The following is a 72,089-nucleotide window of genomic DNA, read 5'->3' on the forward strand; positions in this document are numbered from 1 at the left end:
ATCAGCTCACCGCTACTTTGTGTTTGATATGATGAAATATGATGTCGCTACTTTGTGTTTGATATGGGTAGTGCATGAGCTTCCCCAACATTGACGATTAGTGCTTTCAATTCGCTGAAACTGTTTCCAGTGTTTCGTAGAGTTCATGGATGTCGAGTTTGATTTTTGAGAATCTTGGGTTTTGTATAAACTCTGCTAACGCAGTCTGGAACGCAAGAGAAGGCTTTTCAATTTGCATATTGCATACGCTCCTTACTTTATTATGTGCTACTGTTGTTTTCCCCTTTTAGGGATGCCCCTTTCTGTTGTTGTTAACGTCGTTTGGACTTGGATTATCGTTCATTTTCTTAGTCATTTGATTTTAGGAACACCCCTCTTAGCGATGTTTGATTTTCTCAAGTTCCATTCTTTACTCGACATATTCTAGTTTTTGTGCTTCCCTTTGTGGGCTCACCACGACCTTTGCTTACTCCATTTTATTTCGTTACTCGGTGGTAGTTCCTTAGGACTTGGTGGTAGTTACTCTGCAAGCAAGCTTTTCTACAAACCATATATACGAGGCATGTACACCCGTGGTTGCTAGAGTTACCTAGAGCCATGCAAGGGAGGGGAACTTGGACTGTTGGGGGTAGTAAAAGAGGCAGCGCATTAACGTGCTGCCTATTTTGGTCCCTCGAGCAGTCCAATAGTCCCCTCCTTGCATAGCATTCAAAAGACCATGTGACCTATCCCTCCAAGACTCCAATAGCATTCCAAAGACCATTAGACCGGTACACCAAAGCATACTTGTAGACAAAAGATGAAATGGTTGAAGCAACCTTTTGTGAGTATGAAAGAAAGTATTGATACATGGAGGATTGAGTAGAAAAGCTTTCATGAAAATCCTTCATGAAAAGACAGCTTGAGATGCCAAAAATGATAGCGCGTTAACGCGCTGTCCTTTTTTGCATCTCAAGGTGTCTTTTCATGAGGGTAAGGGGTAGGCATAGAAGTGCATATTTACCACTGCAATTCCATATATCCAAGTGTATAGATACCACTGCAAGTTGATATACTATGTGCATTGGAGATGAAACTTTTTCTTTTAGGATACAACTGGGTGAATGTTTGCTAAACTGGAAATCAATTGCATTGGTAGATACATGTATTAGTTTTTAGTTTTGGTTTTTATTGAAAAGGTTTTGAGAACTATGATTGGAAAAATGCCTTGTTTTTTGTCTTTTCAGGATGATAGGAAAAAAAGGCAGAAAAGTTCAAGTGGCACATTCTACAAAGGTGACAAGAGGAATAAAAGTAGATCACAATGTTGAATCATTAGTAGGTGGAATGGAAGAGCAAGAAAGTGTGGTGGGTCTAGAGGTTGAAGTATCATCAACTCAAAGAGATGAAGGTCCAAGAGTGGAGGAGGATGAGTTGGATGACAGTGAAGTTCACGTGGAAGGAGGAGGTGATGTGATTGGCAAATGTAGGATGCTTCATTCAGATTAGTATCCTCGCATTCCCTTGTGTAAGTTGATACCTTATGCAAGAGTGAGAGGACTTCGTGATGATGTATCTTCACTCAAAAGTACATTTCAAGTGGAGGGCTATCTCCCAGAGAAAGGGTCTTTCATTGTATCTGTCTGCAAGAGTGATGGAGAGGAGATAGTTGTGACAGATGATATGAGGAAGAGTTGGTCTCCCACCTGGAGAGAGGTGGATGGGGAGTTTGAGAAAGATGTGATGTCTAACACTAACTTTCATTTTATGTCGCAAAAGATGTTATTTGTTTGGGAGGGCAATCATAGTACCACTGCATGGATGAGTGTCATCAAGGAAATCTTTCCTACAAACAAGAAAAGACATGTACGAGTGGTATGCACAATAATTGACCCAAGGAAAATTAGTGAGATTGCTCTCTTGGCAGGGCTACAACGAATGAATTTGTAAGTACATGGACTCTTTGAATCTTCTCCACATTTGTGTTTTATGCTACTTTGCATTTATTGATTGGGTTGTGTACTTTGCTGTTTGTTTTCTAGCATGAATGAACATGCCATTATCAAACCCAGTCTAAGGGACATACTTATAAATGCACACAACATTTGTGAGTGTGACTCTACGGTGTTTATAAGAACATTGTCTTCGAGTGAGATCAAATCAATAGAGAATTGGAGGGCTCAAGAGAGTAAAGGGAAGAAGCCATGGTCCCATTGACAAGAGGTTACCTGGCAAGGCTTGTCTTCCAGGTAGAATGTTGCATTTGTATTGATGCTTACATTTTTGTCACTCCTTTGCTTTCTCTAATTGAAACTTATGTATGTAGGTTGAGTACAATACAAAGCTTAAAAAATCAATGGACAAAATATCTACAAAGCTACCTTTAGATCAAAGGGGAGAGGCAAAAGGAAAGCAGCGTACCATAATTCAAAAGAGAATTGCTGATAGGATGGGAAATGTGTGAATTGAATTTCTATACTTTGTTGCATTTATTTTGAAGTTAAGTGACTGACATGTCATCTTTGGATAGGTGTTGAACTGTATAGATCCTGGTCTTGGAGAGGCTTGGTTGGAAAAATTGTTTGCCTTGTGCTTTGATGGTATGGACTCTTGCGTGACATTGGAGAAGCTCCAACTCATTGCAAAGTCTGATTTGAGATTAGAAAAAAAAAATATTTTCCTTTCTTTGTTAGAAGCCACTAAACCTATGCAAGACATGTACTTCATGCCTGTGGGTGACCTTGAGTACAAAGGGTGTGTTTCTTCTACCAATACATATCATCTTTCATGGTGTTTGTTTGTTTCTTGCCAATGGCATGACTCTTATTTTTTATTATAAAATTGAGTCAACTTTTACTGTTTAGGTGGATTAGTAGAGAGATATTTTTGGAGAAGGTGGAGAGACAGTCATTGAAAGTGCTTGAAGATTTGAGGGTGATCACAACAATGGGCATGCCTTTGGATACCCCTAAGGATTACACATTGCAGCAATACATGGAGGATATAAAACTGGAGGGGAGAAAACATATGTTTGTGGTGCTAAGATCAAAGGAAACAAAGATGGAGAGCAAGGGTGGAAAAAAAGGAGATGGACTATCTGAGTTGGACATGGCTGCCCATAGGGTGGTTTATAGGTATGTTGTCAATTCATTTGAAGGTTCATTTTTCATTTGTCTATGTTTGTGCTATTGATTAATGTAATTAAACAATCATTGATGGTTGTTCCACTTGATTTCTTGACCTTTTGATGGTTTGGGACATCCAATTTTTTTTTGTTTCTTGGTTGACAGATATCTCTCCCACTTGGCAATAGAGAAAAGGATCTCTGACATTCCAAATTTGTGCAAGAGTTGGGTGGAGATTGGTCATGCTGCATGCATGTATCCACCTGGCATGCACCAGCTCTCTCAATGGGAATTAGCACATTGTCCCTGGATAGATTTTTCTAAAGGACAAGTACTGGTGCGAGAAAGAGACTTGTACAATACTTATGCTTCACAAAAGGCCAATGAAGCAAGTAAGGACAAAGTGGAGGGAAGCTCAATGAGAGATAAGAAAGAGAAAGAGAAACAAGAACATCCTATAGAAAAAGGTAAGGAAGATACAATATGATTGTTTGTTGATGTTGTCTTCAATTCGTTTTGACATTGCATTAATAAGTTTATGATTGTTCTCTTTCTAGATGAGGGACCATCTAGTCCTATGCGGCATGAAATGGATCACATAGAGAGTGCAGGTAAGGGTGTTGTTGTGTTCTGCATATGTAGTTGTTCCTTTACTTGTAATTGATTTGCTTTTGCATATAGGTGGAGAGTCAATCTTGGGACTTGTGAAGCAATACGTGTTCCATCGATCACAGTCACTTGACATTTCCTTGGCCCATGGCATCACACCTTTGGCAGGCCTTGTTTTTCATTTGATTCAGACAACGGTATTGTGGCTAGCATTGTTGAGCCACTTGTGGCAGATCATTCTAGAAAATGGATCAGGTCAGAGCATGATGGAGAGGGGGAAGAAGAGAGAGTGGAACCTATCACAAACCCCTTTGATGAGTAGTATGCTACTGGCCCTGAGTTTTTTTGTTATATATTTTGAACGCTAAAATTGAGGATGTTGAAAGTGTTATTTAGCATCTTTATAATATGGTATATAGTGAACATTTACGGGTGCCTTTGAATCAAGAAAGTACAAATTTTGATGCTTTGGATAGTGTTTGTAAGGCCTTGATCTAGTAATTGATTTTTTCTGCTTTTTGTTGGTAGCGAATCGTCTTTTGTATAACACATAAGGATGGCAAGTTCTTCTTATTGGAAATTACTTTCATTGTTCCAGTTTGACTTACTTTCCTTTGAAATGTATGTTTTGTTGTAGTTTGTTACCATGCTATGCAGAAAAAATGGCAAGATTCATGATAGCCGACAAGAGATATGATGAGTGCCAATTAGATAAACCACATGCACGCAACTACTTTCTTGATGATGAATGTCACGGGGATTAGAATATGGTTTAAAACACCATTTTGTTCATAGACTGATAATTGTTGTGGTGAACCATGGACACATTTGGAAAGTTTTGGTCTAGTGTGCATTTTGCAGGTGAAGTGGTATTTCGACAGTCATCTATGTTATGAGTTTAATAATTAATTTATGTTCTTCAAGTTTCTTCAAGTGAAAGATAGGGTGGATTGTAAGTCTGATTATTGGTATGCTTATTATGACAACATCTTGCTATAGTAAGTTTGGTTTCAGATTTGTTCTCATCGGAGGAATTATAAAAAATCCTCGCTCGCTTCATTGGGCCCGCTCGCTTTTCCTCGCTCGCTCTATTGACTACCTCATAGTTGGGGGGAGGGTCATTTGGGGGCGATCTAGGCAGTGGGGGTGGAGGAGAAGGGAGGCATGCATCCATGTCATCTTCATTTCTCCCTTGATTGTTGCACTCTTGGTCTTTGGTATCGATTTTTTCGGACTCGTATTCCTTGTCTTTATCATTCTTTTATGACCCATGGCATGTCATACGTGATACTTTTTGTAAACAAACTCAAATCAGTGGGCATATGAAGTAGATTCAACATGCTTTTGTAGCTATCTCTTTGTCACGAAGAATATGTTAGGAATTGTTTGCTAATGCTATTCTTTGTTTTTTGGCTTGACCATGTGAAGTTCACAAGATCAAAACAACTAGAAAGCGGAGTGTGAGAAAATTTTCCATGAGAACTTGCAACCTAGGTATGTCGAATAATTGTGATTTTAAGATCTTTCTTTGAATTATTGTTCACATTGATATTTCAACACATGGTGCAAAAATTTACTTTCAATTATGTAATCACATTTGCATTTCAACACACATGGCATGGTGCAGTAAATTTGCAAAGAACTTCTATGACGGCACCAGTAGGAAGAAGAGCTCTGCAAATGGCATTTGCGGAGCCATCAAGTAGTCCTCAAAGGGAAGAGAAGAAGTCTGTCAATGAGATGTTGTTTGACTTTCTCCCACAAGTCCAATGCACATCAGCAGTGTCATATTTTTTACGAGATGTTCAATAAGAGTCTAAATTACTCAAATATAATGTCACAACACTATGACATTTTGGCAGAGTATTATGAAGGGTTTGATACTCTCACAATGGATGGAAAAGCTGTTATAGAAAGTAAGCCCTATATCCACCTGAAAGATGTTACTACTACAAATAACATTAGAAGTTATATGGCCAAGAGATATGACTTATTTCTAGAGCACTTGAAAGCAAAATGCACTATGCATAATAGAAAGTGCAAGCTTTTAGAGGAGAGTATGGCTTTTGTTATGTACCTTAATTTCTATAACATAGAGACAACTCAATCTGAAGAAGAGGAATTGACAGAGAGCATAGATACAATAGAGCTTTCTCAAATTGATTTTGAGCATGAGCAAGATGCAAAGGAGGAAATTGATCTAAAAAATGAGATGGCTAAAGCTGCAACACTAAACGTTGTGTCACTTAGGGCAGATACAATTAAAGGACCAGTAAAAATTGAAGGACTTGATGTGGAGAGCTGTAGCCATGCAATACCCTTGCTGCCTTCTTTCCTTATTGACAATGTTGAGTACGTTCATCTTAGTGACATTCAGGCAATATTTTATTTGAGAGAGGACTATGCATTGGCAATAATTGCACAAGCTTGCTCGTTGGAAAGAGATTTTATTGCCAATGAGGATCAATTTCTATCATTAGAGGACAGCTTCAATTCAGAAGAATTGTTTTCGACGTGCTTTACAGAAGCGAAGAAATGCGAGGACTCATATGGCATTGATAAAGTGACTTTTGAGTAGCTTCAGAGAGAACTTATGATTGACAAAATGGGAAAGCAAGAGGAGCAAAAAAGAAGCACCAACATCTCCACAAAAAGCAGCATCACTTGGACCGATAAAGTTTTAGTTGGAGATGAAAATCCACAAGTAAGTTATCTCTTTTGTCATCTCATTTTTCCTTAATCTTAGGTGAAAAAGGTAATTGTATTATTTTGGTTTTTGCAGTTGAATGTCCAAGATGATCCTTACCTTCGAGGGCATGAAAGGGGAACTAAGAGATTAGGGCGGCTTACTAGCCTCTCCCACTATATCAGCCAGCTCTCTACTGCAAAGATTTTGGTTTTTCATCAACAATTGAGCAATGATGGGGAGGCCACAGTTTGGTTTTTCAAAGCTTTGTCTAGGTTTTTGGGTGGGCATGAAATGTTCCAACAAATAGAGAAGGTCATTTTGATTGAAATTTTTTTTGCTTATCACATTTTTGGCTACTATCCAGGCAGGGATTGCAGTAGGGTTGGATACTATCTTACATACACAGCATATGCTCATGCACATGGAATCGAGAGTACTTTGGGCCTAGATGTTCATGGAAAGCACCATCTTCTTAGATATAGAGAACCATCATTAGCAAGTGAAGGAATTCAAATTGGAGGAGCTGAACCAATCAAGCATGATAATCCATTAGTAAGTGAAGTGTTTCAAATGGAAGGAGCCGAATCAATTAAGCAAGACAATGCAAAAAAAGCAGAAGACAAGTGTGACATTGATACAGTAGAAGAATAGTTCACAAGTTTGGAAAGATATTGTACATTGCACAAGCAATATATACATTGTAATGGTTTTGTGTTACAAGTTTGTTTAAAATTCAGAGTCTATCTATCCACTTATGGTTTACAAAGATCTTTGAATGTCTCCACTCAGCGTTCTTCTCTGCAGCATTTGAGTTGTCCAAAATTTGATGCTTTCTTTGCTTTTGGGCCAAGGCAAAGGCTAACTTAATTTGTGAGGTGTTCACTTTTGTCTTGCAGCTCAGTCTTTATAGTACACCTCGATAAAACCATTGAAATACTTCTTTTAGGCTGTTTGCCTTCTCTCTTCCTCCAAAATGTTGTGTGTGTCGAAAGAAGGCATTACAGGCAGTGTAATGTGATTTCTCCATCCCTTGTGTGGACCAAATTTCTGGGCAACCATATTTTTAAATAAAATATGGAAGATGATTGTAGATAACATGCTACCATAAGAGCAAGTATTGTTATGGATAAAATTGTCTAAGGAAAAAGGCATTAATATGTGTGTGTGTTTGTATATGTGGCAATAGTATAATAAAATATGGTGTGCATAGGGCCCAGGGTTGAGGTGGCAGGGCATGACCATGTGCCACCCTTCCATGTAAGAGGACCCATAAGGTGTGTTGTACATAATCCATGGTAGTAATATTATAAAAGTTAAGGTGGCATGGCTCCTCCATGTGCCACCCCTCCACCTAGGCTGCATTTAGTGAGTTATGGCTCAAAGTCCATGGGAGAAGTAATATAAAATAGGTGGAGATGGATATTATATTGGGTTATTCCCTCCATATAGGATAGGCCCATGTGGGGGAGGTATAGAAGGTCCAAGAGAGCAAGTTAAATAATGGGGAAAGTAGGATGAGGTGGCAAGATTCCTTGTGCCAACCCTCCACTTGTCCTCCTAGAGGTTTGAACATATTATAAAATTGGGAAGAGACCAAGGGAGTATCATAGACTTGAGATATAGGGCTTGATTTATGTGGAAAATTGAGGCAAAGGGTTGTCACACACAATTGAGAGTGCGTAACCGCCTAGCCCACATGGGAGACTTTTCCACACACACCATGCATGTGGGAGGATGCATTAATTGGGAGAGACCCCCTCTTTTGGCTATAAAAGGAGGGGGCTATTCCTTGATTAGACATGCTGATTCTTGTAAAGCCACCTAGCTAGTACTTTGATATTTCCCTCTCATCCTTTCTTTCAAATAAAGCATGGTCCTCTTCCCTTGATGTCTCCATCTTTACATTCCTCCTCCTATCATGTACATGCTTCTCTTCCTCCCTCTCCCTTTCCCCTTGTGTCATAGTCTCCCTCTTCATTCCCTCCCCTTCTAATTCCTTTTCCCCTCCCATGATAACGTTTCTCCCTCATGATCTCCTTTCCTCTATGGCCCTCGAGCATCGCCATGCTTAGCCTCTAGCCTCTAGTCTTGATTTCTTTTCTAGCTAATAGAAATGGTGTGGCTACTGGGATCGAAATCTCCACGGCTAGTGGTGAATCTTCTACTCATACCGGTCGCATCTACAAAACTGTACCATCTGTGCTCCTTCTAAGCTACTGTGCGCGCATTCGATTTGCAAGTCTACTGTGTTCACCCACGTGACAGTTTTCTGGGCTGCTGCGTCTTCTAGTCGTGGATAGTTTTCTCGCTTCGTGCATCTACTGTGTTCACTCGCACGACAGTCTTCTGGGCTGCTACATCTTCTCAGTTGTTCTGAGTTTCTGCAAAACTGTAATAGCAGATCACGCACCCCTCTTCTCTTCTTCTTCTCCCTCTCTTTCTCTTTCTCTTCTCCTTCTCCTCTCCTCTCCTCTGTTTTTATTAAAGAGTAGGATTTGTACCCAATACCTCCCTCTTCACAAAAGGGAGATTTATCATTGGGCCAACAAGTTGGAAGTGATGAAAATGTAATGATTTCTTTTTATATATTGAAATCTCGAGAACTGTAACTCTCTAACCGTGGGGAGTTTGCTCTTGCTGTAAAAAGCAAAAGTACTTCATTTGATGTGCTCTATTCACATTTCTTGCTAGATCACCGATTTAGAACTTCTCCAAGTTCACTTCACGAACGCACGCCACACAAGGAGGGTGGATATTTATGTCACTTCTCGACACGTTTAAGGATTTGGTGCCTGGTCCTCCGTGCCTTATGGCTACCAATGCACGAGATCTCTTCCTTGATCTTCATGTCGACCTTCAACAGCTGATTGTCCAGTGCATTGTTCAAGGAGATGACAGGCGGAATGATACACCGTGGATGATTCATGGTGAAGAACTACTGATACGCTGGGAGAACTTTGATTTTACTTCCACTCATTGTGCGGTGATCAAACTACTTGCTGCTTCAGAGGTAATTAAAACGGTGTCCTTCATCAAAGGGTGGGATGCTCCCCAAGCTTGGGGGGAGATTTGGAACATCTGCTTGTTAATTCCTGTGGATAAGCTCGTCTTGAATGGTTTATTCTCAATCTCACTACAAAGTTTTCTAGGCCTCGGCTATGGTTGGTAATGTTTCGACCAAGGAATCCATTTGTACCTAATCAACCTTTTGTGCCTCATTTCGAGCTTCAAGTTGTAATTCTTTTTGGTTGAAAGATAAACTATCAACAAAGGATTGCAAGTTTATTTGGTGCTGAACGTTTGGCTCAAGTGTTGAATTCTCCCCACCCTCTCCTACCTATCTTGGACTATCGAGAAACTTGGGATGTCCGAATTTTAGTCTTGGTGTGATGACATCTTGGATCCTTCAATTTGATGGAGCTTACAAACCTTCGACCAAGGCTGCTGGCATGGGTGTGAAGCTCACTTCACCGGGTGGTGAGGAGTATTGTTACAGCAAGTCTGCACCTGCAAGTACTTGCAATCAAGCTGAGTACTCGACGCTCATTTTTGGGTTACAAAAGGCACAAAAACATCATGCCAAGCAACTTGAAGTGCAAGGAGATTCTCAACTAGTGTGTGAACAAGTTAGTGGAAGGTAGAAGGTCCATAGCAAAGGCTTGGTTCCATGACATCAACAAGCATTGGAACTTTGCAACCAATTTGAAGAGGTAAAAATTTAGCATATCCCTCGAGCTCGAAATCTAGTTGCTGATTTCTTGGCACGTGAAGCTTGTACTTCAATCACGCATGACGCGAGTGGAAGCACCACCCCAACAAAGCCGCAAGCCACGAAGGAGGGTGATCATTTGTAGGGAATGCAAAGGTTGTGGTCATCATGAAACTAAGTGTTGGGCATACTTGATATGAGTTCATCGACTTCGGAAGATCATCAGGAAGGTCCTCAAGGACATTGCTCAAAAGAAGGATGCCAGACCGCACACCCCTTGAAGAAATAGCATGGCGACTACAAGAACTAGAAGAAGCTGAAGGTGATGTGCAAGCTCTCCAACTGTTGACATTTGTCATGGCATTCTTGTTTGCCTTGATGAACAACCTCATGCAGCGCCGCGTCTCTAACCCTTGCTTTTAAAGATGGATGTGATATCATGAGGGTTGGTCCTTTTAAGATTGTCTATGTGCTATTCTATGCTGAAATTCTTCTCGTGTAGTATTTCACAATACACCAGTCACACCCTACCTTGCCTGTGTGCTTTGTGGATGTATCTTCACCCGATTTTTAGTTCAAGCTTCCTCTTTCTATTGTTTGTCCATAGATAAGCCTCGTCTTTCCACTCTCTTTTCCATCTTCCAAGCATGGCTGACATTCCCGTGTTTTGTGGACGAGTGGAAGAAAATCCAAATGAGTATCTTGTGGCCTTCAAGCACCGTTGTGTTTCTCTCAACTTTCTTACTGAAGACAGATGGCTGTTGGTTCGTCCCACATTTCTAGAGGGTTTGGCTCAAGTGTAGTATGAGAAGCAGGCCAAAGATGTTCACCAAAGCTGGCCAAGGTTGACAGCAGCAATGATTGAGTATTTCAACAAAGAAGAGGAGCCGGAGAATGTGTACCTGTAGGTGGCAAACTTGAAGCAGTCAGAAGGTGAGACAGCGCGTCAATATGTGGATCGAGTGGCCGTGCTCTTGGACCGTTTAATTGCCACACAGGAGGACAATGCCAAATTTCGAGCTGGAATGACTCAACATGTGCTGGGCTACCTTGTAGTAGGAGCAAGTGATGAATTCCACCTCAAGCTTAAATGGGAGAATCCAGAAACTATGGTGCTAGCACATGAGATTGCTCAAAAGTTTGATAAAGTTCAGTATGACCCTGCTTCAAAGAAGACGAATGTCCCTCCGCAACCCCCTCAATTCCTGCAACAACAACCTGGGGGGTCTAACTCAAGGGCATACCCCCACCCCTCATCAAGGATGTATCCACTGCCTCCACCTCATATGTGTGGTCCTCCCTTAGATGCTTACCCTCAACAAGGTGTATACTCTCACCCTCCGCCTCGAAGATTTCCCCAGCCTCACCCACGAGCCCCCCTCCTTTCTACTCCCTCGGCCCCTCCACCTAAAGAGGCCCCCCCTGCAATAGAACCTGGAGTCAATGACCTAGCCAAGGCCCTGAATGATCTTCAGCTTGAGATGGTGGGCATCAGAAATCAAGCCAACCACCCTCCAAGAGACCGTGCTAATGTTGTATGCTATGAGTGCCACCAGAAGGGTCATTATCACACGGAATGCCCCAATATTCCAAGGTGAATCTTCTAAGTGAGTCTGGCACTGAGGATTCTGATGTAGAGATCCTTAACCTCAAGGAAAGAAGTCGTACCACCTCGGACCCCTCTCCAAACCATGGACCGGGCCACCCTAGGAAGAAGGTGTCCTTCTCAGAGCCCTCAGATGCTGAAATGGCAGACCCACCAATAGAGAAGACTAAAAGATCCCGCAGGAGTAAGTGGTCGCCCTCGGATTTTCCCATCGGCTCAAGGCAAGAAGACTATTCGGTCGTTCAAGACCTTGCTCATCATTCTTTGAGCATCACGCTCCCTCAACTAATAGCATTAAGCCCTAAGGTGAGACGTGAGCTACAGCAAGGGCTCTCAACAAGGAGGAACAAGAAAAAGGGAAAGGTAAGAGAGGTATCTTCTATCTTTGAAGAAATTGATCAGCACCCACACACAGTCGATGTCATCATAGATAATTATCGTGTCAAAAATGTGTGTGTTGATGGGGGAGCTGCATGTAATATCATGGTGCCCCGAATCATGAAGAAATTGAATTTGAAATGTACAAGGCGTTCCTCCACTCGAATCAAGGTAGCAGATGGTCGATGACTTGCCACCCTGGGAGTCATTGAGGATTTGCCCATCACTGTCAATGGGTTGACCACCACTGTTAATTTCTATGTAGTGGACATTGAAGATATAGGCAGGAGTTACCCAGCCATACTCGGGAGACCATGGTTGAGAAAGAGTGATGCAATCAGCTATTGGAAGACAGGACACATGTCTTTCGGTGCTTCTAAGGAGAAGATCCTGGTGCAACCCGGTGCCATGGAACCAGAAGAAGAAGAGGAGCAAGACAGTGATACTCTCTCATCCTCGGTGTTTGAATCAATGGAAGAATCAGACAGGGGGGAGGAATTCTCAGAGGAGAAAGTTTACATGATGGGGGTGTCTCCGACCCCGCCATCTGCAGAAAAGGTAACAGCTAGTCCTCAACAACTTGAGTCTATGCTTTCCCCAGACCTCACTCCAAGTGAGAAAGATGAGTTCCTAGAAATGTTCAAAGATTTCCCTGACCTCTTTGCAACTAGCTACCACCACCTTTGCCATGTGACTGCCATAGAGCACAAGATAGAGCTGAAGCCTAATGCGAAGCCTGTGGCTCAGAAGTATCGGAGATTAGGGCCCTTGCAGACGGATGCTTTGCGCTCAGAGTTACAGAAGCTTGTAGAGGCTGGGTTTATTGTTCCGGTTCACAATACTGAATGGGTTTCACCAGTGGTAGTCACCCCAAAGAAAAACAACAAGTGGCGGGTTTGCATCAACTATAAGAAACTCAATGCAGCCACCAAGAGGGATCATCATCCTCTACCCTTTCAAGACCTCATTCTTGAGAAGGTAAGTGGTCATGAGATATATACTTTCTATGATGGTTACTCTGGGTTTTATCAAATCAGAATTGCCGAAGAAGATGTGCTTAAAACCACATTTGCCACACCCTGGGGGACATTTGCATTCAAAGTAATGCCATTTGGCCTCACCAATGCTCCTGCTACCTTTCAAAGATTTATGCAGATGGTGTTTGCTCCTTATTTGGGGGATTTCTTGGAGGTGTTTTTAGATGATTTTTGTATATTCTCGTCACGTAAGGAGCATGTCATGAAGGTTAGGTTGGCCTTCCAAAGGGTCAATGATGCAAACAACAGTCTCAACCTTGAGAAATGCATCATTGGAGCCACTCAAGGGAGGTTATTGGGACATATTGTCTCATTCAAAGGCGTCAAGCTTGACCCCGAGAAGGTAGAAGCTATCCTCAAGCTCTCCCCACCAACAACAAAACGTTAGGTACGCTCATTTGTCAATCTAGCAGGATACTATCGCCGCTTCATTGATCAATATGCTGCTTTGACACGACCCATGACTATGCTATTAAAAGATGGGGTTGATTTCTCTTGGGATGAGGATTATGATCATGGGTTTGCACAAATCAAGAATGATCTGGCTTTAGAACCCATTCTACACAATCCAAATTGGTCAAAGACTTTTTATATCAATCCTGGGTTTGGTAAGCACACTCTCGCAGGTATTCTTCTCTAGCAAGGGGAGGATCGGTTCATGTATCCCGTTCGATTTGCTTCTCGACAATTGCTCGACACTGAGTCATGCTATTCAGAGGCTGACAAGCATGCGTTGTCTTTGGTGTTTTGCATTGAGAAATTTAAGCATTATGTGGCTGGAAAGTCCTTCATTATACTCACTAGTACTGGTCTTGCAAAGCAGGTTCTTCAATCACCAAATCCCATGGGCCGGTTGGCCAAATGGCTGGCAGTTCTACAAAAATATGATTTTTCTTTCAAAATTGTAAAAGGGGGTTGTTCTAACTTGAAGAATGCTTTGATTGATTTAGAGGAGTGCCTTGATGTAACCCTTGTAGCGGCCATAGAAGTTGGGGATCCATGGTATGGTGGTATCTATAGGTTTTTGAGTACTTTCTCCTTTCCTCCAGAAAGTACTAGCTATGAGAGAAAGAAGATCCGCAGAGATAGTAGGCGCTACACCCTCCTTGATGGGGTGTTGTACCATCAAGGCATGGATGGGGTACTAAGACGGGCCATTGATGCAGATGAAGTGCCTAAGGTATTGAAGCATTATCATGATGGATTTTGTGGAGGCCACTATGCCAGTGACTATACAACTAAGAAGATTTTACATGCTGGATACTATTGGCCGACCTTGTTCAAGGATGTCACTTTATATTGCAAAACCTGTGAACCATGCCAATTCTTTGGTAGGAAGGATTTGCGTCCTAAGCAACATCACTCAGTGATGTCCATCTATCTGTTTTAGAAGTGGGGAATAGATTTTGTTGGGCCCTTGCCCATGACTACTCGCAAAAAGAAGTATCTTTTGGTAGCCACTTAGTATGTCACTAAGTGGGCTGAAGCTATCGCCCTCCCCACTGCAAATGGTAAGGCAGTTTGAAATTTCATATTTGAATGTATTTGCACAAGGTTTGGGACACCCATGGAGATTGTCTCTAACCATGGGAGTCCATTCTTAAATGAAGCAGTGGAGTTACTCATGGATCGCATGGGTATTGATCATCACACTTCTAGGATTTATTATCCAGCATCCATGGGTCAAACAGAGTGAACCAATGGCTTCCTTTGTAAAACCATGGGAAAAATGGCCATAGGGAATAGGAGCCAGTGGGATCAAAAGGTCACTGAAGCCATGTGGGCTTACAACATCACTCATAAAACATCTACAGGTCACACTCCTTTTGAGTTAGTGTATGGTACTGAGGCCGTTTTACCACTAGAGATAGAGATTCTAGTTTTGAGATTGGAACAAGAACAGAGGATGACAGAAGATGAACATGTAGAGGCCAGATTGGTACAACTTGAGAAGTTAGATGAAACCCGATGCCTTGCACTACACCAAACAGAGATCCAAAAGAATCGACAAAAGGCCCACTTGGATGCTAAGATTTGCAAGGAATGGGAAAGACACTTTGCTGAGGGGGATGTTGTGCTATGCTTTGATAATAGATTGGACCACCAAATGGATAAGAAGTTTCTGCCACTGTGGACTGGCCCATACAAAGTCATCAAGGAACATAGCAATGGGTCTGTACAAGTTCAGGAGCTGCATGAACCATATGGCAAGAAGGTGATCAACAAGCGTTACCTCAAGCCTTTCTTTGTGTGTGATGGACCCAGGAATGGAAATGTTGTGCATTCCCTGCCTGGGGGGGGGAACTATTATGGATAAAATTGTCTAAGGAAAAAGGCATTAATATGTGTGTGTGTTTGTATATGTGGCAATAGTATAATAAAATATGGTGTGCATAGGGACCAGGGTTGAGGTGGCAGGGCATGACCATGTGCCACCCTTCCATGTAAGAGGACCCATAAGGTGTGTTGTACATAATCCATGGTAGCAATATTATAAAAGGTAAGGTGGCATGGCTCCTCCATGTGGCACCCCTCCACCTAGGCTACATTTAGTGAGTTATGGCTCAAAGTCCATGGGAGAAGTAATATAAAATAGGTGGAGATGGATATTATATTGGGTTATTCCCTCCATATAGGATAGGCCCATGTGCGGGAGGTATAGAAGGTCCAAGAGAGCAAGTTAAATAATGGGGAAAGTAGGATGAGGTGGCAAGATTCCTTGTGCCAACCCTCCACTTGTCCTCCTAGAGGTTTGAACATATTATAAAATTGGGAAGAGACCAACGGAGTATCATAGACTTGAGATATGGGGCTTGATTTATGTGGAAAATTGAGGCAAAGGGTTGTCGCACACAATTGAGAGTGCGTAACCGCCTAGCCCACATGGGAGACTTTTCCACACACACCATGCATGTGGGAGGATGCATTAATTGGGAGAGACCCCCTCTTTTAGCTATAAAAGGAGGGGGCTATTCCTTGATGAGACACACTGATTCTTGTAAAGCCACCTAGCTAGTACTTTGATATTTCCCTCTCATCCTTTCTTTCAAATAAATCATGGTCCTCTTCCCTTGATGTCTCCATCTTTACATTCCTCCTCCTATCATGTACATGCTTCTCTTCCCCCCTCTCCCTTTCCCCTTGTGTCATAGTCTCCCTTTTCATTCTCTCCCCTTTTAATTCCTTTTCCCCTCCCATGATAACGTTTCGCCCTCACGATCTCCTTTCCTCTATGGCCCTCGAGCGTCGCCATGCTTAGCCTCTAGCCTCTAGTCCTAATTTCTTTTCCAGCTAATAGTATCAATGAAAGAAACAAATGCAAAAAGCACAATGAAAGAAAGAAAACTTTGATAGTTACCATATAATGAGTAATGTTGCATGATGTCCAAGCCTCTTTCATAGACTTTCCAAATGTTTTCACCTCTTCCTCAAAAACTTGGTAATCATTCTTTGTCCATGTCTTTTTGTCACAAAAAATGAAGAGTTTGTCCAATGACTTCCAAACCTCTGCTTTGATAGTCTATGCTTTTCCTTCAGCCTCATGATCTTTAACAACATTATGGACTTGCTTCCATAATCCATAGTTTATCCTTGAAAGTGTTGTGCATTTCTTCACTTGCTTTTTTTTGTTTGTTGTCTGGGATAAAAATCTCCTTGCCTTGACACCACCAATAGATGGCTTGATTGGTAACTCTTTGCCATTTGTAGATTTTTTCAAATCCTTTGTTATATGAACATCGCCTCCATGGAGACCCATATCAGACAACACTTTCTCCAATGCTTGTGAAGATAGTGGGAGAGAAGGAAGGAGTCTCACTTGTGGCTTTCTCACATACACAATGGGGGAATACACACAAAAGTGGAGGCTGAAAACAGTTTTCCTCTTCTTAGTTGTGAAAGCCAAAAGAACTCTCGTATAAAGAAATAGAAGAACCCTATATGTGGGTCTCAAACCAAACTCAGCTAACTAAGGTGGCATACTAACTGAGCCACGAACTAGAGTACATAAGGATAGCTATCATCCAGCTATTATTCAACGGCGGTGTACCAACCGCATCTACAGCTAACAAGTCGGTGACATAAATGCACAACAGTCACCTTGGCATATCATGAGTGGATCTCGATATCTCAACACTCCCCCTTGAGCTCAATCCCAATTCCTACACACCAAGCAGGTCTCTGAACTTGCGTGGCTTCTCTGCATCCAATGCCTTCGTGAATACGTCAGCTACCTGATCCTCTGTGCTGACATAAACTAGATCAATAAGACCTAGTAAAACCTTCTCCCACACATAGTGATAATGCACCTCAATGTGCTTTGTTCTAGCATGATAGACTGGGTTATTTGCCAAGTGTATACTGCTCATGTTGTCACAATAAATGACAACTGGCCCATCTGTAGACTGAGGCATATCATAAAGTAGCTTATGCAGCTAAGCTACCTCACATGCAGCCATTGCTGCACCCCTGTACTCAGCCTCTGTGCTCGACAAGGCAACTGTAGGCTGTTTCTTGCTACTCCAAACTCCAAGTGATTGCAGTACTCCTAAAAGAGAACACATATCCACTGGTAGATCGTCTATCAGAAATACTACCAGCCCAATCAGCATTAGTGTATCCATGCAACTATATTTGAACCCCAGCCTCATAAAATAGTCCATACTGCAATGTGGACTTCACATACCTAAGTATGCGTCTAGCCGCATCCAAATGCGGTTTCCTTGGAGCCTGCATAAACTGACTTACCAATCCAACAGCATAGCTCAAATCTGGCATGGTAATAGTCATATAAATCAAACTTCCTACTATGCATCTGTACATAGTAGGGTCTTCTAAAAGCTCACCTGCATCTACGCTCAGCTTCACATTCTGCTCCAAAGGAACTGAAATAGGCTTATAGCCTGTCATCCCATATTTGGACAACATGTCCAATCCATACTGCCTCTGCAAGAGCCGTATCCCACTTGGTGATCTAATCACCTCAATGCCCAAGAAATAATGTAGCTCTCCCAAATCATTCACCTCAAACTTTTGCTTCAATAGCATTTTCACATGAAGGATATCTTCATCACTATCACCTGTGATGATCAAATCATCAACATAAATGACAAGCAGCATAATACCTTTCTCTATTTTTCTCACATAAAGTGAGAAATCTGCCTTGGAAATATGAAAGCCAATAGTGATAAGATACTATCCTATCTTGTCAGACCATGCTCTAGGTGCTTGCTTCAAGCCATACCGAATAGAGAGAACTTTTAAGGCTTTGAAAGAAAGAAAGGGGAAGAGACACTTAAGAGAGAGAGAACCTGAAGTGACCTTCATTACAAATAGAGTGAGAATCCACTCCAACACTACAAACACAAGGGAGAAGAAGAGGTTTCATACATACAAGAGGGAGCGGAAGCTCCAAAACTACTCATAGAGAGAGAATAAACTAGAGAGAGATGGACTCAAGAGTCTACATAAGAGAATATCTACAAGAGGGAGAGAAGGCTCATGGAAGAGGCTTGGGGAGACTAGAGCCACAGCAACATGAGGCCTAATGGTGGAAGAGATTGATGAACAAGGGAGAGGAGGGCTCCTTTTATAGAGAGTTTGTTACCCTCCTTTACCCATTTACAATTGCTGCCTGTAGATTCCTTTCCCCATCAATCACATAAGCACGTATGTCACCATCCATGTCCTTTTTGGCTACTCTTGCCATGTGTCCCATCACAAGATGCTCAAGACTCTTAAAATATTGAGAAAGTCAAGAGTCTCCTCACATGGAGCCCATAGGGACCCTCTCTTTTCCACATGTCCACATCCTCCTTATTCCACATAGGAGTTCTAGAAGGATTGCTCTTGACTTCACACTCCTCCACATGCCTTCCACATGCCTGGCATGTGGCCTCTCTTATATTATTGGAACACAAGGACATGAGCCCACATCTTTATATGACTCACTCTTCCTATTTTCTAAAAAACTCCATAATATCCCATACACAAATAACTCTCACCCCATACCAAGGTATTTATAATTCATACCTATGGTATTTACAACGAGCCGTTCCACTCATCCTCTCCATCCCATACAATATCATAGAAAATAAAAATAAGTGAGACCGCTAGGCTATCACTTGATACTCAAACTCTTATCAAACATAGAGAAAAACAATACCAATGCCAAATTAAAAATATCAATTTTTGGCGTCACATCTTTCCCCCCCTAGCAGATCCTCTCTAGTATAGAGAGGGTCTATTGGCCCTCAAGGTGGTCGAGCATAGAAGAATTTAAGGCGATACTCATTGGTGCATCCAGGTATCACCATGCCATCAACCTCCTCAAGCTGATAGGTTCCATTCGTGAACTTTTTGACTCGATATGGTCCCTCCCATCGACCGATAAACTTTTTGTCTAGCCGCTTGTCCAGACAGCTATCAAATCTCATTACCAAATCTCCTTCTGCAATATCTTTCTTCTTGTATAATTTGGTGTCAAAATGGGCCTTGCGCCTTTTTTTGAGAAGATTCCAAGTTTTGTAAGGCCTATAATCTGCATTCATCCAAGGCTTCTAGCTGTACCAAGCCTTGAGCATAGGCATCCTCCTATCCTTCTATTCTTGCAACAGTTGTGCGAAGACTATGTATCTCCAATTCAATGGGTAAAATGGCTTCAATTCCATACACTAGTTGGAATGGTGTAAACCCAATAGCTAGCTTGTGTGTGGTCCTGTAAGCCCATAAAACTTCTGCCAAGTGCCTATCCCAATGCCTTTTCTTGGTGTCAACAAGCTTTCCATTGAATTGCAACAATCCATTTGTTTTCTCAACCAAGCCATTACATTAGGGATAGTATGGTGTGGACATGCTATGATTTATCTTTAGCTTATGCACCACATCTTCAATTAGTTCATTTCTAAAAGAGGTTCCTCCATCAGTGAGAATTTCCAAAGGACAACCAAAGCGTGAACAAATTTGATCAAAGAGAAATTTTGCAACTGTACTTGCCTTGCTATTGACTATGGCCTTGGCCTCTGCCCATCGAGTTGCATAATCTGTGGCCACCAATAAATAATGCTTGCCTTGAGATGAGTGAGGGAGTGGTCCCACAAAGTCCAACCCCCACCTCTCAAATGATGCATATGCTGGAATAGGCTTTAAGGGCCCAGGAATCAACTATCGCCTTCCAAACTTTTGGCATACTTTACAACTTCGTCGACACCATTCATATACATCCTTATGGAGGCGTGGCCAAAAGTAACCTGCATTAAGAATTCTCCTAACTGTGCTTGATGAAGCAAAATGACCAGAGCATTCATGACACATTTCTAGGATTCTCCTAGTCTCCATGGGATGAACCACCCGCCGGAACACCTTGTCTTTTCCCAATTTATAAAGAATGTCATCAACAATAGTATAGGGACAAGCCTTCCTTACCAATCTTTGCTTCTGTTGTGGAGTTAACCCTCGAGGAAACATGCCTTCTTCCACATATTGCTGAACATCTTACAGTTTTGGCCATCCAATGTCTACCAAAGAAACCACCCCCCGGTCTTGTACTACAATGGCTTGAGTAGCTAATTCATCTGCCCTTTGATTTTCTTTTTTGTTTATATGAACAAACTTGCAAAAATCAAACTGACTACATAGTGCCATAGCCTTTTGATTAAGCTCCTTCAAATGAGGACTTCTTGTCTTGTAATGCCCTTGCATTTGCTTTATAATAAGCTGAGAATCTCCTCTTACTTCCAATTCTTTAACTTGACTTTGAAGACAACCCTCCAAACCAAGAATCAAAGCATTATACTCAGTTGCATTGTTAGTTGTGATACCTAGAAGCTCTTGTCCTCTTGCCCATACCTCTCGACCTTCAGGATTCATCAAGACTCCTTGTTGGCATGAAGGACTAAAAGCCCCATCAAAATACAAAATAAAAGCTGTTGGTGGTGTATCCCTTTCATCTTTAATGTTCTCCTTCCATTTCTTTTCTTCTCCTAGATCCTCCCGTCCTGTGAGCAAATCTACCATAGTGGACCTAGTGGTATTTTCAGTGACAAAAGAGAAAGAGAACTCTTGAAGCTCTGACAACCATTTTGCAAATCTCCCCCCAGGATTAGGCTTGCGAACTAGATATGCTAATATAGATTGAGAGGTAAGGAAGAAAAATGGTCGAGGTAATAAATAGGAGCGAAACTTTCTGACGGAAAACACCAAAGAGAGAGCTTGCTGCTCCATTTCTTCATACCTTGTTTCCACATCTGTAAGCTATCGGCTGGCATAATAGATGGGTTGCATTCTACCTGCCTCTCCTTTTTGTAGCAATACAACACCAACTGAATGCAAAGATACACTTGGATTTACATAAAAGTCAGGGGGCTTCAATATTGGGCCCTTACTCATGGCCTCCTTAAGTTGCTGGAAAGACTCTTGTTGCTCCACACCCCATTGGAAAGAAACTCCTTTTCTTGTCAACAAGTTCATGGGATGCACTATCTCTATGAAATCATCACAAAAGCATTGATAATACTTGCTCTTTCCTATAATTCTGTGAACACCAGTGACACTCTTAGGACTTGGCAATGCCATGATTGCTTGAACCTTGTCAGGATCCATTTGCAGGCATTCTTGAGACACAATATGCCCCAACAAGACTACTTTTATTTGAGCCAAATGACACTTGCTAGGATTTAGACACCCTTTTGCTTCATCAATCCTAGCTAAGGCCATCTTTAACTTCTCCATGTAATCTATGCACCGAGAATAAATGCAAAAATCATCCAAAAACACCGTATGAACTTTCCCAAGTAAGGCTCTAGGACTTGACTCATGAACCTTTGAAATGTAGCTGGTGCATTGGTCAACCCAAAAGGCATCACTCTGTAAGCAAAAACTCCCCAAGGTGTGACAAATGATGTTTTCTTTTGATCTTCCTCCTGAATACGAATTTGAAAGTACCCAGAATACCCATCACATATAGAATACATCTCATGCCCTACTACTTGGTCTAGTATTTCATCTTGGAATGGCAAAGGAAAATGATCCCTCTTAGTGCATGCATTCAAAGGACAAAAGTCCACACAAACTCGCCACTTATTTCCTTTCTTTGGTGTGACAACTACATGAGATATCCATTCTGAATCATCAACAGGAAAGATGAATCCCGCCTCAAGTAGTTGTGTTACCTCTTTCTTTAGTGCCTCAGCTTGGATCACCCCCAATCGCCTTAAGCGTTGCACAACTGGCTTGCTTTTTGGCTTCAACTCAATCTTGTGCTTCATGAGAGAGACTGGTTGAACCTGTGAATAGCTTGTTGCAAAGAGACATGGAAAATCATCTAGCATATCCAAGTACTAGAGCTTCTCACTACCTGATAGAGAATCACCAAGAAGCTCTTCATTGCGTTGGTGTCATTTAGTGTGCTCCACATCCTCCACATGAAGTGTCTCTATAGGATCTTCTTGCACCACCACCTTGTTCCTTCGTGACTCATCCTGATCAGCACCAAGACAAAGACCAAAGGCCACTCCTTCCACCTCACCCTCTGAGTTGGACTCCTTGGAGCTACACCCTGTCTCTTCTTCTTCATCGGTACTCTCTGATGTTGAAGACTCCTCCTTGACAACTTCCTTTTTGTAGCTTCTGATGTTGTAGTGCTCCTTCTTATCATTTCCCTACAAAATCAATTCTCTAATATCCCACTTTTGAACAGCCTTCACCTTGCGTAGCCAAGGCCTTTTCAAAATCAATGGATAGGCACATGCATCTGGCTTGGTAGGGATCACCTGAAAAGTAGTCGGCACAGAAATTCCACATACATCCACCTCTAGATTCTTCACAACTCCCAAGGTCTTAACCCTAGTGTTGTCAGCCAATTTGATGCGATAAGGAGAGGTAGTACTAGAGTATTTTAAATCAACATCTATCATGGTCTTCTCACTCATGACATTAATCAATGCACCTCCATCAATGTACACATTAGAAATCACTTGACCATCAATGATCACATCAACCATAGGTACATCATCACCAACATCTATATCTACCTTTTGAACAATAGGAATGGCACTTTTCTTCTTTTTCTTCTTTGACACTCTTGTGCTTGCTAGTTTTCCCCATTCCTTCCGTAGTTTTGGAGACAAAGCAAGTAATTGACCAAAGGTGATATGAGCTTCCTTTTCTTTAAGGTCGGACAAGAAGTCATAGCTTCCAATTCCTTGTCCTAAAGGAAAGTCTGACTGGCTAATTCTCCTTCTAGATGCCTTCTTTTTCTTACTATGGTGTTCCTCTTCCTGATGTTCCTCATCTACTTCTTCCTTGCTTTCTTCTTCTTCTTTTGCTTTACCACGCCCCCGTTTAGCCATCATTACCTCTCTTTCCTCATCCCCTGAAGAAGCTTCTAACAAGGATACTTGATTTTCTTCTTTCTTTCTCAATCTAGGACACTCGGGGCGATAGTGACCTTTTTCATTACATTCATAGCAAGTGACCCCACTCCTATCTCGAGGCCTATCTTCACTCTTTGGTGCACTAGGTTGTCGTGCATTAACCAAATGAAATTTCAAATCAGCAAACTCTGCCATCAATTGGGAGATATTATGATCTAACGAGGAGTGCCCATTACCTCCACCTTAGAAGTTGAAGCTGTTGAAGACACAAAAGAGGATTCGATCTTTAGAGAAGCTTCTTTCTTGGTCGCAATGCGAAGTGCCTCCACGTATGTTGTTGGATCTTTACTCATTACTTTTGAGCAAAGATGAGGCTCCAAAGCCATAACAAATTTGCTCATCTTTAAGTGCTCCATCCCTGAGAGACTTTGAGGGGCCGATGATGTAGATGCCACAGCTCGCAAAGCTGCCCTTTCATACTTTGTCCATAAAGTTTCATATCGGATTGCCAATGCCAACTCACCCTCTCCTTGATAGAACCGGTCCAACTGCAACATCAAAGCATTTGGCGACTCCACTACCCCAAATCTCTGCTTCATTGCTGCCAACACTTGGTCCCAGTCCTCCTTGGTAGAGTCTGGCAAGGTCTCATGCCAACTCAAGGCTATACCTTCAAGAAAATTAGGCAAGATCTCTGCCCGATCCTTCATGGACCATTTAGAAAGCTGGCATCCTCGAATAAAATCTCAAAGATAAGACTCCGGGTCTTCCCCTTGGGTCCCTCGAAACACTGGAATCTTCACCATGATGAAACACAAAAAGGAAACACCAAGATCCAAATAATATCCCAAACAAGATCCCACATAGCCTTAGTATACCAAGACTAACTTATTATGCATAAACACTTATTGAAAACCCTCCACAATGTGATCCTCAACAAAATCTTCAAAAATAAGTGACCAACCAGCACCATGAAAACATTGTGTATACATGCATTCTAGAATCACCCTTCTCACAATAGGAAGTGCACATAAAAGCTTCAAGATATTGTACTCTTCATCATTTGCATAGCAAAAGAAGTTGAAAGCATTAAGAATCACCACTCCACTATTATAGTCGAAAACTACCCAAAGACTCAACTCTTCTTCACACCAAGCTGCTAGTGCATGGAACAATTCCCAATCTATCATTGTGCCTGCTGCCGGTGTTGTTGATTCACCAACATATTCAACAGTGCAAACATAAAGGATATGATCATGGTGACTGTGCGAATAGCTTGAGCATCACCTTCACAATCTTCAAGTTCTCTTAAACGGGTTGCAATCTCTTCTAACGGAGTTCTTCCAGGCATCTTCTTTATCTCATCAAAACACATGCCTGTTCTAGGCATAACATGCAATCAAGTACACCCGAGACCTTTTATAAGGTGGGATGAATCCAATACCAAATGTACCCGGCATCTCCACCAAAAGATGTGACATGAAGTTGGGGGTAATAAACTTCACGCACCTCTTCACTTCCTGCTGCTTTCGAACTGACTGAGAAAGATATTTATCATTGAGAATGGGACATTAGAAAGAAGCTTTTATGCCAAAATACCACACCATACTTTCCTCCCTCAGATGAGAATGAAGATGGTAACACCCCAAGTGATGTTGTAATCAAGCATAGGGAGAAGGAAAGGATCAGCAGAGGCCATAATCTCAGCGAGCCGGTCTATGCCAAAGAGAAGAGCGATACATTGTTGAAAGAAGATCTTGAGGCTCAACATGACATGAACTGATATATATCAAGGAGTTTGAAGGGGCTGATTAGGTCGGCGGATGGGTAGATTCCGAGGAAACATTGCACCTCCTTCATAGACACCTTTACACTTAGCTCAAAACACTCTACAAACTGTCATTAGACACAGAGGCCTATAACTTTCAGTAGAGACATGATATCAAAGATTCAAGAACATAAAGAGATACAACTTAATATGAGCTTTGCGCTGATATAAGTTTCATTGAAAACAGACAGACGGTTGAAGAGATATGGACAGTTTACTAGAAGGGGGTAAATACTATCATGAAAACAGACTATCAAACACAGAAAATCATAACTTTTTACAGCAATATTTGATTCAAGATCTGATTACATACAAACATGCGCCTTAAAAAGAGCTTCGTGATGATATATGTTTCATAAGAAACAGAGAAGCGGCCAAAAAGTTATGGATAGTTTACTAGACGGGGGTAAAAACTATCATGAAAACAGGCTGTCAGACACAGAGAATCATAACTTTTTACACCGGTATTTGATTCAAGATCTGTTCACATACAAACATGCGTCTTAAAGAAAGCTTCGTGCTAATATAAATTTTATTAAAATCAGACTATCGAGCAGAAAGTTATGAGCAAAATACTAATAGGGGTCAAACTATCATGAAAACTGCCCTTCACCCATGCTAATTTCGCCTGAGCAAGATGCTCCCTCAAGACTCCACCTTCATCAACGATCCACCCCTCATAGATTTTGCCTAGAAGAGGGAAAGAAGTTTGCAAGGTGACTCAGGAAACAAATGGACGATGTGTGCACGGTGAGCAGCCGAATAGAAAGGACTTTTAAGGCTTTGAAAGAAAGAAAGGGGAAGAGACACTTAAGAGAGAGAGAACCTGAAGTGACCTTCATTACAAATAGAGTGAGAATCCACTCCAACACTACAAACACAAGGGAGAAGAAGAGGTTTCATACATACAAGAGGGAGCGGAAGCTCCAAGACTACTCATAGAGAGAGGATAAACTAGAGAGAGATGGACTCAAGAGTCTACACAAGAGAATATCTACAAGAGGGAGAGAAGGCTCATGGAAGAGGCTTAGGGAGACTAGAGCCACAGCAACATGAGGCCTAATGGTGGAAGAGATTGATGAACAAGGGAGAGGAGGTCTCCTTTTATAGAGATTTTTCCTTCACCCATTTACAATTGCTACCTGTAGATTCCTTTCCCCATCAATCACATAAGCACGTATGTCACCATCCATGTCCTTTTTGGCTACTCTTGCCATGTGTCCCATCACAAGATGCTCAAGACTCTTAAATATTGAGAAAGTCAAGAGTCTCCTCACATGGAGCCCATAGGGACCCTCTCTTTTCCACATGTCCACATCCTCCTTATTCCACATAGGAGTTCTAGAAGGATTCCTCTTGACTTCACACTCCTCCACATGCCTTCCACACTCTTGGCATGTGGCCTCTCTTATATTATTGGAACACATGGACATGAGCCCACCTCTTTATATGACTCACTCTTCCTATTTTCTAAAAAACTCCATAATATCCCATACACAAATAACTCTCACCCCATACCAAGGTATTTATAATTCATACCTATGGTATTTACAATGAGCCATTCCACTCATCCTCTCCATCCCATACAATATCATAGAAAATAGAAATAAGTGAGAGCCGCTAGGATATCACTTGATACTCAAACTCTTATCAAACATAGAGAAAAACAATACCAATGCCAAATTAAAAATATCAATTTTTGGTGTCACAATACCCCTTGACAACTAATCTTGCCTTGTATCTGTTCACAGAACCATCTACATTGTGCTTCATCTTATAAACCCACTTACAGCCAATTGCATTCTTGTCTTTAGGCAAAGGCACCAATTCCCATGTAGCATTTGCTTCCAAGGCATCCATTTCTTCATCCATGGCTTTCTCCCATTTTTCTTTTCCCGTGGCTTGCTCAAAAGAAGTGGGTTCTAGTTCCTGTATCACTTTGACCATATAGGCATAGTGAATGGCTATAAATCCATCATATTTCAGCCTATCCACAGGATACCTAGCTCTGGTAGGCCTGCGCAAAATAGGCTCACTTCCAGGTGCTCTCAAAACATCCCTGGTCTTCCTTACTCTAGGTGTAACAATAGAAGAAAAACCCAACTCATCATCAATGCTCTGTTCTGAGCCATTGGATTCACCATCCACATAAGAGTGACCTGCATTCACATCAAACATGGGCTGATCTACGTGAGAGTGCTCTCAACGGAAGCAAGAACGGAAGAAGGAGAGAGAGAGAGAGAGGGAGACAGAGAGCCACACAAGTTTGGTGGGTGCAGAACCACCCTAATCTTCTTTTTCATTCATTTATATATGTGTTTGAGTATTGTACATAACCGGGGTTAAGGCACAGTGACCTTTAACCCCCACAACCTCCCACTTAAAGGACAATGTGCCTTTAAGAGAGAACAACTAGTGAGCATACTATCCAATGCCCATCAATACACGACAATACTCAAACCGCTGACTAGGTAGACTCTTCGTCAGCATATCTGCAGGGTTATCATCTGTATGAACCTTGACAAGCTCTATGCGCTTGTCCTCAAGTACCTCCCTGATGAAATGGTACCTGACCTCAATGTGTTTGGTCTTTGCATGAAAGACCAGATTCTGTGCTAGCTGAATAGCACTCATGGAATCACTATGCAATGTCGGTACACCTGTATGAATCCCCAAATCTCCCACTAGCCGATCAAGCCATATAGCCTCCTTGCAACCCTCTGTGGCTACAACATACTCAGCCTCTGTGGTAGACAAAGCAACGCACTTCTGTGCGCGAGACATCCACGACACTGCACCACCTGCAAAGGTGAACACATAACCAGAAGTGGATCTCCTACTATCCACATGCCCTGCATAGTCTGAATCTGTGTACCCAAGTACACGCATGTCTCCTTTACCAAAGCAAATGCACATCTCCTTGGTACCCTTCATGTACCTCATGATGCACTTAACTGCCTCCCAATGCCTCTTTCCTGGATTAGCCATATACCTGCTAACAATTCCCACTGCAAATGCAATGTCTGGTCTAGTAGCTATCATAGCATACATAAGACTCCCAACTGCTGATGCATAAGGAACCTTAGCCATCATGGCCCTCTCCTCTTCTGATTTGGGACTATTTGTATGACTTAGTTTCACATATGGAGGCAATGGAGTACTCACTGCCTTCCCCCCCTCCATATTGAAACGCTGCAATACTTTTGTAACATACTCTTTTTGTGAAAGCCAAAGGAGTTTCCTACTCCGATCACGCGTGATGCGCATACCAAGAATATGACCTGCAAATCCCAAATCCTTCATATCAAAGGCCTCATGCAACTTGGCCTTTAATGCATCTAGCTCATAAGTATTCTTGCTAGCCAATAGCATATCATCCACATATAGTGCCAGGATTATCAGGCTACTATCCTTAGCCCTTTTAGTGTAGAGGCAGTGATCGATTTCACTCCTTCTAAAACCCTGGGACCGAATGAAAGCATCAAACTTCTGATACCATTCTCTAGGTGCTTGCTTAAGACCATAGAGACTCTTCTTCAGCTTGCAAACTAAATGCTCTTTGCCCTTTTCTTCAAAGCCTTCCGGTTGCACCATGTAAATTTCCTCATGCAAATCCCCATGCAAGAAAGCTGTCTTGACATCCATTTGCATAAGCTCCATATCCTCTACTGCCACTAGTCCAAGCATGCATCTAAGTGTGGTCATCTTCACAACCGGAGAGAATATCTCATCAAAGTCCACACCCTTCTCTTGCTTGAACCCTTTAGCAACCAAACGGGCCTTGTACCTAGGCACATCATCACCTGTGACCTTCATTTTGTAGACCCATTTACATGGCAATGCTTTCTTTCCATGTGGCAAAGAAACCAAGTCCCAAGTCTTATTCTTCGTAAGTGAACTCATCTCTGATTGCATAGCATACTCCCACTTGCGTTGATCCTCACGCATCATAGCCTCTCTATAGCAAGAAGGCTCCCCGCAATCAGTAAGCATCACATAGTCTACCCCTGGAACAAACCTATCAGGCAGTCTAGACACTCTAGATGATCTTCTCAAGGGCATTTCAGCTTGCTGTCCCACTTGCATATCAGCCACATTTGGCTCATCATTTCCACCAATAGATGATCCATCATCTACCCTTGATTGTATACCTATGGGAGTACTTGGTGGTACCATTTCCCCGGGGGATTCATAGGGGGAAACTTATGATATCACGTGAGTGTACAATAGGGGGGTTTTTTGAAATGAGGCATAAGCTTATACATTAGGGGTGGGGGCCCTTTTTATTTTTTCTTAATATTGAATTTAAGTTAGGGGGGCCATGCCACATTTAAGAGGGGGGACATAGTATAGGCTACCTTGGGTAACTAGTCCAAACAAGTTTGGTTTTAAATAGTCATAGGGAAAGTAATCTAAATTTTTTATTGTGTGATCTAAATTCTTGAGAAAGAACGTAGATTTAAGGAAAGGGGGAGACAATAGAATTTTGGTGGTATCTTATTTAAGCTTAAATAGGGGTGTTTTATCATCCTACATGGATCTTAAATAGGGGGTTTTCTTGAAGTTCATGCACGCACGTGATGTCCCCCTTTAATCAAGAGTGAATCCCCTGGGACCATTTCTTGCACATTTGGTGCATGGACAGCTTGATGTCTATCAACATAGGCAGGTGGATTCACATCCTGAAAAGTGATTCTCCTCATTTCCACATCCCTCATGGGTGCCTTATGCATCTTCTTCTCATTGAAGACCACATCATGGCTGCGTATGATCTTCTTTGCTTCTGGATCCCAGAGACGATAGCCCATCTCTCCACTTTCACCATAACCCAGAAAGATGCATTTCCTAGACTTAGGATCTAGCTTCTTTCGAAGCTCTTTTGGCACATGTGCATATGCCTCACACCCAAATATACGCAAATGAGAGTAAGAGGGCTTCTTGCCACTCCATGCCTCTTCAGGAATACCACCATCCAAACTCTTACTAGGTGATATATTGATCACATGCACTACAGTCTTCATTGCCTCAGCCCAAAAACCACCAAAAAGACTTGCATTGGAAAGAACCTTTCTTGAATGGTACGGTTCATCTTTTCTGCAACTCGATTTTGCTCTGGAGTACGAGGGGATGTAAGCTCCCTCTTAATCCCACGAGTATCACAGAAATGTTGAAAGTCATGAGAGAGATACTCTCCACCATTGTTAGTCCGTAGGCATTTAAGTGTTCTACCTGACTGATTCTCAACCAAGGCCAGCCATTTCTGAAATACCTGGAACACATCACTCTTCCGAGCTATAGCATAAGCCCACACTTTGCTAGTTGCATCATCAATGAATGTCACATAGTATTCAGCCCCGCCTAATGACCGTGTAGGCATGGGACCACATACGTCTGAATGCACCAAATCAAGCATTTCAAACTCTTTCTTTCCCCTTCTTTTATGGGCTGATTTAGTCTGCTTCCCATAGAGATTCCCATAGAGACAGTGCTCACAAAATTCAAAATTAGAGAAACTCAAATGCCATACATAACCCAAACGGCATAAGAGTTTCATTCCATTCTGGCTCATGTGCCCCAACCTACAATGCCACAAAGAAGTGCTTGGCTGCTCGGTTATTGCAACAACATGATCAAATACCCTTGATACATGTAAGGAATACAAAGTCCCACACTTGGCACCCCTAGCCAAAAGCATAGAGCCCTTCTGAATTTTCCAACTTTGAAAGCCAAAAGTGGTGTGAAAACCAGCATCATCTAGCTGACCCACTGAAATAAGACTCTTGGTCAGCTTAGGCACATGTCTCACATGTTTCAAAACAAATGCAAACCCATTTGCAAAAGAAAACTTTATGTCACCTGCTCCCACTATGTCACATGCATAGTCATTTCCAAGATGCACACAACCTGTCTTTCCACTATCATAAGTGGAGAACCATTCCCTATGGGGAGTAACATGGAATGAAGCACCAGAATCCAAAATCCTATCCTAGGAATATGCATCATCTGAAGTGGTAAGCAACTCTGCAGATAAACTAGACATGAAGAGAACGTCATTGTCACTATCATGTGTGACTGCATTGATCTCCTCGATCTTCACTTTTCCTTTGTCCTCCCTTGGACTCTCTTCTTTTTGATTTGCACCCCAATTTGCATTCTTTTTCTTATCCTTTTGCTCTCTTTTCAGCTTGTAGCAATCCTTTTTCATATGGCCCTTCTTGCCACAATGGTAACACTCAATGTTCAGTGCCCTGGATTTGCTACGTGACTTCACTCTTTCTTGGGACTTCCCCCTGAACTGTGATCTGCCCCTTTGTACATTTAAGGCTGCATCCTACTTGTTGCCATCCATAGACTTCCGTCTAATCTCCTCGGCCAATAAGCTACCACAACATCATCAAATTTCAGTACTCCACCAGGTGCAGAGTTACTGACAGCTGTACGGAAGGTATCCCATGAGGTTGGCAATGAACATAAGAGAAATATTGCCTTAGTCTCTGCATCAATATTCATTTTCTGAGCCTGAAGCTGGCTGAAAATAATACTGAATTCATTCAAGTGAGAAGCAATGGAGACCCGCCCGTTCCTTCATCTACAGCTCAAACAACCTCTTCATGAGGTAAACTTTATTAGAGGCAGTTTCCTTCTCATAAGTGGCACACAGTTTCTTCCACAAATCTTCCGTAGTCTGCTCATTTACTACTGTGAAATAAACTGACTTTGCAAGATGAAGTGTAATAGTAGACTTTGCTAATGCATCCAACTCATTCCAATCATCCTCAGACATATTTACAGGCTCAATCCCTGCCAAGGGTTTAATCTGCTTCTTTTGAATAAGCACATCCCTTATTTGTTCTTTCCACAAAGAAAAGTTTGTCCCATCAAACTTTTTAATGCTGAAAAACTCCTTTTCAGACATGGAAGAGGATGCCATGATGCGAATAAAGCAAAATCCCAAATGCTAGTGCCTGCAAGAGAGAATCACACCAAATACCAGGTGCACCCAAATGTGTATGCCACAATAGAGTGAAATGTCACCAAAACTCAAATCTCAAAGCATCAAAAGATGCATGTGACTCATGTGCATATACTATGCATCCATATGAGCAAATCTGGCCCAAAAGAAAATGCCAATAAGTGCCAAATGACTCAAGCATAAACACCGTCCACTGGCATATGCATCAATAATGTCTCATCCAAGAGAGCATAGCACTATCAGTGCATCACCTGCAATGTTTCAAAGCTGTCCCTCAGCATAAAATAGCATCCATGTGCAAAGCGTCCATAAAAAATAGCATCCCACAAGGCAATTTGGGCCTATCAGCACATCCAACAAGGACCGCAATGCATCCAAATGGCCTATAAATCATCCACTACAACCCAATGCATACCACGAATGAGCGCACACTGCTCAAACTGCAACCAGAGTGATCTGCATAAGGTATGCTCAAGAAATCATAGTCTCACGGTAATGAGCGCTACTGAAAATAGAACCTGAGATGTCTCAAAACATGGGCGCCATTGCATAATCGGAATCAGCAAGAAAATCTGCAAATATCTCTCTTCTGCCAGAACTCCAAAATCCCAACCGATGAGTGAGAAATGGGAGTCAACACTTATCCACTGCCATGTGGCATAAATCTAAGGTTTCAAAACCTTAGAATGAAAAATGCATAACAGAGAGACGAAATCGAATACACAGAGATCTATAACTCTGAAAATCCTGCACCGAATTGTGCAAGAACTGACAGGTAGGGGTTTTTGGGCGTCCGGAACGCAATGGGACAGATGGTTTTGGAAACCGTGGTCTCAATCACTGGGTCCAACACACGGACTGAAAAACGTTTTTGGAAACAGAGCTGTTTGTAAACTCCACCGGAGTGCGAATGATGAGCAACATAGAAGTTTTAGGACCTCCTGAGTCCACCGGAACTGACAGATTTGCAAATGGTTGCTCCAAACTTGAGTTCCAACACCCGGGTAAAAAACGCAGGAACTGACACAGTGACTCAGAAATCCAATGAAATGATCCCAGATTCAGGAATGAAGGTGTTTCTAGGCTCCTGAAGTAATGTGGACACCAAAAGCAAGCAATAGTTGCCTCTACAAGTCAATACGGAGTCTCTGTCATCGAACAGAACAGGAAAAAGCTCAAAAAACGACTTTTTCTTTGAAACCACTTAACAGGCTCTCAAAACCACTTTGCAAAGCCAAAGTGACTTTTCCAAAGGTTCCTCCAAGGTCTCTGCATACTTGGATGCAAGTAAAGTCACCCATAAAGCTTCCCATAGAGCTTCTCCTTCCTCCCACAGAGCTGCTGAGCTTCCAGCATTCACGCACGCTCAGCTAGATCACTCGGGCTCTGATACCAGTTGAGAGTGCTCTCAACGGAAGCAAGAACGGAAGAAGGAGAGAGAGAGAGAGAGGGAGATAGAGAGCCACACAAGTTTGGTGGGTGCAAAACCACCCTAATCTTCTTTTTCATTCATTTATATATGTGTTTGAGTATTGTACATAACCGGGGTTAAGGCACAGTGACCTTTAACCCCCACACTACCTTCTCTTTTCCTTTTTGTGATACCTGCATACCACTATCTGCATTGCTTTGAGGAGATTCTCTTGATCTCAATCTGCCTGTCCATGGCGAAGTATGTGAACCACTGGTAAAGGACACTGTAGGTCCACTAATATTTTGTGATTGCTGCTATGAATTCTGTGCAGCATTACCATTTTGTGCATCTACATCATCAATCACATTTACTGGTTTATATTAGCTGTTCATCTCATCAAAAAGAACATCTCTGCTCACTGTAAACTTACGAGTAGAAGGGTTATAGCATCTATATCCTTTCTGCTGTAGAGAATAACCAATAAAGATGCACTTCTGAGCTTTTGGATCCAACGTGGACCTCAACTCATCTGGCACATGAACATAGGCAATGCAACAAAAAATTTTCAAATGAGAAATATATGGTTTCCTACCAGTATACATCTCCTTTGGCATCATGCCACGTATTGCTGTAGTGGGAGTCCTGTTCATTATGTAAACTGCTGTAGCAACTGCTTCAGCCCAATGATAATTTGGTAGGTCTTTTTCATTTAGCATGGCCCGAGATACCTCTCCAACATGCCTGTTTTTCCTTTCTGCAAGTCCATTTTGCTGTGGGGTATGACTGCATGAATATTGCTACTTTATGCCATGCTCTTGCAAGAACCTTGCAAACTCATTTGAGAGGTACTCTCCCCCTCCATCTGACCTTAGTCATTTTATTTGTAGGCCTGTTTCTTTTTCAACCATAGCTTTAAAAGCTTTGAAATGCCCAAACACTTCACTTTTCTTTTTCATAAAATACACCCAAACTTTTCTACTGTAGTCATTAATAAAAGTGACAAAGTAATGACAGCCTCCAATAGATGCAGCTTTAGTAGTCCACACATCAGAGTGGATTAATTCCAATGGCTTCTTACTCTCTTGAACATGTCTAGGAAATGGTTTCCTTGCCTGTTTTCCAAATTGACAGGTTTCACATACCTTATGCATTTCTGCAACCTTGAATTTAGGCAATCCTACAACAATGTTTTTGGCCTGCATTGATTTAAGTCATTGTACATTAACATGACCAATGCGTTTATGCCAGATATGAATATCTGCAACTACATCGGTCCCATGTGCAAACATTGCTGCACTCAATTTAGGCATGTCCACATCCAACGTAAACATCCTGCCCTTCTTCTTTCCTTTTGCAATCAAGCAACTGTTATTTTTCATATCCTCAACAAAGCATCCATGAGGATTAAATCTAACCTGCAAGCCCTGCTCAACCATTTGACCAACAGAAACTAGGTTCTTGGTGATATTGGGGACATGAAATACATCAGATAGGTATTTCTTTTTCCCATCCTACATAGGCAAAGGAATTTTACCAATCTGCACAATAGGATGTGCACTATCATCACCAGTCTCCACAAATCCTGGTCTTTCCATTTTCCTTGCATCCTGCATCCATTCTGCATGACTTGTCATGTGGTTTGATGCACCTGAGTCAACATACCACACATCATTGCTTTCTTCTGCACTTGTCACAAAATTGGTCTGAGAGGGCTCACACGGAAGCAAGAACGGAAGAGGGAGAGAGAGAGACAGAGAGCCACACAAGTTTTGGTGGGTGCAGAACACCCTAATCTTCTTTTTCATTCATTTATATATGTGTTTGAGTATTGTACATAACCGGGGTAAAGGCACAGTGACCTTTAACCCCCACAACCTCCCACTTAAAGGACAATGTGTCTTTAAGGGAGAACAACCAGTGAGCATACTATCCAATGCCCATCAATACATGACAATACTCAAACCGCTGACTAGGTAGACTCTTCGTCAGCATATCTGCAGGGTTATCATCTGTATGAACCTTGACAAGCTCTATGCACTTGTCCTCAAGTACCTCCCCAGCATATCTGCAGGGTTATCATCTGTATGAACCTTGACAAGCTCTATGCACTGATGAAATGGTGCCTGACCTCAATGTGTTTGGTCTTTGCATGAAAGACCGGATTCCGTGCTAGCTGAATAACACTCATGGAATCACTATGCAATGTCGGTACACCTGTATGAATCCCCAAATCTCCCACTAGCCGATCAAGCCATATAGCCTCCTTGCAACCCTCTATGTTTGCAACATACTCAGCCTCTGTGGTAGACAAAGCAACGCACTTCTGTGCGCGAGACATCCGTGACACTGCACCACCTGCAAAGGTGAACACATAACCAGAAGTGGATCTCCTACTATCCACATGCCCTGCATAGTCTGAATCTGTGTACCCAAGTACACGCATGTCTCCTTTACCAAAGCAGATGCACATCTCCTTGGTACCCTTCATGTACCTCATGATGCACTTAACTGCCTCCCAATGCCTCTTTCCTGGATTAGCCATATACCAGCTAACAACTCCCACTGCAAATGCAATGTCTGGTCTAGTAGCTATCATAGCATACATAAGACTCCCAACCGCTGATGCATAAGGAACCTTGGCCATCATGGCCCTTTCCTCATCTGATTTGGGACTACTATCTGTATGACTCAGTTTCACATATGGAGGCAATGGAGTACTCACTACCTTCCCCCCCTCCATATTGAAACGTTGCAATACTTTGGTAACATACTCTTTTTGTGAAAGCCAAAGGAGTTTCCTACTCCGATCACGCGTGATGCGCATACCAAGAATATGACCTACAAGTCCCAAATCCTTCATATCAAAGGCCTCATGCAACTTGGCCTTTAATGGATCTAGCTCATAAGTATTGTTGCTAGCCAATAGCATATCATCCACATATAGTGCCAAGATTATCAGGCTATTATCCTTAGCCCTTTTAGTGTAGAGGCAGTGATCAATTTCACTCCTTCTAAAACCCTGGGACTGAATGAAAGCATCAAACTTTTGATACCATTCTCTAGGCGCTTGCTTAAGACCATAGAGCTCTTCTTCAGCTTGCAAACTAAATGCTCTTTGCCCTTTTTTGCAAAGCCTTCCGGCTGCACCATGTAAATTTCATCATGCAAATGCCCATGCAAGAAAGCTCTCTTAACATCCATCTGCATAAGCTCCAAATCCTCTGATGCCACTTGTCCAAGCATGCATCTAAGTGTGGTCATCTTCACAACCAGAGAGAATATCTCATCAAAGTCCACACCCTTCTCTTGCTTGAACCCTTTAGCGACTGAACGGTCCTTGTACCTAGGCACATCATCACCTGTGACCTTCATTTTGTAGACCCATTTACATGGCAATGCTTTCTTTCCATGTGGCAAAGAAACCAAGTCCCAAGTCTTATTCTTCATAAGTGAACTAATCTCTGATTGCATAGCATACTCCCACTTGTGTTGATCCTCGCGTATCATAGCCTCTCTGTAGCAAGAAGGCTCCCCACAATCAGTAAGCATCACATAGTCTACCCCTGGAACAAACCTATCAGGCGGTCTAGACACTCTAGATGATCTTCTCAAGGGCATTTCAGCTTGCTGTCCCACCTGCATATCAGCCACATTTGGCTCATCATTTCCACCAATAGATGATCCATCATCTACCCTTGATTGTATACCTGTGAGAGTACTTGGTTGTACCATTTCTTACACATTTGGTGCATGGACAGCTTGCTGTCTATCAACATATGTAGGTGGATTCACATCCTCGAAAGTGATTCTCCTCATTTCCACATCCCTCATGGGTGCCTTATGCATAGCCCATCTCTCCACTTTCACTATAACCCAGAAAGATGCATTTCCTAGACTTAGGATCTAGCTTCTTTCGAAGCTCTTTTAGCACATGTGCATATGCCTCACACCCAAATATATGCAAATGAGAGTAAGAGGGCTTCTTGCCATTCCATGCCTCGTCAGGAATACCACCATCCAAACTCTTACTAGGTGATATATTGATCACATGCACTGCAGTCTTCATTGCCTCAGCCCAAAAACCACCAGAAAGACTTGCATTGGAAATCATGCATTGCAACCTTTCTTGAATGGTACAATTCATCTTTTCTGCAACTGGATTTTGCTCTGGAGTACGAGGGAATGTAAGCTCCCTCTTAATCCCACGTGTATCACAGAAATGCTGAAAGTCATGAGAGAGATAATCTCCACCACCGTAGGCATTTAAGTGTTCTACCTGACTGATTCTCAACCAAGGCCAGCCATTTCTGAAATACCTAGAACACATCACTCTTTCGAGTTAAAGCATAAGCCCACACTTTCCTAGTTGCATCATCAATGAATGTGACATAGTATTCAGCCCCGCCTAATGACCGTGTAGGCATGGGACCACATATGTCTGAATGCACCAAATCAAGCTTTTCAAAATCTTTCTTTCCCCTTCTTTTATGGGCTGATTTAGTCTGCTTCCCATAGAGACAATGCTCACAAAATTCAAAATCAGAGAAACTCAGATGCGGTACATAACCCAAATGGCATAAGAGTTTCATTCCATTCTGGCTCATGTGCCCCAACCTGCAATGCCACAAAGAAGCGCTTGGCTGCTCGATTATTGCAACAACATGATCAAATACCCCTGATACATGTAAGGGATACAAAGTCCCACACTTGGCACCCCTGGCCAAAAGCATAGATCCCTTTTGAATTTTCCAACTCTGAAAGCCAAAAGTGGTGTGAAAACCAGCATCATCTAGTTGACCCACTGAAATAAGACTCTTGGTCAACTTAGGCACATGTCTCACATGTTTCAAAATAAATGCAGACCCATTTGCAAAAGAAAACTTTATGTCACCTACTCCCACTGTGTCACATGCATAGTCATTTCCAAGATGCACACAACCTGTCTTTCCACTATCATAAGTGGAGAACCATTCCTTATGGGGAGTAACATGAAATGAAGCACCAGAATCCAAAATCCAATCCTAGGAATATGCATCATTTGAAGTGGTAAGCAACTCTGTAGATAAATTAGACATGAAGAGAACGTCATTGTCACTATCATGTGTGACTGCATTGATCTCCTCAATCCTCACTTTTCCTTTGTCCTCCCTTGGACTCTCTTCCTTTTGATTTGCACCCTAATTTGCATTCTTTTTCTTATCCTTTTGCTCTCTTTTCAGCTTGTAGCAATCCTTTTTCATATGGCCCTTCTTGCCATAGTGGTAACACTCAATGTTCCATGCCTTGGATTTGCTACGAGACTTCTCTCTTTCTTGGGACTTCCACCTGAACTGTGATCTGCCCCTTTGCACATTTAAGGCTGCATCCTACTTGTTGCCATCCATAGACTTCCGTCTAATCTCCTCAGCCAACAAGCTACCCACAACATCATCAAATTTCAATACTCCATCAAATTTCAATACTCCACCAGGTGCAGAGTTACTGACAGCTGTACGGAAGGTATCCCATGAGGATGGCAATGAACATAAGAGAAATATTGCCTTAGTCTCTGCATCAAAATTCATCTTCTGAGCTAAAAATAATATTGAATTCATTCAAGTGAGAAGCAATGGAGACCCCTTCCTTCATCTGTAGCTCAAACAACCTCTTCATGAGGTAAACTTTATTAGAGGCAGTTTCCTTTTCATAAGTGGCACATAGTTTCTTCCACAAATCTTCCGTAGTCTGCTCATTTACTACTGTGAAATAAACTGACTCTGCAAGATGAAGTCTAATAGTAGATTTTGCTAATGCATCCAACTCATTCCAATCATCCTCAGACATATTTGCAGGCTTAGCTTCAATCCCTGCCAAGGGTTTAATCTGCTTCTTTTGAATAAGCACATCCCTTATTTGTTCTTTCCACAAAGAAAAGTTTGTCCCATCAAACTTTTTAATGCTGAAAAACTCCTTTTCAGACATGGAAGAGGATGCCATGATGCAAATAAAGAAAAATCCCAAATGCTAGTGCCTATAAGAGAGAATCACACCAAATACCAGGTGCACCCAAATGTGTATGCCACAATAGACTGAAATATCACCAAAACTCAAAGCTCAAAGCATCAAAAGATGCATCTGACTCATGTGCATATACTATGCATCCATATGAGCAAATCTAGCCCAAAAGAAAATGCCAACTGCAATGGCAATCCAAAATGCCAATAAGTGCCAAATGACTCAAGCATAAACACCGTCCACTGGCATATGCATCAATAATATCTCATCCAAGAGAGCATAGCACTATCAGTGCATCACCTGCAATGTGTCAAAGGTGTCCCTTAGCATAAAATAGCATCCATGTGCAAAGCGTCCATAAAAAATAGCATCCCACAAGGTAATTTGGGCCTATCAGTGCATCCTTGGAATAAGGACCACAATGCATCCAAATGGCCTATAAATCATCCACTGCAACCCAATGCACACCATGAATGAGTGCAAACTACTCAAACTGCAACCAGAGTGATCTGCATAAGGTATGCTCAAGAAATCATAGTCCCATGGTAATGACCACTATTGAAAATAGACCCTGAGATGCCTCAAAACATGGGAGCGATTGCATAATCGGACTCAGCAAGAAAATGTGCAAATATCTCTCTTCTGTCAGAACTCCAAAATCCCAACCGATGAGTGAGAAATGGGAGTCAACACTTATCCACTGCCATGTGGCATAAATCTAAGGTTTCAAAACCTTAGAATGAAAAATGCATAACAGAGAGACGAAATCGAATACACAGAGATCTATAACTCTAAAAATCCTCCACCGAATTGTGTAAGAACTGACAGGTAGGGGTTTTTGGGCGTCCGAAATGCAATGGGACAGACGGTTTTGGAAACCGTGGTCTCAATCACTCGGTCCAACACACGGATTGAAAAACGTTTTTGGAAACAGAGCTGTTTGTAAACTCCATCGGAGTGCGAATGATGAGTAACATAGAAGTTTTAGGACCTTCTGAGTCCACCGGAACTGACAGATCTGCAAATGGTTGCTTTAAACTTGAGTTCCAACACCCAAGCAGAAAAACATAGAAACTGACACAGTGAGTAAGAAATCCAATGAAATGATCCCAGATTCAAGAATGAAGGTGTTTCCAAGCTCCTGAAAGAAAGTGGATACTAAAAGCAAGTAATAGCTGCCTTTACAAGTCAATGTGGAGTCTCTGTCATCGAACGGAACAGGGAAAAGCTCAAAAAACGACTTTTTCTTTGAAAACACTTAACAGGATCTCAAAACCACTTCGCAAAACCAAAGTGACTTTTCCAAAGGTTCCTTCAAGGTCTCTGCACACTCGGATGCGAGTAAAGTCACCCACAAAGCTTCCCATAGAGCTTCTCCTTCCTCCCACAGAGCTGTTGAGCTTCTAAACATTCACGCACGCTCAGCTAGATCACCCGAGCTCTGATACCAGTTGAGAGTGCTCACAACGAAAGTAAGAACAGAAGAGGGAGAGAGAGAGAGACAGAGAGCCACACAACTTTTGGTGGGTGTAGAACACCCTAATCTTCTTTTTCATTCATTTATATATGTGTTTGAGTATTGTACATAATCGAGGTAAAGGCATAGTGACCTTTAACCCCCACATGGTCATGTGCTGCACCATAAATAGATGCTCATTTCTGTCATCACCCTGTCTACTAGAAGGTGCATAATTCCCTTGCTACAATTTTCCATTCATGATGTCATTCTACTTTTTATAGCGGTCTTTAGCCATATGACCCATTTTACCATAGTAGTAGCATTCAACATTGTTGTTTGCATTTTGGCCTCTTTGCCATCCACCACGACCTCTTTGGCTCCCCCTGCCTCTAGAGTTACCACGTCCTCCTCCATAGGACTGGTTTTCTTGAGTTTGCTACATATTCTGATTTCTACCATGGCCTCCAGATCAGCCTCCTCTACCTCTGCCTCTACCTCTTCCAGCATTTGAGTAGAAGACAGTTTCTTTTGAAGTTCCTCTTGAAGAAGATGCACCACCATTTCTCTGCTCTTCAGAAATTAGAAGAGCAAACAACTCCTCAAAATCAGGAAATTTTTCACGGACGGCAATGGATGTCCGGAATTGTGCATAATCCTTTCCTAGACCATTCAAGGTCACAGAAACTAGATCATCATCTTCCACTGGCGACCCAATGGAAGCAAGTGAATCTGCAATTTTCTTCACCTTCATGTGGTAGTCATTGATGCTCATATTTTCTCTCTGCACATTGTGCAACTCCTGCTTGAGCTACATTTTCCTGGCTTGCGTATTTGTGCTGTACATTTTTGCCAAAGTATCCCATGCCTCCTTTGGCATACTTGCATCCTGAATATGCACAATCATAGAATCTAAAATACTGATAAACAGCCAGTACATAACTTTTATGGCTCTCTCATGCCATCCTTTAAATTCCTGCATTTCATGTTGATTGGGAACATTAGGAAGAACTGGTTCTTCTTCATTTCCTGTAATGAACTCCCAATAGCCTTTTCCCATAAGGAAATTTGTCATTCTAAAGTTCCATGCTTGGAAGTTGTTTTTGTCAAGCTTTTCAGTGACAATCTATGAAAGAGAATCAGACGCCATTACAAAACACTGCAAAATATTCTGTCACTACAAAAAACACAGCTTCTGCCTCATACGGGCAAATCTGTAAAACTGACGAAAGTGGTACTTGACCACACAGTCACTTCCTAGTGACGATTTTGCATCAACAGGCAATAAGGATGATTTTGTAACTCCCAGTATCTCCACGCATAGGCATATGATGCAATTTCTGCAGCAACTTTTCACCGACCTGCAGAGCAGTGGTCGCACAGCAAAAATAGGGCCTTTTTCTTAATGCTTGCGAAGAACTTTCGCCTCCAAAATGGGCCCCGAAATGGCCTTGAATTAGAAAAATAAAGTCACCGAGGGCTTCGCCTGCACCCGCAGCATATATTGCTCTCTCGCCACACTGCAAAGGGCATCTCAATCTAAGACAATGCACTCTTGCACTTTTTGGCTGTGCTACCTACAGAGATTTGCTCCCAAACTTGAAAAAGGAAAGCAACACTGGTCCTCTTACCAGGACACCCCGAACTTGGTTTGCTTTCTTCAGCTCCTTACCATGAACCAGGCTCTAATACTATGTGAAGATAGTGGGAGAGAAGGAAGGAGTCTCACTTGCGGCTTTCTCACATACACAATTAGGGAATACACACAAAAGTGGAGGCTGAAAACAGTTTTCCTCTTCTTAGTTGTGAAAACCAAAAGAACTCTCATACAAAGAAATAGAAGAATCCTATATGTGGGTCTCAAACCAAACTCAGCTAACTAAGGTGGCATACTAACTGAGCCACAAACTAGAGTACATAAGGATAGCTGTCATCCAGCTATTATTCATGGGCGGTGTACCAACCGCATCTGTAGCTAACAAGTCGGTGACATAAATGCACAATGGTCACCCTGGCATATCATGAGTGGAGCTCGATACCTCAACAATGCTTGAAGAGCATGTTTTCTACTTCTTTCAGGATGTAGCTTCCAAGCAAATCCAATATAAAGAAAGACCAACTTCTCCACAATCTGACACAGTGCATGCAATGTGCATATATGAACATTACTTAATGGAATGTCAAGAATAGCCTTAAATTATGGATCTAGTTTGTCTCTATTTGGTGCTCTCTTCCACCATTTATGATCCATCACATGTGCTGGCTCTTTGCAATACAGACAAGGAGACTTTGAATTTCCTCCTTTACTTCATACACTTAAGTGTTTTCAAATCGCCTGCCATATGCCACTCTACTTGAAAGTCACCTTTGCCGGCAACATGGAGATGTTCACCTTGAATTTGACTCTTAATTATTGTTTGTATGTTAGTATGGTGAAATACCCAAGAAAAAGTTTCATGGTCCTCTATCTTGACCTGTGAAAAATAAAATTCACATTGTAAGATTATTTTAAGATTGAGAAAAAGAGCATTGCCTTATACAATATGGAATGTTTGCATACCTCAAAGGAGCCTAACCACCATATATATATTTTTTTGAAATAGCTTGTGTCTTGTTCAGTAACTGATGTATCAAGTAGAGCTATGGACATGTGGTTGTAACCAGAGAATCCATTAAGAAAGATGTAGCCTTCTTTTCTTACCACCCTCTCCACTAGCACATGCTCCATAATAGAAGTAGATAATGGTCTTTTTTTATTGCGGCATTCACCTTCTTTAGATTGATGCATACTCTAATCTTGACATTATGTTTTAGCATGATGACTATGGGGGATACCTAGTCCGTATGCTCTATCTCATATATGAATCTTACATCATTTAACTTTTGTATATTTTCTCTTATGATCATTGCATATTTGGAATTCATGGGGTAAATTCTTTACTTGATTGGTCTAACCTCATCCAACATAGGAATTGTGTGTTGTACGACTTTGGGAGGCATTCTACCTTTCATGTCTATGTACTTACCGGTTGGGGATATGCACCCTCCAGCACAAGGTTCATCTCCTTTACCTTAGCAGAACCTTCATAACCTTGGTGACCCACCCTCTTCACTTGTTTTTTTGGCTTGATGGAAGATGATATTTTGGTCTTGGACTAGTTATGCCTTGTAGTGGGGAGGGATTTGACATAAATCATCATTATCATCATCATTCTCCTTTACTATTATCTCATATATACATTTGGTTTGGGATGAGAGCTCCTTAGCTTTGGATTTAGTAGTCTTGGCCTTGGGTATTTGTTCCTTATCTGCACTCATATAGCCTACAAGAGTAGTCACTTGGCCTTGGGTATTTACTAGTCATGGCTTGGCCTTGGGTATTTGTTCCTTATTTGCACTCATATAGCCTACAAGAGTAGTCACTTAGCTTAGACGTGCATGAGAATTCATGGTGGGTAGGGTCGCAAGGACATAGAGTAGCCAATGAAGGTCTGATTTTACCTCCATCAGCCCCTTGTTGACCTTGCTAGGCTTAAGAATATTAAACATCCTAAGTGGGGCAATAATTCTTACTCTGGATAGTTATTTGGAAGCTTGTTTGGTTGCAGACATCTATTTTGCAACCACATGCATCCAATTGTGGGAGAACTCAGGCTCTCGAAGTGGTGTATACCAATGTTCATCTCTATCCTCACCCTCATTCTTGTCATTTCATACTTGAAATAGCTTCATAGATGTCGATATCTGTGTTGTGTCAGATTTGCCTATGAATAAGTGTCCTAACATAGGGTGGGTCTTCCATGTGTGGAGGTCGACCCCTTGTGACTTGCTCATCCCTTCTTAGGTAGAAATTATTTAAGTGCTATTCATGGACCAACCTTGCAAGATGCAAGAAAGGTCTCCCTCAGATGGCTTCATACCTACAGAAAACCTTACTAGATAGGCAAAACTAAATACTCTAATCTTGATTTCCTTGAGCACTCCTACCTAGCTGTGCATCCATTTGCTAGTTTCACGACAAAGGACGTATCCTCCGCGTTGGACCTTCCCCATTTTTCCCAACAGTGCTTAGTGACGATGCTTACTCCAGCCCCTCCATCTAGGATAGCGGTGAAATTATGATTCTAGTAGGAGATTGGGAGTACTTGGTGTCGTCACTTTCAAAGTATTACCCCATCTCCCTATGTAGGCATCTTTTGAAGCCCTTGAAACTCTTCTCGAGACTCTACTATTTTTGGTCCTAGGGATGTAGGTGTCACAATCTACCCATTCATCCAATCTAACCAAAGGGTTGGTTCACCTCGCAGAAGTTTCGCAATGGGCATATTTACTTTCATGGATAGGAATGAGGCTAAGTTGGCTATGTCCCAAGGCCAAAAGTAGGTCCTTCACTGATAGACTCTGGTTAGTAGGTCCTTCACTGATAGACTCTGGTTCTTCAAAATCATAGAAGGTCATATGCTCCCCATTTATTAGGATGGGTTCTTCCTCACATTGCATTAGGGTAGGACCTTCCATACAAAGGTTTGATATAACTTCTTCCTCTACCCTCTCTAGTAATTATAGGGTCTTTGTGGTTTGGGAGGCTACTTGATAACTAGGACATGCATTGTGTCATCTCCCTTATTGGTCTTGATCCTTTTCCTCAACATTTTCTTGGCACTCACGTACCAAGTTCTACATGTCTAATAGTAGGTGCCATTTCTTGAACTGGGTATTTGGGAATGTCCAATTGATGTAGTCCCATTGGCTTGGGTTGGGGTCCCAACCCATTCCTCTCCCTTAGCTTGTGGTGGAATTAACTGACCACCTCGTGAGGAGGCCTTGCCCAGAGATGATGATGTGGCTTAGGTAGACGTCTCTTCATGTAATCCATCTTGGATGATCACTTCATCTTGGTCCTTGCCTAACCTCATCTTGGATGATCACTCCATCTTGGATGACCACTCCATCTTGGATTATCACTTTATCTTGGCCCTTGCCTATCCTCATCTGGATGATCACTTCATCATGGCCCTTGCCTATCCTCATTGCATTCTTAGTACTTACATGTGTGGCTTTGGTCTACTCCAAAAGTTGTGATGTGCTAGCCTTGTCCTATTTGACTTGCCCATTAACCTCTTGGTTAAAAGTTTTTAACACACTATTCAAAATTTTTGGACTTTCTGTCTTGGTTTGGACTTTTTTTTGGAGCATATCCTTTCCACTCAACTTCACTTAGTGAGCTAAAAAATTGGGTTTTTTGAGCACTTAATGGGTCACTTATATACAAATATGGCCTTATTAAGCTAGTAAAAAGTCAAGTGGTAACCTCTAATTTTAAAAAAAATGGCTCGCTAAAGCTATAATTCCCAAACTCATGCATGGTGCCTCCATCCAATAACTATAATAATAATAATAGTAGTCTCCTAACTCAAGTTCAATTTTAACACTATGAAGTGAAAATATGACACCATATGAAAAGAGTTTGTTGAATTCAACATATAAGTGGTGTATAGATACACCATTTAAAAAAAAAAAAAGAGTTTGTTGAATTCAATACATAAGTGGTGTATAGATACACCCTTTTTTTAAAAAAAAACCATACAATAAATTATCTTATTGGTGGTGTATAGATACACCATTTGTATGGAAAAAAGCATACAAAACATTATCTTATGCATCTGAATCTCGTTATTGGTGGTGTATAGATACACCATTTGTATGGAAAAAAGCATACAAAACATTATCTTATGCATCTAAATCTCGTTCAGAGTCATCAGACTCATGTAATGTATTTGAGCTTGATGGGTCAAGTCTTGCCAAATGATGTTTAATATGGACATGACTTGGATCAGGGATTGTGATACATTTTTCAACATTGTATCCATGCTTCTTTTTAAAACTTCGTGTCCTCGATTTCCAGCAATGAATAATGCTACTGACTTCCACCTCTGTTAATCCCTCATTATTTGGAACCCATTCACGTTTCTTTTGCAAGCATCCCTCATAGAGTTGTTTTATTGTATATCTTCTCGAGAGATTTTTTAATGGCTTTGGTTCATACCATAAAGCTGTAAATGTTATAGGAGTTCCCTTGTCATCCCTTTCTATCTTAGTAACCTTTGCAACCCAAATTGGGCCACCTTGGTCATCCAACTCTGAACCCGGATCAGATGCCCAAACTGCAACAAATAGACCCTCTTCAATCTCATTACATGGTATAAACTCTGGTAAGGGTTTGTCTCCCTTCCTGCCACAATATTTTCGAGGTAAACGGCATTCCTCTGCTTCCTCCATATCTACTAACATATTTATATCCAAAGGAAAACTTGGTGACCTAGCTTGTTCCGGCCAAAAGGATTCAGAGTATTCAATGCTCATTAAGTTTTCTTGTCTTTCTAAAGATTGGATAAGTGCTTTAGTTGATTTAATTGTCTCCAAATTCTTAGTTGATTGCTCAGGATATTTCTGCATCATAATTTGAAGATGTTTAATGAAGGCTTTCAAGCCTTTCATTTCATCTATGTCAAGTGATTTGTTTTTTGCAAGAACAAATCTAGTTTCCTCCAATGGAATTATTCGTTGTAATAAAGCATATGACTCACTCCATAAATGATCTCCATCTACTGAGTAGTGCTTCCATTGCATCACTGGAATATTGTTATGCATGTGAAACCAAAAGTAGTGTGGATTTGTGTGTCCTATTAGGGCATCATCTCCTGTTTGTAAATGTGGCTCTATAAATGCTCTCCAATCTACCATCCTCTCTAAGATAGCCACTTCTGATTCTTCCTTACGAGAACCTCCAATTTTTTTCCCAATTCGAAATAGCATATCCTCCATTGTCAAAACATCCATTGCCTTCAACTCACCAGAGATAACACTGAAGATTTGATCTATGTCTTCATGTGTATGGCCGACAAGAAGAAAGCCAACTTCCACTTCTTCAAATATTTTCAAACCAACCAACATAGAGCATAAAGCAAATATATATTTATTCTTGTTCTCTCTCCAACAATTATCAGCTTGTATTCGCAAACATCCGCGAGCATCTCTGACCTTTCTTATTGCTTTCATGATTGATGTAACAACCCGGTTACTATCATGGTCATGCAAACTATCAATCCATACATCACAAAAGATTCGGTATCCATGTACTAATACTCCACACAAGTGTGTTTTTAGTCCACGTTTGCTCTCCAATGCCGGTGGGATACGTCTATATCGTGGCAAAGTGGTTGTATTCTGGTCCATGCCATCAATGGTGATGCACATGGACTTATCGACATGTGAAATAGCTTCCTCTCTCCAAGAAGCATACAACTTTCGAGCATCCTGCACATGACGTAAATGGATTGATCGCCATTTAATATATCTTCCTCGCTGCTGCTCACATTTACTATGTTCAATGGCATTTTTTAATTCATCACATGTCTTACATTTTGACATCCTTTGCTTTGATGGTGTCTTGACATGGCAAAAATCTCTACGCCAAATTTTGTACAAGGTTGATCGTGAAATCATGCTCTCGTCTCTGTCTTGTAAAGTTTTATTGACAGTCTCTAGGATGACCTTCTTTGTCATTCCCAAAGGAAGATGTTGTTGGCATTCGACACGTCCATCTAGCATTGTTTGTTGAAGATGAGGCTGCGGTAATGCATGGTCTTCGAGAACTTGCTTTAATGTTGCGGTTGCATTTATAGTGCTTCCATGGCATTTAAGCTTGTAGGTATTTCCATGAATTGTATGAATAACTTTTTCTTTCACCTCTGCCCAGATGGTCCAATATGTGCCATGTGATAGTCTAGTTAACCATTGATATCCTCGATTGCAAATGGGTCTCCCATTAACCATGGGTTTCAATCTAGGTTTACAGTGTCTTGTGCTCAAATCTTGATTAGTGCCTTGATGAAGAAAGCATGAAAACTCTTGAAGAAGATAGTTATGTCTATTAGGCACTGTCTTACTCCAAATACCAAGGCGTATGGCTGCACAATCATCTTTCCCAACTTTTCTAATGCAAAGTCTCTTGCAACAAACTCGCATAAGCATCCTTTCCATATTCTCCTCGGATAGCATCACATGTCTCTTTGGTTCTGGAATTGATGCCATGATTCTTCGCCTCTTCACACTCACATACTTTCTTTTTGTAAATAGTGTCTTGCGTTTTCTAGTTGTAAGACCATCAAACCTCGAATCCATTTCCCTTGAATCTTCATCTTTATAATCAAATGCTGTGTAGGCTTGAGAATTATTTGATACCTTATAATATCTTGGAAATGGCAATCTGGTCGACATGTTCATTGATGTCAATTTATTGCCAATGCCTCTTGAATTTTGTGGTTGAACTGTTTCTCCTTCGTAACTCAAGATTCTCCCATCTATATTCTCTGGCATGCTAGCAACAATATTCTCAGATTCTCTGCCCCTTTTGCCTTGTATTCGAGTGGTAACATCATGATCATTGTCACTAATATCATCAATTCTTGTTATTGCATCACTTATCCCATTGATCTTTGCGTGTATTTTTCTTTGTGGTCCCATCTTATTATTTTCAACACATCTTCTGTCTTTTATATCAATAAGCATGTTTGAGTCACTTGCAGCACCAGTGAGCCTGTTTGAGTCACTTGCAACACAGGATAAATCTTCTATACCAGTGAGCCTGTTCGAGTCACTTGCAACACATGACAAGTCTTCTATACCAGTGAGCCTGTTCGAGTCACTTGCAACACAAGACAAGTCTTCTATACCAGTGAGTATATTTGAGTCACTTGCAACACAAGAAACCTTTTCTGCATCAACATCTGTTACTATAATGTCCTCGATACCTGTGAGCATGCCACTATGATACTCTTGATTACTACTATAGCTTCTTATCAATTTGGATCCCATTTGTGTTATAGTCTTTTTCTTCTGATAATATTCTGTTGTGTCTTCCATGACATTGAAGGAAACTGTCTTGGGCAAACTTGATTTCAAGAAAGCTAACCCCCATTTACAAGTACTATGAACTTGTAGTTGAGACGTAGTATTATGGACGTCTAATTGTGAAGTACTATCCATTGCATTTTGAATGACACCTGCACTAGTCAACTTAATTATCTCCACTATACAGAGAAAACTTTGAGCATAGCCCTTAAAGTTGCCAATTGCTAAAACTTCTCCGGAGCGAGATAACATCTGTACTTTTTCCCCCTGGATATAAGTTTTCTTGATATCTTGAAAGTATGTCTTTGGAACAATTTCGTCTTGGTCCCAGAGTGTTCTGTGTGCTTGCATATCAAATATATCACATTGTAAGATATCTCCCAATGTTTCAAAGTCTCCATGTGGATATTTTAAATGTACTTCAGGATTTACAACGTTGGTGATTATCACTACACATCTTCTCTCACCACAACGTTGAAAATGACGCACATTCATAGGATCAAGACTATGAATTCGTCCAAAAGCCACCACTTCATTCTTCTTATATAACACCACATCCATACCCTCTGTTAGGGTGAATACCTGTTTTATGTATAAAAGTAAATTAGCAACTCAAAATGAACATTTAATAAATAATCATTGAGCTTATTATTACTTAATAACTTCTATATTAAAACTAGCAGAGAAGGCATTAACCTAAACCCTACATCCTAAACTTTAAATAATTAATACCAAAACATCTTAATCACCGTAAATCCTAAACTTTAAACATTTAATTCTTAAACCCTAAATCCTAAACTCCTAAACAATAAATCCTAAACCCTAAACTCTAAATCCTAAACCCTAAATCTTAAATCCTAAACCCTAAATCTTAAATCTTAAACCCTAACCCTAAAATTCAACCAAAATTTAATGAATTTTTTTAATTTGTGCAATAGGTTGGATATATCCCCCAACTTGTTGCTTGAGCAACCAGTTGGATATATCAAGCAAGAGGTTGGGGGATATATCCAACTTATTGCACAAATCAAGAATTTTTCTTGTTTGTGCAACAATTTGATATACAATTAGGAAATATATCCAACCTACAATTGAAAAATCTTGATTTGTGCAAGGTTGAGCAGTAGTTGGATATATCCCCCAAGCAACAGGTTCAACAATTGGATATATCCCCCAACCCCCAAGCAACAGGTTCAACAATTGGATATATCCCCCAAGCAACAGGTTGGAGGCTTGTTGTTGGATATATCCCCCAACCTGTTGCTTGAGCAACAGGTTGGGTGGTATATCCAATTTGTTACACAAATCAATAAAATTCTCGATTTGTGCAACAGGTTGCATATACTGACAAAATATGAAGAGGGGAGAGGAGAAGAGTGGAGATGAGGAGAGAGGGCACAGCTAGAGAGCACACCACAAATGACACTGTACACTAGAATTAGTTGAAAAAATAGAATATATACAAACCCTTTTAGGGTTAGGGTTAGGGGATCTAACCCTTTCCTTTATAGCACTCTATAAGGTTAGTGCTATGCACATATGATCACGTGATGGTGCTATGCACACATGATCACATGATGTTGAGCGTGAACTCTCAACACCTTCCCTCAAGATCAACATCATGAAGTAGGCCTTCCCTCAAGATCAACATCATGAAGTAGGCCTTCCCTCAAGATGATGATTCTGAGGAATCGAAGAAGGACTGAGCATTACATCAATCACCCCCCTTTAATGGGAATGTCCTTCCTCTGCATCAAACCAAGAGCTAGTCGGTGTTTCTCGAATAGCTCTTTACCGAGTGGTTTGGTAAAGATGTCTGCAACATTTTCTTTGCTATCACAATGCTGCAGTGTGATGTCACCAAGTAACACTCTTTCTCTGATGAAGTGCTCTCTGACATCAATGTGCTTTGTCCTGGAGTGATATACTAGATTTTTGGCCAATGTCGATTGATTATCACAGTATATTGTTGTTGGCTTTGACTCATCAAAGTAATCTGTTTCTGACAATAGTCTTCTGAGCCATATAGCCTCACATGCACTTGTAGTGAGTGCTCTATATTCTGCTTTAGTAGAAGACAAAGAAACAGTTGGCTGTTTGTTTGAAAACCATGATATAGCACCTTGACCAAGGAAAAATGCATATCCCTGTGTCGATCTCCTGGTCTCATGATCTCCAGCATAGTCACTGTCATAGTATCCATGCAACTGTGGATGACTTCCTCTGTATTCTATCCCAAATTGTCTTGTACCTCTGATGTATCTCAAGACTCTTTTGGCTGCATTCCAGTGAGACTATTTTGGATTTGCCATAAACTGTGCTAGTGAGCTTATTGCATAACAAATATCTGGCCGTGTGATTGTCGAATATATAAGCGATCCAATGAGTTGCCTGTAGTATCTGTCATTGATTGTAGGCTTTTCTGAATCTTTAGTAAGTTTCAAACTCTGTTCCATGGGAGTGGCTGCAATCTTGCAATCTGCCATATGAAACTTCTTCAGGAGACTGTCAACATATTTGAGCTGACTCATGAATGTGCTATCTGAATCTCTCCAAAACTCAATTCCAAGACAATAGTGCATAAGTCCAAGATCTTTCATGTCGAACTCTGCAGATAAGTCTTGTTTTAATTTTTTGATGAAGCTATCCTTGCTTCCTGTCATAATCAGATCATCTACGTACAAAAGTGCAATAGTAATATCTTCCCCTTGAACTTTGTAGTAGAGAGTATGATCTGCATTGGACTTCATGTATCCCAGATCAGTAAAATATTTGTCAATTCTGCTGTACCAACTTCTGGGTGCTTGCTTTAAGCCGTAGAGACTTTTCTTGAGATGGCAAACCTTGTTCTCTTTTCCTGGTTCAGCATAACCGGCTGGTTGTTGCATGTAGACTTTCTCGTCTAGATAACCATTGAGAAATGCATTCTTGACATCGAGCTGATACACATTCCATTTACTGAGTGTCGCTAGTGATATCAAGAACTGTATGGAATCCATCTTTGCTACTGGAGCATAAGTCTCATCATAATCTTGGCCATATTGTTGTGCAAATCCTTTTGCAACTAATCTGGCTTTGTATCTCTGAATACTGCCATCTGGATTGTACTTCACTTTGTATACCCATTTGTTGGCTATGGCCTTCTTTCCTGGTGGAAGGTCGCATAATTCCCAAGTGTTATTTTTATACAAAGCATCCATTTCTTCATTCATAGCAGTTTGCCATTCTCGCTTATCTACTGCGTCTTCGAAATACACTGGCTCTTCTGTAGCCATGATGGTAGTCATAAGAGCATAGTTGGTGGTTTCCACGTGAATTGCTTTGCCTTTCTGAGCATATGTCAATCTGGCTGGTGGTCTGCTTTCCCTAGTAGACCGTCTGAGCTCTCAGGGGGGTCACTCATCTTATGTAACCCTATCACGTGAGTTCAACAGAAGGATATTTTTAATTTTGAAAATTTACATAATTTAACTTACATAAGGGATTATTTAAAATGTTTTTCGAAAAAAATTACAGATTTGTATAGAAAAAGGGTACATTTTATTAATGAAAAATATACCGATAAGGGATTTTACAAATAAGCCTTGAACGCACGTGATATAGAGAGTTTATACATAGTGACCCCCCCGAGTCTGAGCTGCTGTGGCGCTGCTTGGGGTGTTGCTGGCAATTCTTGCTCTTCTTCATCAACCTGTTCTATAGGTGACTGTGAAGTCGATGCTTCTATCTCCTGTGTAGGTGAGGTTTTCCATTTTGATTCCTCATCGAAGATTACATCTTTGGAGATAATGACTTTGCGGTTGATGGGATCATACAATTTGTATGCTTTGCTTTCTTCACTGTAGCCAACCATGATGCATTTGCGTGACTTCGCATCCAATTTCCTGCGATGATCATCATGTATGTGGGCATATGCTATGCAACCAAATATGCGGAGATGCCCAATGCGTGGCTTGTGTCCAGTGAATGCTTCATAAGGAGTCATACCTTGTATCGGTTCGGTAGGAAGCCAATTAAGCAAGTAGTTAGCTGTAGCTATTGCTTCTACCCAATACTGATTCGGAAGATGCTTTTCACTAAGCATTGCTCTAGCACTGTCTGCTAAAGTCCCATTCTTCCTTTCAGCTATTGCATTTTGCTGAGGAGTATCTGCACATGTGAATTGTCTTCGAATGCCGTGATTTCTGCAAAAATTCATGAAGGCTGAAGACATGTATTCACCTCCTCTGTCTGATCTCATGACCTTGATCTTTCTGCCTGTTTGGTTTTCTACCATGGCTTTGAATTCTTGAAATCTAGCAAACACTTCAGATTTCTCTTTCAGAAAGTAGACCCAACAATATCTGCTGTAGTCGTCGATGAAGGTCAAGTAATAAAGTGAACCATTGATGCTGCGGGTCTGGGCATAACCCCATACATCTGTATGAATCAAATCAAGAATACCTCGTGCACGAGAGGTACTTCTGACAAAGTTGGTTCGCTTTTGTTTGCCGAAGCAGCATGCTTCACAAACTTTTCCAAGAAACTGTAGCTTCGGAATCCCAATTGCCATATTCTGATTTCAGAGATCTAACAAGTACTTGAAGTTGACATGACCATATCTCTTGTGCCATTTTGCAGATAGTGGCATCTGTTGCATTTGAGCTGACATGGCATGCTTATCTGGTACTGTAGCTAGCATCCTGTATAAGCGTCCTTCCTTGACACCTTTTGCTACTAGCTGACCTCTTTTGGATTTGTCTCTGATAGTGCATTCATCACCGTCGAAGATGACTTTGTAGTTGTGTTCCGTCATTTGACCTACTGACAAAAGGTTCTTGCTGAGCTTCGAAACATAGAGCACATCTTTGACTAATCCTTTTGTACCAGTGAAATTGTTCATAGGGATAACACCTATCCCTTGAACCGGATTCGGTGTATTGTCTGCTGTGTAGATGACATTCTTTTGACCTTCTAATGGCTTCATTTCTGTGAACCATTCCTGGTGATTTGTCATATGAGATGATGCACCGCTGTCGATGTACCAAGGATCCTGTTCCACTTGGTCGACTTGATAGCTGAAATCCTCTTTGGGATTGAAATCAGTGTGCATTGTATCAGTCTGATGCAATTCCTCACTTGCAAGAAACATATTGCCATGTTCATTTGCAAAATCACTGTGACTAGAATGTCCACCACGATGATTTCCTCTTCCTCGGGAATTCCCTCGATTACTGCTGGATTGACCGCCTTGGTCATACTGCTTCCTGCGGCAATCTCTTTCATAGTGTCCAAACTTGTGACAATAGTTGCATTGAATGTTTGACACATTGGTGGATGCATTCTCTCGTCCTTGGAATCTTCCTCGGTTGGAATGATTTCCTCTTTGCTGATTTTGGTGTTGCTGAGGATGATGCTGATGCTGATGCTAATTTTGACTTTGTTGATGATGACCACCTTTTTGATATGATCTACCTCTATTTCTGCCTTTGCCTCTGCTTCTGTCTGAAGCTGTGAATGCCTGATCATTAGAATGACCTTTACGTGCTTGAATGGCCTGAGTCCTGAGTTCTTCACCAAGTAGAACTGACTGAAGTTCTTCCAGTGTTGGAATTTGCCGTTGGAATGCAATACTCTGGACTAGATTCTCATATCCTTCTCCTAGTCCACATTCAGGATTACTTGAACCATTTCTGCGGGATTCATAGTCTCTCCTGCTGCTGCAAGTTGATTGTTGCAGTCTTTGATGCGGAGTACATAAGCATGACCGGTTTCACTACTGTTGCTAAAACTCTGGTTGATCTGGTTTCTCAGGGTGAGAATCCTGGATGTGTTTTTGGACTCATAGAGAGCTGCGAACATATCCCATGCTTCTTTTGATGTCTTGACTGTGTTGAGCTGTCCTAGCATGACATCTTGCACATTCTGCTTGATCAGGTGTGATAGGCATACTTGTCTTTCTTATCCCATTCTGCTTGAGCTCGGGCAATGGCAGGATCTGCTACTGGTGCGGAAACTGATGGTGTAGATGTAGATCCCGTTGTAGATTCCGTTGCTGGTGCTGTGACAACAGATGGAGTAGAGCTACTGGTGGTTGGATCGGCCAATGGTCTAGGTATGGATCCATCGACATACTCCCATTTGTCCTGAAGCACAAGAATGGTCTCCATTCGGTATTTCCATGTACCGTGATTGGAGTTGTCTAACTTAGCAGATGCCTCCAGATTGAGGTTGCTAGTCGACATGGTGCAAACAATGTACTCAAAAGTGTCCTGAAAAACTCTGTATGAATCAACTGCAAATACACTGAAGATGCCAAGTGAAATCTCTGTACCGTCGGTGAAGATAGAACTGCAATAAATAAGATCTGATCTGTGTTACAAGGCTTGTGGCAATGATGCAGGGAATAGCCAAGAGGCTTTACAAGGCTGAAAAAATGATGTGCACGATGCCGTGAGATAGCCAAATAGGCTTTACAATGGTGGCATGTGTGTGTGAAATCAAGTGCTATCTGCCCACTGAACCAATCTGCAATGCCTCTAAACTCTGAAGTCTGCTCACTGAACTGATGAACGTAAGGTTTCAGGTAATGTAATGATGTGAAATCGGATGTGAGCGTATGGACTGACTCCGAGTAGGTACTAGTCGAGAATTTCGGGCATGGCTTAGATTGGCAACTTGGGGAATTCAAAGCGTCCCCTCTATGGCGATCTAGTCTACTCTGATCTAGATCTAAACCAACCATCGATCGATGAAAGAGTAGCAAATAATTCCTTTTCTTTTGTTCTTTTTAAGTGCTGGGTCAGATGCGTCGATGTAGAGGCAAATGTGCGTGAAGGAAGTGGTTTTGTCGGCGAGGCTCAAATGTGAGTGCAACTTGCACCAAAATGTGCGTGTGATGTAACAAGCGCGTAGAGCACAAAAAACCGAGCGACTTTCCTTTTTGGAGCACCCTCAAATTCTTCCTGGATCAAGAGATACGACTTGATCTAGGTGGAGGGGCAAAAGGAGTGCAAATGGTGCTCAATGATGATGTGTCACTGTGAGTCACATGCAGTGATGATGTGGCACTGTGCTTAGCAAGAGGTGTGCCAGTGAAGCTCTGTGCTGAGGTGGTAGGAGTGTGCACATGCAGTGTGTGCACAGTGTGCCTGGCAAGAGACTGTGTCTGCAGGGGTCAGGACTGCTGAGGTGGCACTGATGATGTCAGTAGGGTGACGTGGCAATGCTGATGTGGCACTAATGATGTGGCACAGGTGATGTGGCACTGATGAGTTGATGTGGCAATCATGCCACATGTCAAGAATTATGAGGCGCTTATCTACCACGTGGCAAATAAGATGACGTGGCGGATTGATGATGTGGCAGTTGTGGCTAAGGCTATCTGCCATGTGTCGCAAGGAGGGAGACCGGAATGTCTAAAATGCCGACGGAATCTCAAGATTCTCGTTATCAGAATGTCTGAAATGCCGACGGAATCTCGAGATTCCGTTGTCTTCTCCGATGGAGGCTCTTCTGGTGTACACAGTTGAATGGCCGCCGATTGAGAAGAGCTTTCTGGGTCTCGCATCAAGTTCTTGTGCAGCGATGGCGGCAAGATCTTGCCCAAGGCCGATGGACGCTTTTCTCAAGGTTTCGCATTTCCATCGGCACATAGCTTCCTCTTCTCATGTCGGCCGGTGTCCGCGCTGCTCGCATTCACCGACTTTATTGTGAGACGAAAACGCTCTAGATATGATTGCATTTCACGAGCCGTTGCCTCCACGGTCTCATCCGCGACTGGGGAAATTCCTGCAGTAACTGTTTGCTTACAGGCCTCGCGTTTTTGCCGCCCTTTGTTCCAACATGTCGACGCTTGAAAGAGGAACCTCCGTGGAATCTAATGCTCTTCTTAGAGACCTCTATGAAAAGAAGCAGAATCTTAGAGGTTGGCTGCATGGCTCGTGGACGTTGCTTGGTAGATCTGTTACATGTGAGGAGCTATGAGTAGTCGTGGCTTGGAGAGATAAGCTAGAAGCCGTTGATGGGCTGGAGATACACAGCAGCTAGAGCTGTGTGGACGGAGTTGGTTGCCTCTCTCTCTCAAAGCCTTAGTAAGAAACTGGTCTCTCTTCAACTCAAAGAATTCACCATCTCTTGCTCTAAGAAGAAGAAGAACAAATCCTCACAGATCTGTCTCACAAAATGAATTGAAATCCTCACAAGGAAACTCAAGAAATGAATGGAAATCTCTTAAGGAATGACGGAAATTTTCTCTCAAATGGACAGATGAAGATCTTTCATCGGAAGTGGACTCTCACGGAGAACACTCAAGAGAACTCTCAATCTCACAATCTCTCTCACACTCTCAAGAATCACAATGCCTCAGTGGAAGGCAAGGGAGCTCTGATACCATGACAAAATATGAAGAGGGGAGAGGAGAAGAGTGGAGATGAGGAGAGAGGGCACAGCTAGAGAGCACACCACAAATACACTAGAATTAGTTGAAAAAATAGAATATATACAAACCCTTTTAGGGTTAGGGTTAGGGGATCTAACCCTTTCCTTTATAGCACTCTATAAGGTTAGTGCTATGCACATATGATCACGTGATGGTGCTATGCACACATGATCACATGATGTTGAGCGTGAACTCTCAACATATACCCCCCAACCTGGAGGCCTGTTGTTGGATATATCTCGGTATATCCAACCTGTTGCACAAATCAACTCCAACATGTTGCACAAATCGAGAATTTTCTTGATTTGTGCAACAGGTTGGATATACTCCAACATGTTGCACAAATCGAGAATTTTCTTGATTTGTGCAACAGGTTGGATATACCCCCAACCTGTTGCTTGAGCAACAGGTTGAGGAGTATATTCAACATGTTGCACAAATCGAGAATTTTCTTGATTTGTGCAACAGATTGGATATACCCCCAACCTGCTGTTCTTGATTGCACAAATCAAGAAAATTCTCGATTTGTGCAACATGTTTAATATACTCCTCAACCTATTGCTTGAGCAACAGGTTGGGGGTATAATATACTCCTCAACCTGTTGCTTGAGCAACAGGTTGGGGGATATACCCACAACCTGTTGCTCAAGCAACAGGTTGGGGGGTATATCCAACATGTTGCACAAATCAAGAATATCCCCGCAACCTATTCTTGATTTGTGCAACATGTTGGATATACCCCCCAACCTGTTGCTTGAGCAACAGGTTGCGGGTATATCCCCCAACCTGTTGCTTGAGCAACAGGTTGGGGGGTATATCCGACCTGTTGCACAAATCGAGAATTTGTTGGGGGTATATCTAACATGTTGCACAAATCGAGAAAAATCATAAAATTTTGATTGTATTTTAGGGTTAGGGTTTAGGGTTTAGTATTTAGGGTTAAGGATTTAGGGCTTAGGATTTAAGATTTAGTGTTTAGGGTTTAGTGTTTATGATTATATTTTTAGGGTTTAGGGTTTAGGATTTAGGGTTTAGGGTTTAGGGTTAAAAATATAGGGTTTAGGGTTTAGCTTTTAGGGTTTATGATTATTGTTTTAGGGTTTAGGATTTAGGTTTTAAGGTTTAGTATATAAGATCATGAGCTTAGAGTGTAGAATCTAGGGTTTAGAATTGAAAATTAGGTTTTAGAATTTAAGTTATAGGGATTAGGATTTAAGGTTTAGGGATTATAAATATTATATAAGTTTAAGAGCTTAGATTATATAACCTAAGATTTAGGAAACTTTAGGATTTAAGATTTAGGGTGTAAGATTTAAGATAGATAGACTATATAAAATATGCATTCTAAAGTATTTAGTTTAGATATATATAGACTATATGTTATATGCTTTCCAAAGTGTTTTGTTTATAGGTATGATACATTGCAAAGGCTTTACTTTAAGTAAGTATAAGTCTACCTAGTCAAAGTATCCTACTGATTAGGGACAAGCACATAGGCTAAAAGCACACCGATTCATATTTTTTTACATTCATGCTGCATGGTGTATCAAAAGGTACGATCCTTTGCAAAGGCTTTACTTTAAGTAGTTACAAGCCTACCTACTCAAAGTATCCTACTGATTAGGAACAAGTACATAGGCTAAAAGCACACCGATTCGAAGAAGTGATGTATGCACACTGATTAGGAAGAAGTGCATGGTGTATGAGAAGAAATGAAAAAGTATTTGATAAGAAATATTCGAAGAAATATATATTCCATATCATGGACATTCTAAGAAATATGTATTCCATATCATGGATACCATGGATATCTGGTGCTTGCTAAAGTAAAAAAAATGATATGGATGCAATGATACTGTAGTCTTCTAGATTCTATGGTTTTAAATACCTACCTTACAAATACATTATCTAATTTTGCATTCTTTCGACTAACTAACAAGTATTATACACATGGAATCATGGATATCTGATGGTTACTAAAGTAAAAAAATGATATGGATGCAATGATAGTGTAGTCTTCTAGATTCTATGGTTTTAAATACCTACCTTACAAATACATTATCTAATTTTTCATTTTTTGACTAACTAACAAGTATTATACACATGGAATAAAAACATACATGCTAAAAGTAAGTGTGTAAATTTTAATATTTTCTAAATTTTAAAATTAATTTAATTCTTTTATTGACTACTTTTTAAAATTAAAAGGTTATTAGTATATAATCTACATAATTTTAAATGTTATTAATGTATAATATTAATTATTTATATATTTATTTAAATTTATATAATAATTAATTTATATTTATATTAGTTTTTAAGTTAATAATGTATAGAAGAGCAATATATTCACTAATTCTTCATTGTTTTAAGACTAAGTATTATATAAAGCACATATGCTAGAAGATCTCCTTTCAATTTTTTTCTTAAATTAATGTATTTATATATTTATTTATATAATAATTATATAATATTTATATTAATTTATAGATTAATAATATATATTTTTAGCAAAATTATATTTTAACATTAGTTGATAAAAATTTATTATATTATGGGGTAAAAATATTATAAATGGATTTCTTATATTAATAAAGTGTAGTGAGAAGAGTTTTTTGAAAAGATTTATGATTGAATTTTGTTTTGAAGATGTTGCGTACGCAATAGGTAGGACATTTGAGTGGTTTTGAGGTTGATAGAGATATTTGTAATAAAGCGTAGTGAGAAGAGTTTTTTGGAGGATTTGTGATAAAATTTTGTTTTGAAGTTGTTGCGTACGCAATAGGTAGGGAGGTTTGAGTGCTTTTGAGGTTGAGAGAGAAATGTGTTATAGAACTTTTTTTTTTTAAAAGGAGTTTTTTGGAGAGATTTATGATTGAATTTTGTTTTGGAGTTGTTGTGTACGCAATAGGTAGGGAGGTTTGAGTGGCTTTGAGGTTGAGAGAGAAATTTGTAATAGATTTTTTTTTTTGGTTGATGAGTTTTTTTGAGAGATTTATGATTAAATTTTGTTTTGAAGTTGTTGCGTACGCAATAGGTAGGGTTTGAGTGTTAAATTTTGTTTTGAAGTTGTTGCGTACGCAATAGGTAGGGAGGGGTTCTGAGAGTTTGAGTTAAAGACTCGGAAAATTTATGGAAAAAAAGATTTAATGCTAAAATGGTTTTTTACATTGTTGCGTACACACAAGTTTTTGAGAAAAAGATCGGATTTGAAAAAAAATTCAAATTTATAAAAACTTGATTCTTAGAAGTTCTTGCGTACGCAATAGGTTAGAAATGAACTCACCTCTTGCAACATTTTGAAAATTTTTGCGAATCCTGCAACAGGTTGATGAGAGGAGAGAAGCATAGAGTGTAAACGAATGATCTTTGAATGAAAGAGAGAATGAAGAATGTTCTACTTATAGTGAACCTAAAAGAACTAAAAAAACCTTAAAAACTAAAAAAAGCTGACTTGACCTAAAAGCTATCCATTTCCTATAAAACTCTACTTCTCCTCATTCTGTCTCACAACTCTCTTATTCTCTCTCACAACTCTCTCCTGGAGCTCCACCACCTCTCCACTCAGGTACTCCCTCCCTCCCTCTTCTCTAACTTCCTCTCTCCTCTCCCCTTCCCGTCCCTTTCCCTCTCCTCCCGCTTCTCCCCTCCCTTCCCTTCCCCCTTCTCCTCTCCTCCCTCCCCAAGGCCCCTTCCCCTCCCCTTGCCTGCTCCCTCCTCCTTCCGTCCCCTTCCTTCCCTTCCCCCTGCTGCTTGTCGTCGCTCCTCCCTTCCCTCCGCCCCCCTCCCTCCAACCTCCCTCTCCCTGTCGTCCCTGCCCCCACCCCCCCTCCGCCCCCCTTTCCCTCCCCTCCGCCCTTCCCACCCCCCTCCCTCCCTCCCGCCCTCCCGCCGCCCCCCCCCCCGCTCCTGCACCCTGTCGTTGACCCCTCTGCCCCCCCCCTTCCCTTCGCCCTCCCCTCCCCCCCTCCCTCCCTCCTGCCCTCCCCTGCGCCTCCGCCTTCTCGCCCTCCCCCTTCCCTCCCCTCCGCCCCTCCCTCCCGCCCTCCCCTCTGCCTCCCCCTTCCCTCCCCTCTGCCCCCCCCTCCCCTCCCGCCCTCCCCACGCCCCCCCCGCGCGCCCGCCCCCTTCCATCGACCAGCCCCCCCTCCCGGCGCGCCCGCCGCCCCTCCCCTCCCGCCCTCCCCACGCCCCCCCCGCGCGCCCGCCCCCTTCCATCGACGGAAGGGGGCGGGCGCTCGGGGGGGGCGTGGGGAGGGCGGGAGGGGAGGGGGGGCGGGCGCGCCGAGAGGGGGGGCTGGGGGGCGGGGGGTGTGGCGAGGGCGGAGGGGGGGGGCGGGCGCGCTGGGAGGGAGGGCTGCGGGGGGCGGAGGGAAGGGGGGGTGTGCGGAAGGGGAGGGGGGGCGAGGGCGCCCCCCCACCTGTTGCGTGCGCAACAGGTGGGGGGCTTCCCTCCGCCCGCCCCCCCGCCTTTCCTCCCCTCCGCCCATCCCTCCCGCCCTCCCCTCCGCCTTCCCCTTCCCTCCCCTCCGCCCCCCCAACCCCCCCCTCCCCTCCCGCCATCCCCACGCCCCCCCCCGCGTGCCGGCCCCCTCCCTCAACGGGAGGGGGCGGGCGCGCGGGGGGGGCGTGGGGACGGCGGGAGGGGGGGCGGGCGCGTCGGGAGGGGGGGCGGGGGGGGCGTGGGGAGGGCGGAGGGGAGGGGGGGCGGGCGCGCCGAGAGGGGGCGCTGGGGGGCGGAAGGGCGCCCCCCCACCTGTTGCGCATGCAACAGGTGGGGGGGGCGCCCTCGCCGCCCCTCCCCTTCCCTCCACCCGCCCTCCCCTCCGCCCCCCCTTTCCCTCCCCTCCGCCCTCCCAATCCCCGCCCTCCCCACGCCCCCCCCCGCGCTCGCCCCCTTCCATCGACGCGGGGGAGGGCGGAGGGGAAGGGGGGGCGCGCACATCGGGAGGGGGGCTGGGGGGGCGTGGGGAGGGCGGAGGGGAAGGGGGGGGGCGGGCGCGCTGGGAGGGGGGGCTGGGGGGCAGAGGGAAGGGGGGGGTGTGGGGGGAGCACGGGAAGGGGAGGGGGGGCGAGGGGGGGCATCGATGCCCCCCCCAGCCCACCTGTTGCGTGCGCAACAGGTGGGGGGGGGAGGGGCATCGATGCCCCCCCACCTGTTGCGCACACAACAGGTCCCCCTCCCCTCGCCCTCGCCCCCCTCCCCTTCCCTCCGCCCGCCCCGCCCCCCCGCTCCCCCCCTTCCCTTCCCTCACCACACGTGTGCATGTGGTGAGGGAAGGGGAGGGGCAAGGGAAGGGGGGGCGTGGGGGAGGAGCGAGGGGGAGGGGGGGCGAGGGGAGGGCGTGGGGGGCGGGAGGAGGGGGCGAGGGGGGACAGGCGGAGGGCGTGGGGGGAGGGGCAAGGGGGAGGGGGGGAGGAGGGGAGGGCGGGCAGGCGAGGGCGAGGGGAGGGGGAAGGGGAGGGGGGACGAGCAAGCGGGCGAGGGCGAGGGAGGAGGGGCGAGGGGAGGAGGGCGAGGGGGCGGGCGGCGGGCAAGGGGAGGGGGAAGGTGAGGGGGCGAGGGGGGCGGGGAGGGAGCAACACCCCCTCACCTGTTGCGTGCGCAACAGGGGACAAGGGGAAGGGAAGGGAGGGCGTGGGGAGAGCAAGGGGGTGGGCGGATGGAAGGGGGGCATGAGGCGGGCGAGAGGCGGGGAGGGCAAGGGGGTGGGCGAGGGAGAGGACACCTGTTGCGTGCGCAACAGGTGTGGGGCGAGGGCAAGGGGAGGGGCAAAGGGAAGGGAAGGGGGTGCGTGGGGAGGGACGGGGGCGGGCGGAGGGAAGAGGTGGGTGTGGGAGGGCAAGGGGACGGGCGAGGGACGGGGAGGGGGACATCGCAAGGTGACGGGCAAGGGGTGATTGTGGGGAGGAAAATGGGGCGTGGGGCAAGGGGAGGGAGCGCGGGCGGGAAGGGGGAGCGACTCACCTGTTGCGGGGCAACAATGCCCTTCTGCTTCCCTTCCCCGCCCGAGCCCCCTCCGTCTCTCCCTTGTCCCACACCCCTCCTCATCCCCGCCGTCATCCCGTCCCATCCCCTCCCGCTTCCCCTTCCCCGCGCTTTCCTGCGTCCTGTCTCGTCAAAATTAAAAAAGTTAAAATAAATAAAACTTAAAAAAAATTAAAAAATTAAATTAAATTTTAAATATAAAAATAAACTAACTAATTAAAATAAAATAATTTTAAAAAAATATTTTATTTTAAAAATTAAAAATAAATAAAACTTAAAAGAATATTTAATTAAAAATTTATTTAATATTTTGAGTTTGAAAATCATTGTATTTCTCATTTTTTATTTTTGATTGTTTTTCAGAAAACTATAGCTTTCATGGCTTCCAGTTTTGGTTCCAAGGTGTCTTTCAAATACCTTGAACATGCTTGGTATTTTATGGAGCGGAAATTAAAGTATTTTTTGGTGATCACTTCAGAGAACATATCAAGCCCGAAATATTCTGCAGAGGCAGTAAGAAATGGTGGCATGGTATCAAACATCAATATTAAAGAAAACAATTTGATAGAAATTGTGTGCCAAGGAAAGAATGATGAGGTGGTTTACAAGTTACGAGTTACTCCGAAGCACTTCTTGAAGCCATTACCAGATTCAATTGAGGGATCCCAAGAATTACTTAATGCCTTAGAAGCATTGAAGAAAATGTGGGATGCATTTCCAAGTGGTGGTGTTGAACCTTCAGGAGCACTAATTATGCCATCTATAACATACAACCCTCAAGTACCGTCAATATCTGTGGCGGTAACTCCGATAACTCCAACAAGTGTAACTACAGTATCTCCAACTGTACCTACGCCATCGACTGCTGCAACTACAGGAACAAGAAGGAGTGATCGTGGAGTAGACTCAAGTGCTATAGCTATTCCCAGAAAGAGAGCAAAAATAACTCCTACTCCACGTGGAGATCGCTCAAGTGCAGGCTATTTAAAACCAGGCAAAAAATTGGATAGCGATGAAGAGAAAGATCAGCAAGAAGAAGATACAAGTCTCGAAGACTTTTCTATAAGTGTGGCGGACTTACATCCTCTAGAGGATGAGGGATACATTTGGGGATTTTCACAATTCAGCGTGGCCACAATGCTTATTGATCGAGCTTCATTGTTCACAAATCAAAGAAAGCTCGATAAGATATTTGCACGCAAATTGTATGAAGATACAAGGAAAACAAGAACTCTCGTTGCCACTAATATCACTCTTCGTCCTATGGCGTTTAAGAGACTTCAAGAAGATGATCCTACATTGCCTGATGTCACATTTCAAAAGCGCGTGGACTTTCTTGATGCTTTTGAGAACTTTAGAAGGAGTGACTTTGTTCGTGAAGAGGCTTTGTATCAAAGCCGATATGGGAGTGACATCAAGAAGAGATACATGCTGGCAAAGAATAGATTCTTAGAAAGATGCAGGTTTGAGCCCATTGATGGACAACACTTTTGTGAGGCTTGCAGGATCGCCCTTGATGAGGGAAGAAAAGGAAACTTGCCACAGATTGAGTGGATGGAAAAGTTTCAACGGGTCATTTGTCATATATGCATATTTAATAATGACTCGAAGTACATTCTAGAATCAGAGAGGCTGAATTCTGCTCCATTTAGGTTGAAAAAAAGCTCTTCTCTTTCTGAGATCTTGATAAAGGCAGGGGAGTTATGGATGGGCTGTGGAAAGCCACAAACAGTGAAGGGCAGGAGACCTACATCGGAGTACATGGCAAAGAGGACTCGGTTCTATAGATGCTTGAAAGGTGTTGTAAGCAATACGCAACGCATACCAGGTAATAAGGTTGAGGCAAAGGATTTGAACACTGCCGTTGCAAGATACAGGGATGTTACCTGCATTGTCTTCCGTGAGGACTCAGTGTTTCAGAGCATCGTGGATGTTTGCCAAGCATATGAAACAGGAAAGATATCCTTTGAGGCACCAGAGCACATTGCAACTCAGAGGAAAGAAATAAAGAAACCGATGTCTATTGTTTGGTGGAGAGCTTTAAGGTTTGTTCCAAATGCAATAACAGAAGAAGTATGCAAGAAGATCCTAAGTGGTGACTGCTTCTTTGGAAAGAAGAGCAAGCATAGCAACTTAGATGAAGTGGTCACCCGAATGATTCAAAGTGAGGCTGCTCTCTCGGCACTATTATTTTTATTGAAATCTGATGATGAGTTAGCTGGTAAGTCAATTGATGTGGATAAGAAGAAAGCACTTAGCCTAGGTCAACTCCTTGATAAAACATGGGCTAGAAAGTGGTTGGCTTCAATGGATGCAGATGCCACACCAACAAAGGATCTAAGAGCTAGAATGCCAAAGGTTGTTGAGACAGAATATATGGACATTAAGAAAAAGGCCTTGCAGTCCAGTACCCAAGGTAGAGCAATTGGTGGTTTAGATGATGGTTCTTCATTCAGCTTCTCTTATGATATCCTGCTATCAGAGAATGATACAAAATTTGCACACATCAATGGCATTGATACGGAGCATTTCATAACAATGAGCGGTCATGCTTGGGAGAAGCCATGCGTATTTTTCATAAATGAATTGCAAGACCTTGCAGTGTCACAGATAGTTGAACTTGTGCGGTTTATTGTTGAAGGTCCTATGGCAGATAAGAAAAGATCAACGTTGGTCCTGTTCGTGACAGAATCACAAAGGGATGCCCTATATGCGAGTTTGACATCTTCATTTGGGTATTTACTTTCAAAAGTATACCATGGTATAGTCCTGCGTAATCATATGACTGTCTTGGAAGGCACTGCCATTCAAGTCTTGCAGCCTTTCTTGATGTGCTTCTTATCGAGGGGTGGTGGTAATCTAATCCAAACTCCTTTAAGGACTCTCGAGCTTCATTACTTTGAGGACCATAAGGTTAAGCTTGATGCAGCAATGGTGGATTACAGAAAGCCGATGGATCCTGATGTGATACTAGAGATGACAAAGAATTTATTGAATGATGGGTGGGAAGTAGCATTGTATCGAATGGGTTTTGCTGCTGAGAAATTGCTACGCCAAGGTAAAAATGTAAATGTCATTGATACCCCCCATCAAATTGAGTTCTTTGACACATATTACAGTTGCACTACTTTCTTTGAGGAGGAAAATGTCAAAGAAGAGGGTAGTGAGTCTGAGGGTGATGATTCTAGCTCAGGTGATGATGAGGATGAAAGCTTTGCATCCGATGACTTACGGCAAGAAGAAATCCGCACAAAGAATAAGGGTGATCAATTGTCAACTAGAGTCAAGGAGGTTCCACTCATCATACGGGAAGGTTCACGGCAGCAAGAAGTTACAGTAGTACAGCACGTCACAGGTAAAGGTAAGGCTAAAGAGGTGGAAGCACTTCCCTTAAAATTAAAAGTGAGGAAGGCACCCTTGATCTTGGATGAAGGACAGGCAAGTGGATCGATCTTGGGTGAAGGACAGGCAAGTGGATCAAGCAAGGAAGCCTTACTCAAAGAAGGTATGGACGAGGCAAAGCATGACCAGGAGGAGTTACCAGGAGGCATAGATGGTTCTTCAACCATGACCTTACAGACTCCAAAGCAGCCTACTAGTCAGGAACCTAGTAGCCAGGTCCCTACTTACCAAGAACTTGGTCATGAGACTCTAGAGCAGCCTACTAGTCAGGTGCTTGGAACTGAAGAGCAAACTAGTAAGGACCTTGCTACTGAGACTCTAGTCTTAGAGCAGCCTATTAGTCAGGACCCTGGTAGTCAAGGGCCCGGCATTGAGAACATTGGTACTGAGTAACATGTTGGCTAACGGCTTTGTAATCAAGCTTTGTAATCACAAGTTTTGAACTTCTATGTAAAGCTAATATCTAATAAAAAGTTTACTACTTTTTTTATTTCTTTACTCTCATTATTATGTATAAAGATTGTTTATGAGGGCCATTTTATACTTAACGGTGTTTTTTAATACCAAGTGTGGTGTATATGTACACTACTTACACATAAAAGGATTTATCTACACTACCTTTCTAAGGGCTTTATGTACACCACCTTTCTAAAAGAAATGGTCATAAAGGTGTGTGCACACCACTTATACATAAAGGTGTTTATTTACACCACCTTTCCAAGAGAATTGGTCATCTATTGTTGGTCATCTATTGATGTTCTTAGGTGATTATGAAGATGTTTATGTAGACCACTTTGTAAGAGAATTGGTCATCTATTATTGGTCATGTATTGATGTTCTTAGGTGATAGTTGCTCAATTCACAAGAAGTTATGAAGATGTTTATGTAGACCACTTTGCAAGAGATTTTTGTGAAGTTATGAAGATGTTTATGTAGACCCCCTTTGTAAGAGATTTGGTTATGCATTGATGTTCTTAGTACTTAATCATTAAATCTTTTGTTTTGAGTTGGCAAATCTAGTTAAAAAACAACATTACTAGTATATTCAAAATTTTTGGACTGTTTTTTAGTCCATTTCTCAAATTGGACTTTACACAAGTCCAAAAATTTTGAATAGTGTGTTTTTTGCTTGCAGCCACGGTGATGACATGATTTATCAGAATGGTTTGCACAAGTGGAGGTTGAGGACCTAGTACTAGTGGAGGTAATGGAACGATTTGGTTCCTATATTGTCTCAAATTGCTAAATATGGAACCTTGTGCTACCATTTGGGCCAGATTGGATGCATTAGGCAAGGCCAATAAGGCAAATTGTGGCCTTGGTTGATAAGCAAATTGGGGAAATGTCTTTGGATATCTACATTGGATAGTGTCATGGTTTCCCCAGTGAACACACAGAGCACAACAAAGTGATGACCTTGCCCTAAGGCACAGGCACTTGTTAGTGTGATGGTTTCCATTGCAAACCCCACATCATACATTATCTTTTAATGAGAATAGATGGGGGTCACTAGGAATATCTTGTGATGCTCGTGCCTTCCATTGCTGACCTAGTTGGTTCAAAAGATTAGTTTGGCCTAAGTCTGAGAGAGTCTGCTATACTAAGATTGGTTAGAAGCTATTTGAAGGATTTTAGTAAGTTGTTGGCGGAGAAGGATCAGATTGTGAGTAAATCCCTTGGCTGCAGCTGAGGCTAGTTTGTGTGTGGGGTAATAGTACGTGGAGCGTAGATCACATCTCTTTTGACCAAATTTTGTATTAGGTCTTGCGACCACCCTCCAAATATATGTAAATTTGTTTTCGGAAAAAAAGAAATGAACAGGGAGAAAACTATATAAATGACGAGTAGAAAGCTTAATATTGTCAAGCGTTTGCCTTCTCCTTCTCCATGGGCTGCTCTTGGGCAGGAATGACCCTTTTCCAGAACCAGTGATTGCCAAATATCACTGCCATCTTATCGATGGGGATGCCCTTGGTCTCAGGAAGAAAGAGCAGCGTAAAAACGCCCATCACAATCAACCAGCCCCCAAAAAATAAGAAGATGCCAAACTTGAAGGCACACAACATCGACAGAAATGTCTGTGCTATCAAGAATTTGAATAGCATGTTGACACACACAGTCACGCTCAGCCCTGCTGATCTGACATCCTGAGGGAAGATCTCGCTCGGAATTAGCCAAGCTAAAGGTCCCCATGAGGCTGAAAACGCTACCTCGAATAAACACAGCATCACCACCTCTATTATGCCCTCGCTCCTAGGCAGCCGCTGAGTCGTTCCTGGAAGACCCACTGCGAAAATGATGGCAATCACGACCTGAAATTGTCATTAGAAGTTGTTATTAGCTTCAGCCAAGCTTCAAAAAATTTGTGCACGCAAAACTTGCAAGTTGCTGTGGACACCTTACCATAGCTGAAAACATAACAGTAGAAGCAACAAGGAGAATGATTCTTCGGCCCGTTCTGTCCACCACAAACGCTGCCAAACAAGTGGTTGCAAAGCCAGTGCCCCCAACAATCACAGCGGAATAGAGAGCCGTGTTGTCCTGAAACCCTGCAGTCTTGAACAGGAAAGTGCCGTAGAATAAAATAGCGTCGTTGCCCGCTACTTGCTGAAAAAATGGCAAAACAATTGCCAACACTAGTTGCGGCCTGTTTTTTCTATCGAGCAAGTTTCTGAAAGGATTTTCTACCCGTTGCGCGATCTGACTCGCATCTATGAGATCGTCGAATTCAGCATCTATCTCATCAGAGCCTCTAACCTTGCGCAACACAACTTTTGCCTGTTCATAATGGCCTCTTTCTATCAAACTGCTGGGCGTCTCAACCAGCAACATACTGAAAACCGTGAGCATAATGGCTGGAATACCTGCCAGACCAAGGGAAAGGCGCCATCCCCATGGACGAATTTTGGCAGTGAAAAAATTCACGATGTTACCCGCAAAAATGCCGAACGAAACATACACAACGAATAGGTAATTCAATCCGCCTCGCAAGCGGGGCGGAGCAATTTCAGACAGATAGAGAGGCACGGCCTGCAACGAGTATGGCAAATCAGAGACAGTACTGGAGACGATTTTTAGATACAAAGCAAGGGAGGCGCAAAAAACTACCTGATTGGCAAATCCAATACCACAACCCAGCAACGAGCGACCCGCCAGCAACATTCCGAGGTTCTGCGCGGCCGTGCTTAGGACCGTACCCACAATGAAAAAAAGGCCTGCAATCAGCATCGTGGCCCTCCGCCCAAACTTCCTCGTCACCGCAGACGCCAGGAAGGTCGCCAGTAGAGCGGCGAGGTAGAGACAAGAAGCAAACAGCTGAAACACCTGGTTTCGATACTTGCAATAGTTGTCCTCCTTTGCATTTTGCTTGTGTCTCAGGACGTTCGGGTAGAATTTCTCCAGAAAATCATTCATGACAGCAATCCCACCTGCGTCATAAACCGTCAGGGACACAGATCCTCTGCAGAAAATCGTTCACGACGGCAAATCTAGCCTGCGTCGAATTTCATGCGATCGTTGGCCGCAAAGGCCGGATCAAAGCGATTAACACTGAAAACGATTAACACTAAAAACATGACCGATAGAAAGGACTGATTACCAGCGACGACGAGATCGTAGCCATACATGAGCCCTCCGCTAGCTGCCATGATGCACGTGAAAATAACGTAGGGAGTCATTTGGGCAGTGTAGGGAGGAGCAGATTTTGGGCTAGCAGCCGGGATCAGAGAGTGTCCATCCGCCATGGCTAGTAATTACAAACCTGCGAGTATGGGAGTGTAAAGACTGAAGGTCGATCGACACCGAAGCTCTCTGTTCTTTCTCCCTTGACTAATTCAGTTTTCCTCCATTCGTGGAGCTTTCTGTTGTTGGTTTATTATCTCTTAGCACAGGATGACGGATGGTCAGTTTGTGTCTCAGCGCGAACAATGCGTCGTCTTTGATGGTAACGCGTCCTTGTTTTTGCTTATATGGGTTTTCATCTTATCTTTTTGTAGATAAGATGAAAACCCGATACCATCCAACAACGACTCATTACCATAGAGGAAGACGCGTTCTTCCTCCTTAGACACAAAGTGTATGTGTATGAATGTGTGTATGAACAAAGACTCGTTACCATAGAGGAAGACTCGTTCTTCCTCCTTAGACACAAAGTGTGTGTATCCTAGGGCGACAACTCCTTTCAGTAAGAAAACCTATCA

General features: G+C 42.4%; 1 protein-coding gene and 1 pseudogene across 1 annotated transcript; both read right to left on the minus strand.

Moving 5' to 3' along the window:
• Nucleotides 1-7,465: 7,465 nt before the first annotated feature.
• On the minus strand, nt 7,466-44,229 carry LOC147884661 (uncharacterized; annotated as a pseudogene).
• Nucleotides 44,230-69,714: 25,485 nt separating this feature from the next.
• LOC147884662 (sugar transport protein MST4-like) lies at nt 69,715-71,804 on the minus strand. The gene is made up of 4 exons (XM_087397595.1): nt 71,489-71,804; nt 70,999-71,318; nt 70,294-70,920; nt 69,715-70,202 (listed from the first exon to the last, which is right to left on the minus strand). Exons 1-4 carry the CDS (start codon nt 71,631-71,633, stop codon nt 69,753-69,755), a joined length of 1,542 nt encoding a protein of 513 aa, XP_087253721.1. The 5' UTR covers nt 71,634-71,804; the 3' UTR covers nt 69,715-69,752.
• Nucleotides 71,805-72,089: the final 285 nt, after the last annotated feature.

Source organism: Dipteris shenzhenensis, chromosome 26, assembly GCF_047967505.1.
Source record: "Dipteris shenzhenensis isolate YYH24624 ecotype China chromosome 26, Dip_SZ_1.0, whole genome shotgun sequence".
In the NCBI taxonomy this organism is placed as follows: Eukaryota; Viridiplantae; Streptophyta; class Polypodiopsida; order Gleicheniales; family Dipteridaceae; genus Dipteris; species Dipteris shenzhenensis.

Excerpts from the sequence above, each read along its gene's own strand:
- LOC147884662 (XM_087397595.1), bottom strand. The coding sequence starts at position 71,633 with ATGGCGGATGGACACTCTCTGATCCCGGCTGCTAGCCCAAAATCTGCT. Across the intron at positions 70,921-70,998 it reads GTATTGGATTTGCCAATCAG|GCCGTGCCTCTCTATCTGTC; the intron begins GTAGTTTTTTGC and ends TACTCGTTGCAG. Across the intron at positions 70,203-70,293 it reads CTGTTATGTTTTCAGCTATG|GTCGTGATTGCCATCATTTT; the intron begins GTAAGGTGTCCA and ends TGACAATTTCAG.